The sequence below is a fragment of the Sipha flava genome, unplaced genomic scaffold (assembly GCF_003268045.1).
Source record: "Sipha flava isolate LNK unplaced genomic scaffold, YSA_version1 100_pilon_pilon, whole genome shotgun sequence".
Classification (NCBI taxonomy): Eukaryota; Metazoa; Arthropoda; class Insecta; order Hemiptera; family Aphididae; genus Sipha; species Sipha flava.
The window spans coordinates 107,242-179,330 of NW_020271714.1; the positions used below are offsets into that span (position 1 = coordinate 107,242).

Genomic DNA, 72,089 nt, shown 5'->3' on the forward strand with positions numbered 1-72,089 from the left:
ATATAGGTATTAAAACAAAAATAAAAACGGTACATTTAAAAAGAAAAAAAAAACTAAAACGCGCAACATGCACGCATAATCATTCTGGTGTAGATATAAACAAAATCTATATTATCTAGGTCCGCAATTCCGTATATATATAATATACGAGTAACGTTCTATTAAGAAAACAGGTTAACCGATCATCCGAACAAATCCGCATACAATCAAAAACCTGTTATCTAACTCTAGTTGTGTATACATTATATTATTAATGCCGTTTTAAACAGTTTTTAATGCGAATAATTGTCAAGCGGAAAATAGCTATTTTTTACACGTAGAATTTACCTAACAGGCGTACAGTTCACAACAATACAAATGTATGCACACGAATTTAATTCGATTCATCGTTACAATAACAATAGCTGCATTATATTATTATGCCGTATTTTATTGGTAAATCAACTATAGTTGATGTTGTAAAACACATTTACCAATACCGAGTTTGGGCCGAAAACGTTCTATACGACACTCTCGTCAACCGGTCAATGCTGTGTGTCAGCAAATATTATTCCGTAGTTCGTGATTACTATACTAGATTGTATGAATACAACTGATTTTGTTGCTGTTCGTAATTACAAATACACGTTCGAGTTCAAAAAATGCTGTAAGTACATAAGCTATATAGAACGCGAGATTTCATTCATAATGTAGTCGTGTTCCTTAACTTACGTTTTAGTGGTCCTTAAAGAATGTTTCATTATTAATAGAACGGATTATTCGAAGAAAAAAAACCACTGCATTCAGAAAATAACCATATTTTTCGAAAAATCATCGTTATTGCGCTTCTCGGATAACGAACAGTTATGTTTCTATTGATGGTTCGATGTTGGTTCTGATGCTCGATCTGCGGTCACGAAAACAACCACACATCTCCTCCGCGTACACAACGAATTCCACAAACGTATTAGGTTCGTCGTACCTCTGTATTATACGTCTTGACGTTAGAATCGACAACCGCTCGTTTTAATTTTACGCTCGCTCGTGATTTTCAAAGTTAAACTTAAAAATAAATGTGAATCGGATCAGATTATTTTTTTTTTTTTGCAAATTTTCGAAAACTATAATAATTTTAAATAATAATCAAAGCGTGAAGTGGAAAATGTACGTTTAATAACAAAACAAATAAAGATCACCGATCACATGCGCCTCTTTTTCTCGCAAATCGCAAACCAATTATAATGTGACGATACCGTTTTTAAATACAACGTACGCTAAGAGACATGCCTCATCGTAGAGCATCAGATACGTCTTGTAATTTTAAAAGAACAACGAACTTTAAGGAATTCGCACAATTTCAAACGTCGGACAAAACATGACGTCAGCGACGCGTTCAAGACCGCAGCAAGCAATGCTTGTCTATATGTATTCAACGAGTGCAACTTCTTACGAATATACTATATTATTAGTTATCAATCGATTAAATCAAAAATCAAACACTGTGAACAGAATGTTTTTAGTGGTTAGAACAGTTTTTAGGAGATAGGGAACATTTCCCGTGGGTCGAACCCTCCATTCCCGGATCAACGATCCTTTCCCGTATTTCCACCATCAAGTAAACAGAAGCCTTAATTCTGCTGCCCGCAGACATGCGTGGAACAAAAAACAATATCACAGAACACAAACATTGACAATAAAAATCACCTCTATAATAATCAATCGGTGTTCTCGTTTGTCAACGCGACGTACACGAAACTTAGGTTCACTACTGTATAACGTACACAAACACACATTCACGCATGCAGAAATTATTATAATTACGACACGGATGAGGATAAAACCAGTATATTCAATTAAAAATATGGTCACCGCTAAGGCGATTTAGAATATTATTGCTAACCCGTAATGGTCACCAACGCTATTTATACGTGTTTTTTTTTTCTTATTAATATGTAGTATCTATTACATTCCTCAACGAATGTTGTTTTTCACAACACATTTTATTTGCATTAAACAATATATTATATTGCATTATATTTATAATAAATAAACCTCTTAGTATTTAATTGTCGAGCTGTTATAGTCTAGTATTGAAAGCTCTATATATAAAAATTAAAAAAATAGAAGGCACATTCAAGATACTTTAACTAGGAATATTCTTAAAACCACTGTTAGAATCTCAGATGAAAATATATTTGCAAATCATTGTTCCTCCAATACGCACGGCATTGATAATAGTAAAAATTAAACAAATATAATGTCGAAATGGAATATTTTGATGTTACCAACGCTACAAACGCACATGATATGCATCTTGGACAACAACGCTGCATCGAAACATGTAACACATATATAGTTAAACTATTATACCGCGGTGTGCTGCGATAATTAATAATATTGATTTTTGTTGTACAGTGGTACCTATAAGCATGAATATTATTACGTGTGTTTGTACGTACCCAATTCGTTCGTTATCGATAGAAGGCATACATGTGATTGGCTAAGCAACAAAATATCGTCCCAAGTTCCATGTTCCATACATTTATACTCGATGGGCGGACAGTTAATGTACCATATTTTCAAATTGAAATTTTACTCCAAAATCCGCTTTATTGATAAAATTTAAAAATTTAAACATTTTACTATCCATCGGCCTCTGATGATATTATTTAATTGAAATTATTAGATGTATCAATGCGTGAACCTTTAAGCTATAAATCGTATTTTCTATTGAGACAGATAAGTACTATAAATCTACTGCAAAAATAACATCAAAACAACACAAAAAAATTAGACGATAATCGTATCAATATTTCATGTAAAATATATATTCAAATATATAAATATAGATTAATTTAAAAACGAGCTACGCAGCTGCATACTTTCCACATATTTTATGTTTCGTTTCTTAAGTCTAGCCGAGTAGATCTATTATTGTCAGAGACGTTTTCAGTGAGAGATGAGTGAGGCAGTCACCCATTGATATTTTATCTTCAAATGTTTGTTATTTATTATTTATATAACACTAGAAAAATACATAAATGCAGCTGAAGATTTGCCTCCCATACAAGTTTCCCCATCTACATAAAAAATCTAGTGACAGAACTGATTATTGAACCCAGTTTTTCTTTTTATATGATAATGGAGAAATATAAAAATTATTATGAAACTGTTGTGTTACTTTTAAAATTAACACTAAAGAAGTTGTGGGCAGATCGAAACAATTATCAATAATTTAGAGGTAAATTGAAAGAATTTTCATATTAATAATCACGATTTCGCATTCGTACCTAATATCTTAAACAAAAATAATGATTATAAATCAAAAACTTCTATCAACAGTACGTTGTGCGACAAACTTTCGAGGAGATTACATTCTGATATCTCGTTTCAAGAAAAACTAATTTAACATAATCAACTAAATGTCCTGAAATAATAATTATTGTGAACGTGTAAGCGTACATGGAGCATGACTCATTACTGTTATTTGATAATTAAAATCGAAACCTAGGACCAAGAGGGAAAATTAGATAACAATGTAATGTTCACATTGATTTGCAAGATAGAAAATTCTGCGTATGGGATGGTGAAATAAAATCATTGTCCATAGCAACACATACGGTATATATTACAATGAAATTTCTAAAGTATTAAGATACACCGAGTCTTACGAATACATACGTATACATACGACAAAGTACATAATTTAACTGATAATTGATTTTGAAATACATTTAACATAACAACAAGTACATTAATTTTTTTTCGGTTATGCACAAACAATTAATTTATTGCGCATTTAAATTTACTGAAATTAATATCTTCCGCAAAAAATACTGCGCATGCCATTGTAACCTAGGACATACGAAAAAATACATGAGAAGAAATGTGTCGTCTATACGGTCGTATGGAAAACTCAATCGCACACATGTACAACGTGAATTAATTAATTATACTTCATAATTAATTTAAAAACGGTCGGGGGTATAAATGAAAATCGAATAGAAAAGGACGTAATAAAATATTATACGACATAAGGGGAAAATAACAAAATTCGACCACTATTGATATAGACCGAAGATCAGAATGAAAGCCACTGCGGAAAAATAAACGTAATAAAAATGCAACAATCAACTGGACATTGGATTGAGAAAGATAGTGAAAGGTCTACTATAGTAGAGTCAGTATTATATAAAGGCAGTGAAGACGCGGTAATAGAGATGTTGAAGAACACAGGTTTTGGGGCTTTGCTATAACTTAGTGAATTTGTATTTTAGTTAAACGTCGAAAACCATACGTCGTTATCAGAGGGAAAAAAAAGACTTGAGTCCCAGTAATCAAAAGCCTTACAATTAATTATAATGGATAATAAATACGGATAAAAAATGTGCTATAATTATTACTAGAGATGTTAAAATACGGTATTTTATTTATTTTTTGCATAATACTCTATTATACCGGTATTATACCATTATTATACCGTATAGAACCTTACAGTACCTTAAATTGTAAGAAATTTAACAAAGGTAACCCGATTGTTAATTATGAAATATAAATTATTTTAAAATGAAATAATTGAAAAAAATGGCTAAAAAGTTAGAAAAAATTAAAAAAACACATAAAACAAGAATTATTCACCAAATCAATATTTAGTCATGCTATCGATTTGCAATTATGATATAGGTAACATACGTATGTATGTTATACATAGAAATACATATTTTTTAAATAGAAATAAAGAGAGAATTATAAACTATACTTAATACTTTTATAGTTATATACTCATTGTACCCATATATTTACAATATTTGAATATTATAATAGTACAATAATATTGTATATTTTTAATTTTTATAATAATACTGTACTTTACTGAAGATCCATTCTATAAGTACAACTAAAAAAATTAATAGTTGAGTTACTAAAAATAATTAAAAATAACGCTTTCATTTTTTTTTATACTGTCTATATAAAATAATTTTATACCATGTGTATAATATCTTGTATAATACAGTTTTATACCACTGTATAATACAAACTCACATCACTAATTATTACAGATAAGAGTACAGTAAGTTTTTGGGGCATTATAACATTGCCTGTCGATTATTACGCTAATTCAAATGCTCGGATGACTAGTCTAATTCGTACAAGAATGGGTTGGAGAAATAACAAAACCAAGACGTATTTTACTGTTACTTGATAACTGTTCGCATTAATTCAAAACCAATATGTCGCAGTTTTCGTTATATAAAAGGATTGATGCCTTGTGCGTGTAGACGATCTGGATTTACCGAAAATATAAGTTCACGACATTGCTTGTATTTCAAATCCAATACAAAAACCTAATGTAATTCTCATTTCTCAACTCTCAACCCGTCTCATCCCACTTCGGCGCTCCGCCGTTGAACTCCGATCGAAGGGTCATAATTATGCGTAGAAATAATGAAATTATGGAACACGAGTGGGATAAAGAAGAACGGAGAGGGGATTGGAGTCGGACGGGTAAGGGAAAACCGAGTTTTGAAAAACCAGATCCCACCAACGATATAGGCAAATACCGTTGGGTTTCCCACCGGCCTGACGGAACGAGACCTCGGACAAAAAAACCACCTCCGTCGCCGCCTCAAGAGTTGGTCCGTATTTTGTACGTGACGCGATCGATCGGTACCGAAACGGGTTTCAGTTTACCGGCATATCCGACGCTGAACAGTCGTCGTCGTTGTAGCGCGCGCGAGTTCACGACCGACTACTACAACACGACATTATTATAATATTGCATTGTACTTGCATTGTATACGTAAACATCGTGTTTGGTTGTAGCTCAACAGATTGTACGATAAACCCGATTTAACGAGTGCTTCCTCTCCTCTTCCGATCAATAAAATAACCTGCAGTGATTGCAGTACACACATAAGTGTCGCGTTAACAGTCCGGGAACACTCCGTTTGTGTCCGGTGCATTGCGTACGAGTGTCGTCAAGAGTCTCGTATTATATTATCGGTGTATCGAAATATAAACGAGAGCACGACGAGAGAGCTACGATGAAAAAATCGCTCTGCTGTTGGCTTGTGGTCGCGGTGCTGGTGCTGCGCCCGTCTGGGTCCTCATCGACCGACGGCGGCGGCGCTGCAATCGTAACGGCTAACAGCTCGGAACCGCTCCGGCTGCAACTGCACCAAAACTCTACCACCACAGCCGCTTCGTCCTCCGGAGACGGATTGTCCACTACCTCGAGCCCGAGCCACTCAGATTCCAGAGCCGACGCGCAGGTCGCTGACTCGGGCGAACTCGATTACCGCGAAGACGGCGGTGGAGGTGACCGATCCACGCTCGCGCGCGACAGCAGCCGCGTGGCCGAACTCTACGAGGATCTGGAAGACTCGGTGATATTCGAAGACTCCGAGGGCCACGGCAGCAGTAGCAGCGGTGGCGGTGGTCGGTTGATCGACGAGCAGCTACATCTAACCACCGGCACCGGTGGCCTGGTACCAGCCGCTTCCGGTTCCGTCGAGGAGTACGATGCCGGAACGGACGAAGACGCGTCGGCGGCCAGCACCAGCACTGTCGTGGTACAGCGGTCCGTCAAGTATCCCGAGTATGTGCGCTCGTCCAGCTACCGCAGGGCTGGATGGCCCGGTGGCAACGTGACACGGCCCGAGGAGCTGTTTCGGTTCTGGGACCCTTACGAGTGGACGCCCACCGCCAGGATTTCGGCGCAGTGTGTGGACCACATGGAACAATACCAGGCGGCCCTGCGAAACGGAAAGATGTGGGCGTTTAAAAGTAAGTCTAGTTATCACTCGTCGGTTGTTTGCGATTTAACTGAAATGTCTGTCACGTTTTATAACGAACTTTATGTCGGAACTTACTGAAACGCTCTACAACGAGAGTATATAGTCCAGGAGTTTTCGAGGCATTTCATGAACAGTTCACGCAAAACGATTTAAAAGAAATTTACTGGTATGATCGAAGTCATTTATTCATATGTAAATCGAAAACGATGAAACACACATTAAAAATCCGCACATACGGATCTACTAAGCTATGTCTATACTGATTATCCTTTGCTCTGATCCATGACCAGACATCGAAAAAACCGTTTTTGAATCTTACCAAAAGTTCGTAAAAACTCAAAGGATCTGAAAGGAAAAACCCGATGTAATTTAGTATTTTGAAAAAAATAATTTCGGATTACATGAACCGAGAACTTAACAATTTAATTTAATTTTTACTAACCATTATTTCGCAAAATTCAATCAATTTGAAAATAAAAAATATAAAAATTACTCGTAAAGACAGTATAAGACAGTCAAAATCGAATCTAAAATTGAGGTTTTTTTTATAAATTAAATCGTTTTACTGTTCATTCGATGGAAAAAATTATTTAGAATTTAAAGATACTCATTTAAAATATGCCGGGCTTCCAGTTAATATATATACACTATATTATAAGCATTGTTGTCCGATGTTCGTTTGAGGTAGTTCGTTTAGTGAACAAAATATTTCAGTATAATTTGTAACTATATCAGTGAGAAATAAAATTGAGTTAATTATTATTACTAATTTTTTGTATATGCCACCGAAAAAGATGATAATTATAATTAACTGTATATTATAGTTAATTTGACCTTACGATCCAGACTCAGACATTTCCTATAGATGTTGTCCGGCAATTCAAACGATTTGTTTTCCTTAAACGTAATCTGAAAGCATCCATCAAACTCCGTGAACTGTATGTCTAGGACATCAAAGGTCATGTTTGGTTTTTTTTTTTACCAAAACTCCTTCAACTGTGTCCTGTGCTCAATATCATTCGTCAAATCCTGTTTTTGTATAATTGGTGTTTTTATGATTTTACGATTTAATGGTTCATGGAATAAAACACTAATACTGTTGTATGAACGTGAAAACATTACCAAATAATACAGAGAAATTATTGTTGCTTGATTGCGCTCTGAAAATCAATTAATTAGTTGAGTAAACATATACAGTACTTATCGAATATAATATAGAAGTGAATGGAAAAAAAATGACAAATGGATTTTAAAAAATATATTAAATTTACAGCTAATGGAAAATAGATTAAATTCCGTATAAAGGAAATAATTCGTTTGATAATTTTACTACAACTTATTTATTTCACTCGAAATTCCATCAATGAATGGCTATTGGCTGCTAACTAAATTGTTTTTACATATTGTGTGAATATGAATAAAAACAATAAATTATGATTTAAGATTCACGTTTGGGGTATTTATAAAATTTTTTAAAAACTACTTATAAATAATTCAATTTAATTTAAACAAACAAATTTTAATTCCTCAGAGTAGATAAATTAATTAATCAGTAAAAATGCAGTAAAAATATTCTAGACATATATCTACACATTTAATTTATGTAATTACAAGTCTTACACATAATATTCAGTAAAATTATTCGGTGAATTTAACTAAAGATGTTATACTTGTAAATAATTTAAACGTCCGGTTAGAGTACATTTGTGTATATATATATATATGTATGTATTTATGTATATAAATTTATATTTTAGGCAATCATTTTTATTAACTCATAAGCTTTTTGTCACAATTATCAAACTAGAGCAACAGTATTATAAATCGATTTTAAACAGATATTACATGTACATTACTAATAAAATATTTATGTGTCTTATATACCTAATAGCTATTATATGGGTCGACGTCCATTGTGACCGTTTACACACAATAATATAATAGTTATATCATATTAAAAAAATAATGGATTATACAATCGTCATTCATCACCCATCTATTGTAGACGTGATTTATAACTATAGTATAGTATAGGTAAAGTTTCTAATTTATCGTTTGCACTACAGATCGAACAACCAAAATTGCACTGTTGCTTTCGTTGAGGGACTGAAAAAATTTAAAATTAAAAGCAACCGATATTTAATGAAAGCCACTCACCAATAGTCGAAAAACAATCACATACGTGTGACATGTTTCACAAAGGTACATAGTAATTCAATTTGGTATCCCCTTGGCCAAATCCGTGGTTAAGAAATCGATCGAAAGTGTAGCTAATTAACAAGGACCCCGTTTCAAATGGCGCGTGTCACCACGGTCAGTGCGTGTGTGTTCGATCCAAATCGAACGCGATTCGACATACAAATATGATAGGATTTACATATATATATATATATTCAAATTCATACATCTAAAGATATTTTTTTGCTCTTATTCGAGCCAAAATGAACTGCGAAAAAAAATATGTAACTACTTCGTCTACATTTGTTGTGTAATCCGCCAGTAGTATTAACCAAAATATCGGATAAAAACAAAATTAGGTACACAGTACATGAGCAAACAAGTTATTTTGTACAAATTTTCTAATAATTAATAATAGTATAATATTTGCTTTCATGACCGTGAGAATAGACATTTATCATTTTTTGGTTGAATAAACCAAATTATGTGTATCTAATCGAGTATTGTGGATACAATGAACTCGAATCTATTAAGAGGTTAAGATTCACTAACATTAGTTTCTATAGGTGTAATGATAATATTGTGTGTAACATGTACAAAACAATTACACACACATAAAATTATTCGCTTATGAATAAAGTCATGAAGTTGCCAGGTTGTATTATAGATACACACCTACTGGAGAGTATCGGAAGAGACAAAATCGAGTTGATAATTATGAGAAGAAAATTGAATCTAAAATAAGATGAGACAACTTCGAACGCGAACTAAAGTTTTTGATGAAAATTTCAATTCGAAATTCTTCACCCAAAACATACTCATATATCTTGAACAAGACATTTTATCGAATTCAATATTGATAGTAATCAAAAACTATGTTCAGTAGTTAATATTGCAATAATGCGTTATCGCCATACCGCGGTCGATAAACAAATTTTCATAATCTCGACGAAGACAATTTTTCAGTACCTCAGTATTTTATTTAAAGAAACGAGTACTTTTTTATTGCTATTGATGTGCATCGCCTAGAACTTCAACAAATTATCATCCAATAATTCAAGAACTTGAATCGATACAATATACGTCATGTTTAACTTATCCAGTCGGATATGCGAAGTTTGCGTCGAATAAGTTTTCTACGAGAAGATTTTTTCAGTATTTTTTCAGATCACTATTCATATTCAAATTAATAAAACGTATTAAAACGTATATTACATATACATAAACACACCTCCATATAAGTTTCACATCTCCATTAAACATGTGCCAGTGTACCGACAATACGTATAAACTAATATATACGGCCTGAAAAGTGTACATCTTTGATCCAATATTTATGGTGAAACTTGTGATTTATTCGAATACAAACAACATAGGAGTGCGCACGGGGCGAGCCTCGACTTAACCGGAATTTTTTTGGGAGGATAGTAAAATTCAAACTAACCATAGTAAAATGTCTATATATATTTTATGTATATATATATATTATGTCTATATGTTCGTGGAAATCAATTAATTGTATTTATATCATTTGATTTTAAAAAATTTAAAGTTTTACATTTAACTTCAAAAATACATATCAAAAATTAGCAATATAATACTTGATTTTATGTATAAATATAAATACTACATTGTTTTTAATTTACAACAGAATTTACTATGTTGAAGTGTTAGAAAAAATTTAGGAGCACTGTCTAAGTAATGTGGCACTAATTGTATCCAGACTTGACCGGAAGTTGAAGTCTGCGCACGCCTAAGACAAGCAATACAATTAATTGTGTACTTTGGCGACGATTAATAATGAAATTGATTTACATTTCTGGGACACATATTATAATGAAAAAAAAATCCAACACTATTTGAGTAAATGAGGAAGGCCAACATTTTCTGAAACAAAAAAAATTCCAGAAAAATAGTTTAGTTCTCATCAAATTAAACGCATTATAAATTCTAAAATTTAAGAATATATAACATTCAGAAAGTTATCTAAGAAACATCAGACCTAATGTATCCAAGGCCGAATTAAGCAGGGGTCTAGCCAGGGCGGTAGTCCTGGGGCCCTCTCAAGTACTCGAGTAGCGTAGTGAGCAGCTTTGTAAAGCATGTTTTGTCAAAAGGGTCATATAAAATTTCAGCCCCGGGATCCAATAGGTGCTTAATCCGGTCTTAAATGAATCCACTTAGCAGTATGTCGAAATAATGTTTATACTTTATTTGGATAAATGTTTGCTAAAATGAGCACATTAACTATATTAGGTGAAGTGCAGTGGCTCAACTAGGATCTTGGGGCCCCAGCAAGGAAATGATAAGTTTGTGGTTTATAACTGTAAAATAAAAATAATTTACTATACATTTATTAATAAAAATGAATTAACTATTTAAATATTTATAGTAATTTTTCTTTTCAGTACTGACTACTAACTACTTACATATAATTAACGTGCTACTCAATTATTTCGCGTTAAACATACCCTACAAGTTATCGCCATCCATCCCGGTTGTTGCACCACTGGTGAAGTGGTAATAATTATTATACAATTAAATTCAGTCGATAAGATACAGGAAATGTATAACTGTAGTAGCCACTTCATGAAATTAATCTTTTCATGAAAATTTGACCATTTCATGAAATGGAAACAGATTTTTTACACTTCGCGAAATTCGAAAATATTTCACGAAATGATCACTCCAATTAAGTACTTATTTATGACTTCTACAACTTATTCTACCCATTTAAATTTAACTTAAATTATTATGCATAGTAATATAGTATATTTATATCAGATAATTAATTAATAATATTATAATTATTTTTTATTTATTAGAGCAGGATAATGAATTGTGACAACGGCTATTACATTTTAAGTTACTTTTAAAATAAACACATATTTTATATTTTGGTTTCACTAGCACTTTTACACAAACAACTTTTGAACCCTTAACCTCCAGATACAACTTGGACAGTTTCACGCAAGGTTAATAATTTTTTTAGTCAACTTGTTCAGCTAAAATTTGCAGTGACATGCTGCATATTTTCAGAATTAAATAATATTTTAATAAAACTATGTGTAGTTCCAACTTGGTACATCTCATTATTTCTTCAATAATGACAACAATCATGCGAGCAGGGACCGATTATTACCCTCTATTAACTTTTGGAACAGAAATTGTTATGCAGTCATTTATTTTGAACTCTAGAATTACAATATTGCTAACCTATATTAAAAACAAAAATTTAATTATTTATTTAATTTATTATTTATAATACATTTTTACTTATATTTAAATGCCTGTAACATTTTTGGCAACTTTTTCTTGATCTGCATGCCCATCTTTACGTTCCTCATATATTGTTTTATTTGTTTTACACAAATCACAAACTTCTTCTGTGGATTCGCTATTTATTACATATTTTGCAATATAAAATATCTTGTTCTAGGTTTTTCTCTTCATACTGGCTGTACATGTCTTCAAGGTCCATTTTAAGATTTAGATGTATGAAATATGTTGTAGAAGTCATAAATAAATACTAAATAAATACTTGAAATCACTAATAATGAATTTAATCAAACTTGAAGTGTGCGATAAATGTTGTATTTCAGTACACAAAGTGAACGACCACATAATAAAAAAAAATTACAGGATGTTATATTGGAGTGACCATTTCGTAAAATATTTTCGAATTTCACGAAGTGTAAAAAATCTGTTTCCGTTTCATGAAAAAATTAATTTCACGAAGTGGCTACGACATAACCATCGATGTTTATTCTGCAGGTCATAATACCCCAAAAGCGCCCCATACTTGTACATCATTTAGTATAAACAATGAAATTATGGTGGTTATGTTACGTCGTATTATAATAATAATGCAATATATTTTCGGACCTCACTCGGAACTACCTACTACTACTATGTCCAACTACTGGACGTTCACACGACCTTCAACTTGACTGCATTATTGCGCAATAAAAACAGAAGAATGTATTGGATTCTAATACTGATGATATGAAACTTAAATAATAAATAGCTTAATCAATAGGTATTAAAATGTACCGTTTCAACGTAGTTTTACTTTCGAAAAAAAAGTGGAAATTCAATACTTTTTGATCGTTAAATAACATCAAAATAATTGTATCGATTTATATTATATTACATCATTGTATTTAAAATGTAAAATTTAAATATGAAATATTTGCTTAAACCAAGATTAGTGAACCTTTTCCTGCAATTAATAGTTATACTCTAAATAATATTATATATCCTACTAAATATATATATATGTATACGTTGATACCAATAAAAATAATTAACTATCAAGAGCTAAGACACAATTAAAATAGCTCATTCGAGTAAAACAATTTCAAAATCTCAAGACTAGCAAATTTAAAACTCAATTAAAAACTAAATTTCTTACTAATTTATACACGAGAAACATCCATATCGTATTGATTGATTTATTATTATTTATTATTAGTCGATCTTCTTCTTCTTCCTTGTAATCGACCATTGAAATCATACATTCGAACATATTTAATGTGATTTCCCCTATTCATCACCAAAACATGCCAATCAATATTTGGAACCACTATTCGAACATCTTTCCTGACTTCGTCTTAGTCGTGGTCACCCAAGATTTCTTTCTTGCGGAGTTTTTTTTTGTCTAAACCTGCTCTTGATAATCTCCTAGAATGTCTTCTGCTCATGCCTTAATTCTATTTAACATACATTTGGATAAAACTTTATAATTAATGCTTAATAAAGCGATGCCTCTATAATTATTACATAACTGATTATTGTCTTTTTTACGTATATCATATATTAGCGTTGTTTTTCATTCCTTTGGAATTACTTCATTTTTCCAAATTTCTTTTATAGATAGTCGAGTAAACCGTTTCCTATACCTTTAAATAATTATCCAGAAATACCATCTTCTCCAGATACCTTATGGTTTCGGCTACAACTCGTTTGCGCAAAAATGTACAACTCGATTACGCACATATATTTTGGCTACCTGTGATGAAAATCCTTAGTGTCAGAACTCATTTGCTTATTATCGTTGATTATTATACTCCTCGTGATTATGATAGTAGGTTACTTTTATTATTTTGTTTGAGTAATTAACAATAACACTCGCAGGACATTTTTTCTTAGTGCATCTAAAATTTGAACATCCACTCATTAAAACACGGTATTTACTAAATTTATAATTATCAATATTAAAACATTGTTTTCCTCACCGAGATTCCAAATTATTAGAAATTTATACGTCATATTAAAGTTTACGTCGTCAACACACTAGTCACCACTGTACCGTCCATATCCATAGTCCATACCTACTGAAACTTTACGTGTCATGTGTGTGAATGTGTCGTTGTGTGCAAACGAGTTATTTATTTTCAGGTAAACGACTGATTTCGTCGTGCGCAAACGAATTGTTGATTTTCAGGTAAAAAATTTTGAATGTATGCAAACGAGTTTCTTATTCGTCCCTCAATTTCCTCCTCACATGGTGGCAAGCAGATTGTATTATTAATTTCCATATTAAATGGGAATAAACTATCTGATACATTAGAGTTCAATTATTAGTCTATCGAATTATTCTAAATTATTAATAATAAATGACACTTACGTTTATAGTAATATTTTTTTGAAGCCAAAAACTACATGAATGTGAATTTTAAATCAATTCCCAGGAAAAAAAATTTCTGAGTTACATCTCCCTCCGACTTTTTTAATAATTTTATTTTATTTTATCTTATTTCGGCGATCCCTTTCAGCACTAATGAAAGATGATTACGTGGTTACCCACAAGCCATACCTAAAAAATAAATAATTTAAAACCGATATAGTACCTAGTGATACACAAGAATATTTCATGGTTACAAAACGATCGAAAATGTAAGGATGCGTTTGTGTCTGATGTGAATATCGTAAATAATTTATGTATATTAACGATTGCGTATCCTAAGCTTCGAAAAACCGCTTTACAATATTTTCAACAACTTATTTATGGGAAAAACATTTTTCGAACAACTCTAAATTAAAAAAAAAAAAAAAACAGTCAGAAGGATTCAACTAAGGATAAACATGTGACTTTGAGCAGTATTACCAGATAAGATATTCTCTTTGTTCGTAAAAGAAATGGCAAGACCAAAATTCACGTTAAATTATTTAATAATTTTTAATACATTTTTTCATAATACTACAATATACATATTTGTAATATTAATTTGCGTTAGTAAACATAAAACTTCAACTTAAAATCTAAACACAACAAACATTATTAAGGAATTTTATTTTCCTTTTTATTGTTAATAAATTGTATTAAAAACCTTGTTCTTGTTTATTTAAAAAAAGTTATAACAACCAACGAATCACCGCTCACCATAACTAGTTTTTTAGGTATTTATTCCTAAGTTATATTTATTTAATTTATAACATGACATACATAAATTATAAATTAGATATTAAACATATGTACATCTATATCTGTACGATACCTGAAACAGCAGCACTTAAATAATATATTAATAATAGGTAAGTTAAACTTTAAATACGTGACTGTAGAAATGTATTCGTAAATACTACTAGCGAATACATCATGATTATATTATTTGTTTTTCTCGAGTCCATTGAAATTTAAGTATAAGATTACAAAAACAATTATTAATAGTATGATCCAAGCTACAAGTCATTCAAGTATAACCAACAATAAACAACCATTGCATATTATTATATTATACAAATTATATTATTATTACTGAAATAATGATTGTATCTAGTAATATCTAATAATAATCTAGTATCTAGTATCAATGTTTATATAATACTATTAAATCGACTAAGCAATGTCACGAGCAATTAATTATTGCTTAAATGTTTATACTTTTTAATCAATCGATATCAATCAATCAAATTTAAAAATCACTTGAAATATGAGTTATCATACGATTTAAAACTATTTATCTATTTTTAACACACTTTTTATTTTACTCTATTGTTTATTTACGTAGCTTAAAATTATATTGAAATTGTTTAAATCCTATATTAGTATTTTAAATATATATTTTTTTTTATATATATAGTGTCAGATGCTAGTGGACATTACAGCAGTGGTTATTTCTGGGGTAATACGTTTTGGCTAGGATCAAAAAGTCTGTGCAACGAACTATCAGAATACGAAAAAGAATTACCCTTTAAACTTGGATTCAATATAATAAAAACATACATCGCCTTGCAAGCTCCAATCAATTATACGGTAAATATGAATATACCTTGTTTCATGTTACACAAACATATCTTATATTTACAACAAAAACAAGAACATTAGTAATTTTACTCTCTATATAAATCACACGACTTACTGATTAACTGTACAATTTAATTTTCTGTCCTAAAATTTACTTAAACCCTTTTTTTTAAATTTATATTCATTGTTCTTAAAAAACTGAACAAAATCAAGGTATCATAATATTTTAGGCAACTTTTATACAGCAAAGCTCAAAAAAATTAAAATTTACATTAAGAGTGAGATTTAATAAACCAATTATTACTGTTTAACTACATATTTATGTAATATTTATTCAAATTATTTTTCAATAATTATTTGCATATGCCTCCAGCCTAATTATGGCTATTATTTATAATTTTAGACTTTGAGAGTTATTCATAATTTCAATAAATCAATAAAATCCGAAAAAAATAATATCACATACAACGCAAAAAGTACAAGCATTCCCTGAGCTACTAAAATAAATCATTTTGAAATAACTTATTACCAGAGTTGGAATTTTATAGCACTTAAAATTGCATAAATATGCTCTATAATATTACCTTAAAAATTACTAAATAAGCTCTAAAAATATGCAATGAAAACAACAAAAAAAAAAGAAAATTTATTATTTAATAATTTTATACGAGCACACGAGACGAATGTGGACTATGTAAAGCGAATTCTACACTCGTTCGTTGATAATCGGCTATTAGTAGATTTAGTAGAAATCGACAAAAAATCCAACAAAATCAACAAATAACAAAAATTAGAACCAAATAACTAAAATGAAATTATAGTATTATATTATACTTACCTATCTATTATCGCTGTAATTGTACAGAGTCAGCGTAATCGGTCTATTTACTTAATCTATACATTTATAATTTAATTTAAAATTTTGAATCTTGAAAATTCGATCAACAAAAATCAAAAAACACGTTTACCAAAATACAATTTCATAAAATATGCCCAATTTTGATTAAAACACAGGTAAAATGCAAAAAGTCTCAAAAAATCCAAAAAAATCACTATAAACTAAAAAACGCAAAATATACAAAAAAAGCAAAATAAAATTTTTTATTTGAGTTCTCTGTATCATGAAACACATTTTTAGCTTACTCTGCTATTTTTTAAGCATCTCATAAGAAATATGCAAATGCTATAAAATCCCAACCCTGCTTATTACCAATAATAATAATTTGTACATGTATCTACTATCATTGGCATCTATAACGTTGAGAAATAAGAAGCATATCCCCTCCTTTAAGATTTTTAACTTTTTAATAGTAATTTTTTAGAATTATTTTGAATGATATTGTAGAATATAAAACATTAAAGTTTTAAAATGAGAAAATTAATTACAAAAAAAATCACGTTTTTGATTTTTAAGTTGCCTTTGTCCATCTGCCACAGAGTTTGTTAAGGTTTCTATTTCAAAAGCTAATAAATACTGTTGTTAACTTCTTCGGGGGCGAGATAACGTCAAAAATTAAGCCACCAGACCGGGAATCGAACCCGAGTCTCTCACTTGTCGGGCGATACCACTAAGCTAACCGACCGTATATATATACCGATATATATCTAAGATGTTATCTACCCCCCCCCCAACCCAGTTAACGGGAGTTTACACTATGTATACAATTTACTTTTGTATTTGATGCATATACCCAGGAAAGATATCAGCACTTAGGCTTATGTATGCCTTACTCGTGTACGAAAGCAGATGTGGACGAGATGATCAGCCAGTCGCTGCATCAAGACATTCCAGAAAGAGACGTCAAAGTTGCTAAAGTAAAATCACCACATGAATCTTATGATTTGTTTAACGATAGAATTTTCTGGCTACTCATGTGAGTATAATCAATTTTTAATAAAATCTCGGCTAAGTCGTCAATCATAATACATTCGAACGGTTATATTTTTGTTTTTAGAATAATATCTGCTACAACAACAGTGTTCCTGATTTTGGGTACAGCCTTGGACATGTACCTGGAAAAAAATAAGCATGAAAAAATGAATGGGTACATGTTTGACAATTACAGATACGCCGTCAGTAGCGCAAAGTTGCAACCACTTTCTACACATTCCAAAATTGACATAGAATCAGGTACATTTTAAATTTAACCACGATTTACCTTTATATTTTAACGTGTTTCAATGTTAATTAGAATCTTCAAAGAGCTCAGAGTCATTATCAAAACCCCACAACTACACTTGTAAGTGTATCAAAAGTTCAAATCCAATAATAACGAATTGTTACGATTTTCAATCGCATTTTCAGGTACGGCTGTTAATATGTTGCTAGCATTTTCGGTGCTAAGAAATCTGAAACAGATATGCGATAAGACAATCGGCGAAGACACAATATCCACGGTACACGGGCTCCGATCACTAAGTATGATGTGGATTGTTTTGGGTCACGTGTGCATTGTGTCCTTCAAATACTCCGGTAATTATTGATTGTTACGATTAGCGATAGTACGATATTTCTAATCATATAGGTTTCAGACAATATGGAATTCCGTACGATGGCAGAACGTCATATATTATTTCAACTGATCAACAAAGCGACTTTTTCGGTCGACACTTTCTTCTTCATCAGGTAACATCTATGCAACAATACTATCAATAATGTATACCTACCTATACAACTATTGATTTTGTCAATATTTTATGGTACGAATGAACTGTTTTTTTAATTTTCAAGCGGACTTTTGGTTTCGTTCCTCTATTTCCGGACCACGGCTAAAGTTGACGTCAACAAGTTGACCAAAACCACCGGTTTCTTGTCAAATTTCATCGAATTTTTAGGATTGTTGATTTATCGATTTTGCAGGTTTATAATGCACACCATAACAATATATAATCTAATCCAATTACGTTTTTCCAAAATAATCAAATGTCCGAATATTTACATAGACTCACCGCGCCGTATTTCTTCGCTTTGGGCGTCGTACAGTTGACAATGACATGGTTTCATTATAACTCAGTATTCGACCCTCCGACTAACGACCATATAAATTGCCCGAAATATTGGTGGAGAAATCTATTATACATAAATACGCTGTTTCCCGTTCAAGACATGGTGAGTGAAACACATCATTTTATACATGAAATCTGTGAATATTAACGTGTAATAATCGTTATTAACAGTGCATGCTCTGGAGTTGGTACTTAGCAGACGACACCCAATTCTACATACTTGGAGTCATTCTTCTCATATTGTCCGCTCGGTAAGAAATCAAACACGAAGAGAAACAATCCAACAAACGTTATTCACATAAACTTGTCCTGTTCTAGGTATTTTAAATTAGCAGCTTCCACTTTAGTGTTTTGTACAGTCGTCTCATGGTTCACTACTGGTTACATAGCGTACACCAACAAACACATGCCAAAGTGAGTGCAATGATTTCTAAAGTATTAAATATTAATAAAAATAACGTGTTCGATTCAATTACTTATCGATAGTATCGACGATCCGTTGGCCCTGTTCGATAAGATTTACGACAAACCGTGGACAAGACTTGGTCCGTACTTTGTGGGCATGTCCATCGGCTGGTTACTATTTAAAACCGAGTGCAAAATCAAGATGAACACGGTAATTTGGACCAGAATCGAGAATGGAATATGTTTTTTTCTTCGGTTTGAACTTTGCGTTTTTTTTCAGCTGACAGTCGTTACAGGATGGACTGTATCTTCAGCTATGTTGACCAGTCTGATATTCAGTTTCCATCAAGTAGAACTACATCCAATTGTGGCCGCTGCATATTCCTCGTTGAGCCACACCTTGTGGGCTTTGTGTTTGTCGTGGACAGTGATCGCCTGTGCCACCGGACACGGAGGTAACTCTTGTTGTACCACGAATTATATTTATTGCTTGAATATTAATCTTGTGACAATACGCCAGTTTATTACGTTATACTCAATTATAAGTTCTTTTTTTTATAAATGGCTGTTATTATATAACAAGATTAATAAACTCAACAACTATTTTTTTACACGGATTTAGCAAATGGTCCTCGTTTGTATAGCTGTTGTTGAATAATATATTTTTAAAATCTGTATAATAATTAACCAATTACCCATCGATAAATATAAGCAATGACAATTTCCGACTAAAAACGATATTTTTCCAACATTTTTAACATGATTTTATGTAAATTTCTTAGGCACAATACTTTGTACTATAACTAACGGAAAAAGAAATTAATTTTAAATCCTGCGTAACTCTATCACTTAAGTTATGTTAGTGTCCCTAAAAATGTAGTCCAAGCTGAAACTATACATAAGTACAGTATTTAATTTTCATATTTATAATTTTATTACAAATACACCTATTAATACGTTTTAATCTCAACTAAATTTTGTGTGTACAGGTTACATGAACAAACTGCTATCGTGCAAATTCCTAATACCATTCAGTCGGACGACCTATTGCGCTTACCTCGTCCATCCGATCGTTATCAGATACGTAGTGATGAAACGCGACTCTCCGCTTCACCTGACCGTGGAGACTGTGGTACGTACTCTAAAATGGCCCAAAGGTGGTTTGAACATTTACACCTTACCGGGGCTAATTAATTTAAACTACCTACCTACAGAGAAAAAATTATTCTGACTTCGCTCGATTTCGTCATCGCTGTTTTAACGTTAAAACATTAATTGTTTAGCAATGAAACTACTGAACACTGAGCCACCCACCTAACCCAGAATGTTTTTACGAGGGCACCCCCCCCCCCCCCCCCCCACCCCCGATTTTTTTCTCCCGGGCCCCCCCCCCCCCCCGGGTAAAAGATGCTTACAAGCCACCCTTGTGACTATTATACAAACTATGTGTTATATTAAACAATTTTAACTGTAACACACTTATGCTTACTAAAACACTACTTTTTTTTCTACATTTTGTGATTCTAACATTATTTACTCTTTTGTGCATTATTCTAACTTGCCTATTAGTTATATCCAAGGCTCGGAACTTAAGGCATTTGCATATTTGTTTAGAAAGTGCATATTGTAATTCTGGTTCGATACAAAGTATTCAAGTACAACAATTTTTGTTGCACAATTTTGCATATTTCGTTATTTTTTTTTTTAGGAATTCACATAATGTATGTTTAAGAACTTTTATATGCATATTTCATAGTTTTAACGAAACATTTTTTTTTTACAAATTTAAAGTTCAACAGAAAATACTCGTATTAAATATATGACAATCGAAATTCTACATTTTATATTGTTTGATAAAATAATTAATTCATCAATAGTTATTTTGGTATTGCTCCCAATACATATTATAATCTTGAATGTACTGAGAAATCGTTATAGTGATCGCTGACCGGCCCGAATTTATTTTTATCTAAATTTAATAAGGTATTAATATTGTACCAAAATATAGTGGTCGTTATCAATATTTATACAATTATACTTAAGAATATCAAAGTTTGATGAAGATAGTTTGTATAACAGGAAGACCCAACAATAGACAAGTTTGCAATTTTTATTTTTTTTTTCCCGTATAATTTAAGTAAATTTTGTTTTATTCAATAAATTGTATATTTTTGCATATTTTCCAAATTCTTACTACATATTATACTGCACATTAGGCCCGTATTTAAAAATTTGGCACCCCTGGGCATATTACTATTTTTTTAGCCCCCCAAAAAAAAAAAATAATAATAATAATATAACATATTATTTCGTCCATAATCGAGATTCTTTAATATTAAAATATAATTTATAAATGAAAATCTTTTAATACTTTTTTTAATTAACAAATTAAACAATTTTTTTTTTTTTTATTAAAAGAATAATCACAATCTATACAAACATTTTATACAATAAGTATTTTTTTTGATGGAGAATAGCGTTGATATAACAGAGAGGGAGGGTACTCAGTAGTACCACCCGACAGATCAAGCAAGGAAATCTCTAGGTCAAGATCGTTTCAATCTTCTTTTAGGAGTATCGGGAATTGTTCAAGAAGATAGACGTTTAATTAATGGATTATTATTGTGATTTAGTTTAGAATGGAATGAGAGGAAGTGGGATTTAGTTAGCTGAGAAAGTGTGGGAACGTTTAAGTCATTATGAAGATTGGCGTTTTTTATATACCAAGAGGCAGAAACAATTTGACGGAGACATATAGATTGGAAGGCTTGTATAATTCGCAGGTTTGAGGGTTTCGCGGAGCCCCATATCTGGATGCCATATGCCCATACTGGTCTTAAAATATCTTTGTAGATTAACAATTTATTGCTGGTGTTTAGTTTGGAGCGGAGAAGTGGACGGAGCAAGTGAAGTCTAGAGTTTACAGATTTCTTTTTGTTTTTGAGATGTTGAGCCCAGGTGAGTCGTTTATCAAACGTTAGGCCCAGGTATTTGACTACAGGGGTTGTTGGAATTAAGTTATTATTAAATGAAACTGGAGGGCAGTCTCCAGGTCTTAGTGAAAAGGTAATAAAGGAAGATTTGGAGTCATTTATTTTTATTTTCCATTTTTTTGACCAGATCTGAATCATGTTTAGGTGATTTTGTAACCTAGCAAACACAGTTTGAGGGTTGTCATTTGAGGCCAGGATTATTGTGTCGTCGGCGTAAGTGCCTAATGATGTGTGTAGAGTTTTCGGAGTGTCATGTGCAAATATAGTATAAAGAAAATGCGCTATGTCGGATCCTTGGGGGACGCCAGCCAAAATAGGAAAGCTAGCCGAGTAGCTGTTGTTCACTCTAACTGAGAAGGTTCGATTTTCAAGATAAGACTTTATGATAAGGTAATATGGAGCAGAGAGAAAATTTTTAAGTTTATAGAGTAGGCCATCGTGCCACACTCTGTCAAAGGCTTGGACCACGTCCAGGACAGCAGCACAGTAGTGCTTGGATTCCATACTAGAAGATATTAAGTCGACAGTACGTAGGAGTTGGTGGGTGGTAGAGTATTTAGCCCTGAACCCGAATTGGTGATATGGAATGATGTTAGCATTGTCTGACAGTGGGAGAAGTCTTTTCAGAAGTATTTTTTCAAATATTTTTGAGAATGTAGGAAGGAGGCTTATTGGTCTATAAGAGGTGGGAAGTTGCGGTGACTTGTCGGGCTTAGAGATAAGAATTATATTTGAATGTTTCCAGGTGCTAGGGAAGTAGGATAGGCGAAGTAATGAGTTGAATATGAGGGTGAGAAAGAGGACAGCTTTGTTAGAGAGATTTTTGACTATGAAGTTACTGATCAAGTCGTGGCCTGGGGCTTTTTTAGATAGCAGTTTTTTTATAATGTGCATGACTTCAGCTGGGCTAGTGTGCTTAGCAGGGAGAGCCATAGGAAAGATGGAATTTAATGATTGCTCAATACGTATAAGTTGAGTTTGGTTCGGACAGATGTCATGTGGCTTGAAAACACTAGCAAGGTGGGATGCAAAAACTTTTGCTTTTTCGGTGTCTGTGGTGGCCCATGTGTTGTTGGAATTGCAAATTGGGGGAGATGGCTGCTTGTGATTTAGTAATTTTTTTGTAGCCTTCCACAATGAGGAATCTTTGGTTGAGAGGTTTTGAATGTAAGAATGATAACTTTCATTTGTGTGATTTTGGAAAGCTCTGCTTAGCTTATTTTTTAAGTAATTAAATCTGGCTTTGTCTATGGGATATTTAAATCTTTGCCATTGAGCTCTAGCTCTATGCTTTTCGGCTATTAAACTTTGGATGTGAGAAGGAATTTTCGAGTTTTTTTTGGGATGGAGGTTGTATTCTAAGGAGGCCATGGCAGCATCTTGGATTGTGGTGATTAAAAATTGAACGGCTTTGTCTATTTCTTGAGTATTTTTTAAGGAGATTTTAAGACAGTTTGAAACAGTTCATCTTTGATGAAGTTTGTATCGGTTGTTGGATGAAGGTTTCTAATAGCGACACGGTATGGTTTGTCTTCTTTTGCTTGGTAGGTAAAGTATTCAATTTTACTTTCATTTAGTAAGTGGATTATTTGACGATAGGAGCTGATTGAGGTAAGTGTAAGTTTCAAATGTTTCACAGTAGATTTGAACTCAAATTCATTTTCGCCAACAAATAGCGCAATTGATTTTGCGAACTCGTTGTATTCCAATGGTGAGGATATGAATATTGGTGGTGGAGGAGGAGGTGCATTATTTGTAGGCTCGTGGATCATTTCGTTGCTGTCATCAAATTCCGTGTTATTAAGTGGCTCGAAGCGATTTGGCGAGATAAAGGAGGATTTAGTTTCATTTGAAATTTTTGGCTCTTTAGTTGTAGGCGAATGGCCAGGCGAAGATAGGCGCTTGCTTTGTTTGGTCTGCCACGAGGTGGCACCAACTTCGTCACCTTCATTAGTTTTAAGAATGCATAGAGCTGATTTATCTGGTAGTTTATTATTGGATTTTACTGCGTTCGAAGTTGTCGGACGTAATATATTATTGTTCTGAACGGGTATGCGTAATGAGCTGTTGTTTTTATTTGAGGACTTCGACTTTGATTGCGTCGACATAGTCGACGCTGATGTAGATAACGGCACACGGTCTGTAATTTAATTACGTCGATAAGGCCGCTTAGATAGCGGACGGGCGGACATACGGCGCACTGCCGCCCGAATTAGATATAATTAAATTTGTCACCAGAATTGAGATTTTCGTTGGTCCACTGATCCGGCAAAAGAAGTAAACAGACGCAAGAAGGCGTTTAAGTTTGGGACGATTTTCGGTTTTTAAACGAAGAAAAACGAATGAGTTAAACGTGCGGAATAAGATAAAGTACGCGGAGCGACGAAATAGCGATGCTACTCGGACGACTGGCATGGTGTGACTTAAAATTAAACAAATTATAACATAATAAAACATACTATTTTCTTTTTTTTATTGTTTTATTTTATTTTTTTTCATTAGGTACATCATTTTTAAAATTAATTTTGCAAAAATATTTTGCGCCCCTGAGACTTGATGCTCCCGGACATGTGCCTACCCGTGCCACCTCTAAATACGGACCTGATTACCGTTATTATGAAATAATTGACTATTGACTATAGATTGACTATTGTCGATCGTTATCACATGATCATACAACACAAAATTTAGGGAAACTCGTCAATCATAATGTACCATTGTAAATAATATTATATCGATTACGTATATTTACTTATTTTTATTTACAAACACGCATTATTTTTACGAAGTATTGCCATCACGAAATTTCAAAAATTTGAATTTTAAGTACTAATACATTTTAGAACTTTGGAAAATTACAAATTATTACAAATTCACTTTTCTTAACAAAACATTTTTTTTCTAGCATATTTTAATCTTATTTTGAACTATTCATTTTTTTTTTTAAGTACAAAAGATAGGATAACTACGTTTGAAATTAATTATCCATTTATTTGGGGGGGTTGAACCCCCAAAACCCCTCCCTGCGTCTGCCAATGATGTATATACATGAGTATATTTGAGTACTTTTTAGCGCATAAATTCCGAGCCTTGGTTATGTCTATTATAATATTATTCGATACTGACCGATAATCTCATTAAGTCATGATTTAACAGCTGATACGAAAGGTTTTAACTATTGTGATTTCCAGGCTATTTTGTTTTTGGGACAAATCACGGTGTCTTACATTTTCGCGTTCATTCTATCGATCGCTTTCGAAGCACCGATCGTTTCATTGCTGAAACTCGTATCACCTACCAAACGAAACAACTGATCACTTCGGTTTTTCACATCATTAATTGACATCTACCTATTATTATTATTAAAATATTGTGTATCACTCGTCCGCCGACGTGATATGATTCAAGCACACGTTTTCGTCGTGTACGCAGATCCCCGATTTGCCTATGACGGTTCTTAATAGTATTCACCTATAGCGTGGCAAGAGTGCACTGTATTTATAAATTAATTTATAATAAATGTATATGTTAGTTATTTTTATAATTATTTAACATATAATATTATATTTTAATAATTGTTGTTCTATTTTATGATTTTTGTTTTACATACTTAATTATTTTGCGTACCTAAATGTTGTCACAACTTTTGAAGTATAACTATTACGTAATTACAAATTAAATTATCAATGATACCATTATAATCTTTTTGATTGTTGATATACTGTTTTGTCATAAATTAATTATTATTTAACACAGTATGTTAATAATTATGACCTACTGTTTCCTAAATAGTTAAGTATTGTTATATTTTCATTGTGTTATCTGTAAGTACCTATTAAAGGTTATTAAAAATATATGTAAAATAAAATCAAATATTTTTCATTCAATTTTTATGTTTTAAATGTTATGTTTACAACTGTTTATAACCTTCTATTACATTGTTTTTTAGATAAACGCTTTGAGCAAGATGGGCTATAACATTTCTTGCACATACATTTTTATATTTTTTATATATATAAATAAAACTTACGAAAAACATACAGGGCGAGATACCATGGTGCATGATGTTTGCTGATGATATAGTTTTGGTAGGAGAAAATCTGGAAGAAGTTAATAATAGATTCAATGAGTGGAGGAAAGAGATTGATAATTAATAAAAATAAAACAGAGTATATTAAATATCACTTTGGAGGAATATACCAAGAAGTTGAGGTTATGAGGAGACCATTGACAATAAGCGGTGATGTGATAAGTGAAATCGAAAACTTTAAATATTTATGATCATTAGTACAAAAGGACTGGGAATTCGCATGGATATAAAACATAGGATTGAGTACGGTTGGAAGAAATGGAGAAGCGTCTGGCATTTTATGTAAAAAGAGAATTCCGATGAGACTGAAAGGTAAATTTTACAGGAGTGTAGTGTGATCATCTATGCTATATGGTTCGGAATGTTGGGCGGTTGATAGGAGAATAGAACAGAGTATGAATGTTCCGGAAATAAGATGGATGAGTGGAGTGGCAAGAGAAGATAGAATAAGGAACGAATATGTGAGAGGTAGTATTGGTGTAGCCTCGATAGTGGACAAGATGCGAAAAAATATACTGATGTTTTAGGCATGTGATGAGGCGAGAGAAAACAAAAGCAATAAGTGTTTATGAAAATAAATGTTGAAGGGAAAAAGGATGAGAAAGACCATAAAAAGAGATTGGATAGGATTGAGAATGATATGAAGGCTATTAGTCTATGCGTAGGGGATGTAAAAAATTGAGACGAGTGGAGGTTAAGGACGGGGGTGGCCCCAAATAGTTGGGAGAAAAACGAAGAAGAAAAGGTTATGTATATATGTATATAATATATTGATATTGTGAAAACTGCGAATTTTTTAGTCAATTATTATTCTTCCACAATTTTAAATGCTAATAATTCCCACTAATTATTTTTTTTGGAACGTTTGAACTGTTCAAAATTTACATTAGTAAAAATCATAAATTATAAATGCAAATAAGTGCTTATCTTTTTTTTTTTATTTTACTGTATACATCTTCAAATTTTTTATACATTACTTATTGGTTTTTTCGATAAAGTAATGAATTCTTTACTATCTTTTAAGTTTTTAAATTAATTTTACTATTTTATTGATATACTGTTCATGATCTATAAAAAAAAAAAAATTGCAATGTAAAATTTTAAAATGACCTGTTGGAAACATTACACACATGAAAAATACTGAAATTATACCACAGATAAAAATGTAAAAACTATAACATTGGATATACAAATATACACAAGATATTTATAAATATTAATAATAGTAAATGCTATTTATAATTTCATTTATAATAAATTTATCGCAGACCAATGAATTAATTAAATGAGTTTGTGGCATGGGGTAAGAAATACAATTAATGATCTTAATATATTATGATTTATTTATTAATAGATATTTAAATGTGTGAATATTTATTTTTAAAAAAACACATAAAAAAGTTGAGCAACACTAATATTAGTAATAAAACAATTAAAAAGCATAATAAGACAATAACCTTTATTTATTATTTTAATTAATACTAAAATATTACTTCTGATACAAATTAAATCCTTTCTAATGAAAGTTAAAATTATAAATTTTTTTTACTCTTAGAAATGATTATAAAAACTCATAATTGCACTTCAAAAAATAAAACACATTAAATATTATACTTTATGTATATTATGTATCATATTGACATTTCATTGGCAAAACATTGTATATTCAGTCTTTTTTCCAGTTTATACAATTATATAATTCAATATTGTACATCTAATCACCTAATTACAAATTAATCAATAACAATAATATACTTTACAATACATTAAATGTTATTGAAAAATAAAATTATAATTTATAAATGCATAGATAATTTGAATGAAATTAATAACTTTTAACTTAGATAAACAGATTTTTTTTATGAATAGTAGGTGTTAAACTTAAACATAAATACATTAAAATACATTACTTTTTGGTATAAGTAATAACTCGTTATTAAATTGCCATATCTTCTACAGTAATACCAGATTTGGATGAACTTGTATTAGATTTAATAAAACCATCATTTTTAATCAACAACAAAATATCTTCTCCTAATATTTCTTTCGATGTATCAGACTCCAAGAGAGTTTTGATAATAAGTTTTTTCAAATCACGAATCACAGTCGAATCTGCTGGACAATTTTCCAATACAAGATCCAATAATGCTGAAATCAATAATATCAATAAAAATGAGGTACTATAAATATTTAAAGTAACTTACCTGGACACTTTTTAATTTCTTCTTGACCCCATGGTTGTTCGGCTAGAGCCAGCAACATTTCAAATCCAGCCTGTTGCAAATCTAAGAATGGTAAAGCACATGAAGCATGAACAATACTTTTTATTGGATTATTTTTCATTTGTTTGTACCACTTTTGGGTACGTGTTATCATATCATTTCTTGAAGAAAGTTCGCCATCCTAACAAAACACAAATAAATAAATAAATAATAAAACCAACAATAAAAATATATAAAAAATAAATAATTACTTCTAATTGAATTATCTTTGTGATTGCTTGAATAGCCCCCGGTTTTATTTCAGTTTTGGTACCAGAAGCAATACGACTTAACTCAATAATTAATACACTCCAAATGTCTAATTCTTCATCACCTTATTATATTAAATTAAAAAAATATAAATATATTAGAAACCATCTTAAAAGATTTAAATTTTAAGTTTAAAAATACAATTCAATAATAATAACAATAAAATAAATAATTATAAATTATATTTTACCTTAATTACATTTTATTTATTTACCTTCATAACCACAAGTCATACTAGCTGTAGGAATATCCAATGCCATTTTACAATCCCACGAAGATGCTAAATAAGTTATTGAGTTTAAAGAAACTCCTATTAATGAACTATCTTCTTCTTTTAAAACCTCATAAAGTACAACAAACACTTTTGGATAATTTGTAAGAATGAGATGTGGATTGATTTGAGTGATTTTAATGAAAAATTCCAATACAACTATAAATATTAAAAATGAAATATTAATACAATTTTAATAATAAAAAATAATTAGATTTTGATACACACTAGGATTAAGTACTGCAGCTGAAGGATCATTTAATTCATTTGGACTAGAGCTTAGTAAACGATATATACCACTTATAATTCCAATAGAATTCAAATAATCAAAACCATGCTCTATGGTGCTCAAAGGAATTAGCATTTGTAATGTTACCATTTGCATCATTACATCAGGATATGTGATATCTTTAACCAAATTTGAAAAGAGACCTTTGGAGCTAATCAATGCTAAAGCATCAACTGACCTAGCCCAATGAATTAATAACTGTGGAAAAATTAATATTCCATAATAATCACAATTAACAATATATTTCTTTAAAAATATTCAGCTTATTCAAAGTTATTTTTTATTTACATATTAAATAACTCACATCATGGACTCGGGTTCGTATTTTTGAATCCATTGCTAATAAACTTTGTAACTTTGTTACTATTAGAGGAGTTGAAAGAGTTTCAACGCTTGGAAAATGTTTAAGACATTTAACTGCATTGTATGAAACAGTTATATTAGTACTTGTTAGACAATCAACTATAGTACAAGGCAAATCACCTTGTAAATCCACATCATTATTTATAATTAATATTTTTTCCAACTAAATAAATAAACACAAAATAATATTTTTATTAATATTAGTTAATAATAATTAATGATCAAATTTACTTCTGATAAAATTGTGGCTTTTACTGTTTCATTAGGATGTTTTAATGAACGTTCAATACTGACTGAAAATTTGTTAAATGCATGTTTTGATGCTAAAATTGGTAAAAGTTTCTGGAGCAATAAACAAGTGATATCAATCTGTTTTCTGTAATAAAATATTATTGCATAAAAAAGTATGAAAATTAAAACCTAAAAAAAATTTTAACTTACTGATCAGTTGTATTTAAACATTCAAATATCAAATCTAAATCTATGAGGTTAGCTGTTTTTAACAATTGTGAACGATTCAGTTTACTTAAATAAATGTTGCAGTCGATTAAAATGTCCACCACATTTGTATTGTCAATTGAAAGTTTATGCATTGCTAATGCAATTAAATCACTATCAACTGAAAAATAATAAACAATAGTTATTGTATGAAATACTATAAATAATTCATAATATGCTTAAAAATGTATTCTTCATTATAGCATAGAATTAATTTAAATACACTCATCTAATTATTAAAACTAGTAAACAAAAATTATAGCCAAAAGCTAGGATTAGCAATTAATTCTTAAGTGATCTGAATGATTTGAAAAATAATACTTGACATTCAGAAAAAATTATTAATAAAATTTGGTAAATTTATTTTTTCATTAAAAACTAGATTTAAGTATACAATTTCAGAAAATTATATTATCTTGTAAGTAAAATATCTACAAACTCGATTATAATTGCTGTCTATCTTCTTGCATTTATTTCATTATCCTTAAAATAGATTAAATATAAATTATTAATCTAGAGTGACAATGCAGTGTATTATTCTGATGTTATACAAACACAAAGGTAAAAAAAATTATTTCTACCTGGAATGTAAGAGTCTGAAAGTTAAAATACATTTAGTGGTCTAATTTTTCTCTTTTGTTACACTTTTTGCTAATCTTTAGTTTACAGTACTCTACTAGTTTAATTTTGATACTATACTTTACAATTATAACTATTGAAAGGTCATCATGAAATCTTGTAATTTTTCAAACTTTATCAAAAATAATTCATATTGAAAATTCAAAACAACTACTTTTTTGTTATACGTATTACCAATGCAAAGTTTAATTTGCCTAACTTTTAATAATATTCAAAATGTATTAAGTTTAACTCATCTAATGGTCAAATTATATTTGTTACATTGGTTTAATTATATAGCTTGCATGTAGTTTTTGGTTTTTTTTTTTTACATAAAGCAAATAGTATCTTTCAATATATCATTATATATATCAACAACCTTACTCAATTATATTAATAAAAAAATTAAAAAGACCAACAATGTTCTAAAAAATATGACAATCATTAAGTATTATTATAAATACTTCATAAACAACTGTAATCTGTAACACATTATTTCAGAATAACAGCACAATATTCAATCAATTATATTAACATAAAGTGAATGCAGAATGATATCAAGGTAAAAACAAATAGATATCATTAAATTAAAGAAATCAATTATATACCTAAGTATAATTGGGTGTTATAGACATACATAAATGTAGGTCCTTACAATTACCAATACATAGAGGGACCACATAAATCACAAATAGTAGAAATTGAGTGAACGATATAGAAAGAAATAATTAAGACCCTAGGGTAATACAAACACATACTATATATGAACTGTAATGCTACATTTCAAAGTATGAATGCAATTAATAAAAGCACAAAATATGGGAGATGAGTGAATATTAGTAATATTATCGAGGTCAACCATTAAAATAACAAATTTAACAATTCTTTTTACAGTAATTGAAAATAACTTATTCCATAGAGATGGGAGACTGATTCCACGAAACCTGGGTAATTAGCACCTCAGGGTAGTAACAATAATTGGGAATAGCCTTGTTCCATAGTTTTTCACGGCCAATTCCCATGAGACCTGAGTATATAAGGGGGTTGGGAATAGACCAATATTCAGATGTGTTTAAGACATGTTTTAGCGAGCACCTCTATGCCAGATCATTTGTTAAAGTAATTAAATTATTTGTACTTAGAGAATTTTCAAATAAACAGTATAACTTAATTTGAGTATTTTTTTTTGAAATATTCCTAAATCATCACCATCTTTACGATTCAACGGCCGCACGCAACAAGGGACAAAAGAGGAAGAGTGTACCCATTTTTTTTATTTTTGCTTTAATTAGTTTAAAACATAAGCAACACTTCTGAATGGAACAAAAACAATTAGAGGAACAATCTCCAAAATTAACAATATAATAATATATAATTAGCTCCCAGCTAATGTCTACGTGTATATTAACCCAAAAAATACTAAAACCTTCGTAAATAAAATAACCCAAAGGGCAGAATCATGATTAAAAATATGCTAGTGAAATGTCGAAAACCTAATGAAAATAGTGAACATTTCAATTCGCAAGTTAGTAATTTAGATTCGTATGTTACTCAAATATTATAAAGGACAAAGTATTTTGAAAAGTACATAAACAATATTCAAAATTCATCAACACCCAGAGTTTAGAGGCCGATAATACTACGGAACAGAATACTATTGGTAACAATAATTAAAATGACTTCAAAATTCGGAAAATAAACAAATGAATATGAGGATTTTTACCCTCGACCGTTGATGGCTGATCTGCCGACATGTTTCGATCGATTTCGCACGGGAATCGAAGAATGGAAAATAATAATATAGTATAGAATTAAACGCACGACAGAAGACGATGAATTAAAAAATTAAGTCGACGAGACACGGAGTCGCATTAATTTGTTTGTCTTGATGAAGATTATTGCAGATCATTTTGAAAACGGTAGTCGTTCGTACCAACGTGATAATGTTGTTATTGTGCGGTGAGACCAGATGAACAGAGTTGCCAACAACAGACAATCATCATCTATCATTATTAATTCCAAAAAAAAAAAAAATATTTTATTTTTGTTGCACAGATAGCGCTATACTTTAAACAGTGAGCTCAATTATTGTATTTCATGATCACGAGAGCGCTCTACACCTTTGGGTACATCGGTTCGACCGCCGAAGCGTATGGATTTATCACCAACGGCTCATATGAAACATAAACCCGGGTTTAGGTACTATACCATCAAGCTCCAAGGATAGGGTAACCAAACGTTTCGTATTTTTCGGAATTGTCCAGACCTTTGCGTCTCGTTGTCCCGATAAAAGTAACACAGCACGCACTTATATTTTTATTTGAACTAGTAGAAAGGCAGACCGAGGAAAGCATATATAGAAGAAATTATAAAACAAGCTATCTGTAGTCGATATATAGACATGAAAAGACTGGCTTTTAATAGGGAAGAATGGCGAATCAGGTTTGCAACGACAAAGCAAGGTCTTTAGTAGAGAAGAAAAAGAATAAAAAGAAGTAGAAAAAAAATAGAAGACTGTAATTAAAAAGGTGCGTTTTCTTTTAAAAATTAAATATGGTCAGTCTATCCCGGGAAATGGCCTACACACATCATGAACCGTTTTATGGGATAGCATAACGATGGACATAACGTATCGATGTAAAACAAAACTAGATAATATGTTCTTACCTGAAAAAAACTGAAGCCCCTAGCTCAAATAAAACAAAAACCGTCCACGCGGATACTACAGATATGCTTTTCGAACGGTGAAGACGGAAAATTCACAACGTGACTGAGGAAACCCAGTTCAAACCGTCAAACATATACGTTGTCCAAGAAAATCCCTTTTGAGAAATATTCAAGGACCGTGGGGACGAGTCATATTAACGATTCCAAGTAGGCCAATCATATGGTTAATCAGCCCCGGTTTGACACTATTGTATACCCCATGTCCCTACTACTTGCAGGACCGTTGTCCAATATTTAAATGGTTAAGAAACCTTCTCTTCGGGAGAGAAAGTATTGAATCTTATACAGCGTTTAGCTTTTAAAAACAATAATAATTACAACATAAAAATCAAATCCAAACTTTTATATAACTATTATAAATTTTTATACGATAAAAGTTTTAACAAATGTTTAAAAAAATGTATTTTAATCCAAAATATATATCATATAAATTGTCAATAACCATAAAAATTTTTTTTTCTACCAATTTGCATAGTATAGATGGTAGCCACACATTTTTGTAGGCCCTAGGTACAGTGCCTATAGTGCCTAAGCGCTAATACGGCCCTGGTTAGAGTCGTTACATTTCGAACTCTAATACCCAATGGTATTTTTGGGAGAGGACATCTAAACTCGCTTGTATAAAATTATATTATAATACATGTAACTATTAAATTAAATACGTCAAATAATGATTGGTATCACGTCAAAAACAACTTTTAAAAATGATAAGGTTGATTAGAAAATATTATTACTTCTATTATTTTATCGTATTAATTTTATTATTTAGATCATAAATGATTGTAAATATTGTACTAATACAAATTATCAATAAATATTAATAACGAATGAAATTTTAAAATATTTTCTTACCACTAATCACTTATATTTATTTACTTAGCGAAGACTTTCTCAAAAACTAAACATAATTCAACTTGAATTAAAAATTTAAAAAATAAAATTTTTTGTACAATATCGTTGAATCATTGATAACATATTTTATAGTATAAATAGTAAATGTCGAAACTACATTTATTTAAGCAACTATTAAATGATTGAACTTAGGAAACTAAAAATTTCAAATTTATACCACGCTGAAACTATGGAATTATTCATTACCTCGAGGTTTCGCATTTATTCATCCAAAGTACTGTTAGGCACAGTGGCGTACATACGAGGAGAAGGGAGGAAAGTCCGGGTTTAAACCCCCCCAGGGCCAAAAAGAAAAAAAATTGTCTTATTATTGATGACATGTAATATAGATTCGGAGTTTCATTATTACGCTTTGAACTTAAAATATTCAACTATACAAATATTATGATAATTAATTAATTATATTGATAGGTGTTTGAAAAGTTTTGTTAACTATGCTGTTTTTATATTCCAATAGCTATTAATTTACTGTAATGTAAAAGTAAACTGTAAATTGGTAAAAGAGTTGTATAAAATAATATCTATTTATAGCAGTTATTTGTCTTATTTATTTGTGCAACGAAAAAAAAAAGATAACGATTATTTTTTGTTAAACCCACCCCAGAGCAAGATTGAATATACGCCACTGGTTAGGCACAAACTCCAACATACGGGTCAATGGAGGCAATTACCACACCGTGCTGCATAGTTAATTGCTTGCAGACGGCGCTGAATTATTACATCAATACTTGAAGAATAAACATAACTATTGATAACATTTACAGTATAATATAAATAAAATTAAATTGTATTGATTTATCTAAGGATGATCAAGATTTTGATTATTTTTAAAAATATATTTGATAGTGTTTATATTACTTATTATTGTTTATATTTATACCTATTTTTCGAGTATGTGATGAAAACCATTGCACATTGAAAATGTAAAAAATGTACGTGAATACTTCGTTACTCATTTGTTAGAAATTATCGTTAATGTATATTCTATTTTCAATGTTCTTCGATCTGAGGATTGAACTAAAAAATAAAACACCATAACAGTCTTTAGATTTTCTTAAACTGTAGAACAGTCATACATATATGGAGTGATAAGAACCAACATAAAAACTTGTAAATATTAAATCCATAAAAAATATAATTAAAAAAAAAAAAATAATAATTTATAATATATACTTAGTTATATGGTTATAGTTTTTTTTTAATTGGCGTTAATATTAAAAATTACTTTAATTACCAACTGTATATTTTGAACCAATTTATTAATATTATAATTGTATTTGTTAGTATTTTCCATTAGTTTAAAAAAATTCTTTGCAAAACTTTTCTGTGACATTTAACATATACCTATTTATACTTTTTAGTTTAAGTAGATTAATTATTATATTAGGTACCTATATTTTATAATATATACTTACATAATATATATTTATAAGTAGTATTTTATTTTTTAATTTATACATGGAAACCAGGATTTTTTTTTTTTGGTCTCACTTAAACCTTATTTCTTTGAGGGGTAGGGGGGACAAACATTATTTGCTCCAGGGTGGCATCGGCCCTTAATTCGGCACTGCATCTATATTGTAAATTGATTGTGATGTATAACATATATAGCAGTGGTAGATAATGTATTTGTAACACTATTTTTCATCAATCTAAGATTTATCTGGGGACATTAAAATTACCTTCTGAAAATAATATTAAGCAAAAAATTTTAGGAAAAGTGTAAGAATAATTGAATCGGTCATTTCGAAAAGACCATTTCTCCATACATTTTCAAAACTAGTTTTATGTGATAGATATGTTTAACTAATAATAATGCATATTTCCTGTGAGACCGCCATATCATAGTTGATTTTTTATAAGGGAATTAAATAACTCATCCCATTTTCAATTTTTATCTAAATTTAATTTTGATCTCTAAAAATAGTTTTTTTACGTTTCCTGACAATTTTCATTTTATGGAGATATGGCCTTTACGAAATGACCATTTCAATTTCAGAGAAAAGAGGAAGAAAGAAAAATAATGAGTGATAAAGAAGCTATAAAATATTTTTTATGTACGAAAAATTTGTTTAAAAATAAATTCAAGCTATATAAATGTTAAACGAGTTATTTTTAGAAATATTTATTACCTGTCCACAGAACTCAAAAAATAACGATTTAATAGACAATAAAAAATTAATTTCCTAGCGATAATTCGTTGATAGTATTTATTTTAATTTTTATTTAAGATAAGTATACCGTCCAATTCAGAATAATAAATTAGTTAAGTAGGTAGTAAACAAATTTAATCAGTAATTAGTTATTAATTTTTTAATACAGTTGATAGAATTATTTTTTTAAAATCTATATAGTTGAACTTAATAACTTGTTTTCTTAAAAAAAAATTAAAGCACTCAGAAAATCAATGACTTATTTTCGTAATTGACGTTATATTAATGGTTAAATTTTAAAAAGAATTTTTTTCAAAATTATTTTGGTTTTGACTCGTGGACACTTTAAATAGTTCGGTTAAAAAATATTAAATGAAAGTGTGAATGTGTGTGAATTTGTTCTTTAACACATAACATAAAATATATTTTTGATTGTTTGAAACTAGTAATAATATGCGCAAAGAAGAGAAGAATTTGAGGTTTGATGTTATGGAACAATGTTTAAAATAAATTAAACAGATATGATATCCAACGAAGAAGTATTAGACAAAATGTCGGAGGGAAGAATTATATGAAGTAGTAATAGGAAAAAAAGAAATTAATGGATTGGACACGTAATGAGACATGTTAGGTTGGTGGGATTAATTATAGAAGACTGCGTAAAGGTAAAAAATCTAGGGGAAGACCACGAATGGAGTGTATGCATCAAATAAAGGACAAAGGTGTAATTTTTACGAAGAAACAGAGAAAAATGAGTAACAGAGAATAGTAGAGAATTGTGCTTACAAACCAGTCTTAAGATTGAATAGTGAAATAAGAATAAATATTAATATCAACAATCGGTGGTTGACGATTCTACGAAATTTTGTAGACGGCCGTTTCACAAACCTTTATCTTAGAAATATATTAATAATAAAATAATATGGAAAACTCAAGTTTGGTATAGTTTATTCTGAAATTTAGTTTTAGATTAAAACTATTATATTTTAATATTTTTATATCATATATAAACTTGTTAACATACCCTTGAAAATAACCGAGAAGTGTTTAATAAATAATCACTCTAATAGATTATAGTAGGCATAATATAATAAAAATAGACGATTAATTTTCCATGTCTGATTTCCAACAGTTGTTTAGCTGTGCAATCCTCGGACGAATAATTTTAGGGCGCCGTGGTTCATGATACCGCTTAATAATTTTATTTTTTAATGTTAAAATGTTAGCTAAATATATAATAGATTAGGGTACAATTAATCCCATATTTGAAAAAGTTATACATACATTAGTAAAGGACGTAGAATTTACATATATATACATATATATTTACGACGGATTTATAGTTTATCTTTAGATATAGCGTGGTTGGTTATTGATATGATCAGGGTTTGTAAGTTCATGCCCTAAAAATACCTAAATAAGTATGCATTTATGCATTTAAATTGACAAAATATGCCTTAAAAAGTTAAAAAATATGCATTTATATGCACTAAATATCTAAAATTATGCACTTAAAAAATGCTTACTTAAAAAAATCATAAATAATTTTTGAAATAATATGAATTATCCATTCATTTTTTTATAGCTGTATTTTATTTTTTTAAGTCACAATTAAAAAATAAATACATTTTAAATACTATTTAATACTATTCTTAAGCTTTCATGAACTACATATAATTTACATCTTTGTCAGTAATTCGTTTTAAATCTGAAACTTGAAACAAATTTATTCATTAAATGTACGAGTATCAAAAAGATAAATATGAAAAGATAATACAATTTCTATTTTTAATTTTATATATATTTTTCTTTTAGATTTTTGATAGATTCTAATATAATGTTATATAATATGCCCTATTAAATAGAAATATGCCAAATATACAAAAACATGCCAAATATGCAAAAATTATAAGAATATAAAATATAAACATAAAATATATAAAAACAATAAGATTTCACATATTTAACCGTGATAGCTTGAAATGGATTTCTGTGTCATCTAGCATTGAATACAACTTTACAAGATTGATATGCAAATGCATGAACTCCCGAGCCCTGGATATGATTGTTGAAGTTTATAATACATGCAATTTAATAGTTGATCAAAACAAATTGCTGACAAAAATATAACAGTACGGTCACAATATTAATTATAATTTAGGTCATTATTTTAATGTACAAAGTATATTATTGAGACCTACATTTCACCTTATCCGTTATACCATTGAACGAAAAGTATTGTTTGTATTAGGTATACTTACAAGTTTATAGTTCCTAATAATAAATGCCGTGCTTAGAAAAATGTCTGTCAGAAAAATTTTTAATTCTCAATGTTAACGTTAAAGCAAAATACTAACCAAAAACCCGCCTGTTGTGCTCATAAAAATGAAATTATGTTATTATCACTTTTTTATAATCATATTTTTATCCCGCAAATGTCCTATCGTGTGATAATTTAGACTAACAGTATAGATCTAGGCACAAATGCATACATTTAAAAACCGAAGCAATTATAAAATGCAGTTTTGCTCAAAAATGCACACATATTTAGAAAAACCTACAAAAAAATAAAGTTAAGTAAATATTCAGTATGGTCATCCATCCAAGGTATCGTTTTTATATTTAATCTTACCTATTGAGAGAAAATGTCTTTTACATATTATATCCTCTGCATAAAAAAATCCTACTTGCTTTGATCGTTTGCCCTAACACCGACTTCAAAGAAAATACATATAACGTCTGCACATTCAGCTATCACGTATACTGCAGACTACATATTTTTACTTTGTAAAACATCAAAACACTGCATTGAAGTGGTCAACAACAATGTTGATGTTTTCTCTATTGCGTGCGCCTGGGTGGTACCAGAACAGGATTATTAATCTAAGAGCGTGTAAAATACTTGGAAGTTAGATCATATAAAATACAGTGGCGGCATAGATGAGAACTTCTGATACCTTGGACTCTCCTAACCATTTAAAGGTAGTTGGTCACAAAAGTATACAATGGGTTTGGTTCTACATTCAAGACTACACATTCAAAGATTGCATAGGATTCTCAATAATTTGACGTTTCTCGAAATACTATAACAATAAATAAAAACCGGTAAATCGAAAACTCGACGGTTGGAATTTTTTAATGTTTTCCTTAAAATTCGAATTTTGAAAAATCGATTGTATCAGATTATCAGTACAAGTTGATTAGTCTAATGAGTAAACGAAAAAATAAAAATTGTATTTATGTCACCTTATTACTCAAAATGGTAAAATAACTGTAGCCACCATTGAGATATTTATAATATAAATAATTGTACAGAATAAATATATTAAAATAATTAAAATCTTGCATTATAATATTATAATATGGTGAAATTCTGGTATATCTTATAAGTTAAAATTCACACCTTAGACCTGTACCTCAAAATAATGTTTATAAATGTGCATGGCAGTCAAAATTTGTTTTGCCTTTCGTGTTCAAGTGTGTCTATTATGGTTAAACGATTATTTTCTTAAGAATAATTTGCGAAGTAAACAAGTTATTGTTTATGGATTTATACAGATAAATTAAGTTTTCTTAATATAGACAAGTGTTCACATTAATTGTGTGTCAGTATGGACACGCTGAATTCCGAAAAAACAATTCTCAACAGATTTTGCTGCACAAACAAAACAAAACTGGTTTCTGAAGTAATTACAATAAGGGTGATTTTAGGAACTGGAGCAGTATGGTCTTATGAGGTAACCTTTTTACGAGAGCCATAAAAAATTAGACACCTCAGAAATGTTACTGCCCCGCAGGGTAGAACGGACGTAACGTTCTGCGACAAACATATTAGTGATCACGACAACATATTGCCGTTTACATTTTAATATTGTTATTGACATTGTCGACGTTTGTACTAACGCGTCTTATAATAAAGATTTTCGAACGCGCATAACAAGCGCATCGAAATCGCGTGATTAACGTCCACGGTTGTACTGCGGTCTGGGTGACGTCCGACCGACGGACATTTGACGGATAAACGTCAAGTGCGGAACGAATACGTTAGGTATTAGGGGTGAGGGTTTGCGAAAAAAAAAGAAATATATAATAATAATAATAATAAAATACCGAGAAAAAAACACGATCATAATGGACAGGCATGTAATAATAATAACAATATAAAAAAAGAATAAAAAGATACCAAGCACGTTCCCTTGTTGAGATCCTAATCTCCTTCGCTGCGGACCAACTACTACACATACACACACATACACACAGCTTATGTATACCTAACCCACACTGCTACAAACACGCGCGCGCGGGCACACACATCTTTATTTAACATCTTTACACCTGGACAGAGCACGGGACCGCTGTGTAATCCGCGTCGTCTTATCGGTTGCGGTTTTTAAACCAATACCTACTGTTCGACATTGAAAAAAAAAAAGAAAAAACATAAAAATACAAATATGATCGTAATCTGAAATAATTTTTTCTTTTCACCCTCTCGATACCTATTCTCGTTTTCGTCCGAGAGTACACAGTACACACGAAGGCTTTTTATTTATGTTTTCATTTCGATAATCGCAAAAGCATTGAACACCGCTCATCAAAAAAATCATATTGAAATACCAATACTCCTCCACGTGTTTTTGCAACAAACGGCTGTTGTTTTTGTTTTCAGTCGAACAACAATTGATCGTTTCGAACAACCCTACCCCCGGTTTTTTCTTAAATACTTTTAATTAATAATAATTCATTTAATCGTTTGAGTTCGCGATGTAAAGAGTCTTGAAATTTTTTTTATTATGGACGTGATTCACTTTTCTTTATGCTTTATATTATAATTTACAGAGGCGGATCCAGATAGGGGCGAATGGAACGATCACCCCCTCCCCCTCGTTCACTGTAGCAGACTATTTTTTAACGTAATTACTTCAAGGGTAAATAGGGAAATCTTAAACTATTTTTTTTATACCAAATTTATGCTGGTACTATATTATCACTTATATTTATTATTTGGTGATATACCGATATCACAGTTATATACTACTATCATGATGTTAAATATTCGTAACCAAGTTTTGTGTTTGTCGGTGTTTCTGAAACGTGATAACTGATAACGACCAACGTAAAAATCGTTCGGTACCTCCATAATCAACAAATTTGTAATTATAAACTTTATTGTTATGACACATATTGATATAACTAAAAAAAATAATTATTATTATAATTATTACTATATAATTTTTTTTTTAAGACTTTTTTATTTAAATAAATAACCTATATCAAAATTAATATTTTTAATTTTATCTATATAAATATCTATATCATGTGTGTCAGTTAAAAATCGCCTCCCCCCCCCCCGTTATCTTTGTCTGGATCTGCCCCTGATAACTTGGTATTCAATGAAAAATATTTTAAACATTTTTAGCACACATTTTTCAAAAAAAATTAATTTACGTTGCCCTTGGTAGATCTCGTAAATAGTTCATATTTTGAACGCTATATGCACGACATCCGTTAGCGGAAAACTTATTTTCCGTAAAAATATATTATACTATAGTTACGTGATCAAGACTATATATACAAAAATCGTTCATTCGGTGCATCCTCAGCTGGTACCTCAATTGGAACTCAGAAAAACCCCGTAAATTCGTCTCCATAAATTATTCGATTCAAAAATAAATCTCCATGATTATAGTAAAATGTGTTTCCGTGTACAATGTAGTTAGTTTCTCCTCTTGTAATAACCGACGGAAGTCGTTTTGAATCACAACCGCAGTAGCTTAAAAATAAAATGTATTACCAAGAAAAGTGTTGTTGTATTTGAACAATATAATCGAATATAAAAATATGAGCTACTATTAAGTATATTACTTGTATTTTTTTGACATGATAGTTACATTTTCTAAGCGTGTATTGAAATATAAAACCAATTATAAAAATATATAAAATAAAAATTATTTAAAAATAAAATCTGTCGATTTGAAAAAAACCGTCGTAGTCTTTAGTGCGTCTTTGATTATCACTGAACGTACAATGAATGCACAATTGAGCCGAGCCAATCTGAGTAGGTATTTATTTTAATTTTTGCTAATTACACAATATTTACTGTTAAATCCACAATATTTACATTTATGTATGAATCTGTCGAATCGTTTCTTGGATAATTTAGATATTTCAGTTTTTAAGAAGATGCTTAAAATTTGAATTTTACATTTAAATCCATATTATACCTCATTTTTCCTTATCGAAAATGTGTTTAGGTATTACATTTCACGTCGAAAGTAAAATACTAGTAATAAATTATGCTAAAAATAACGGACATTCTCAAACAATAAAAAAATATAATTATAAATTTCTGTTTTCTTTTATTTTTTTTATACACTAAAGATTCGTTCAATTGTCGTATACTTGGAGTTTGTCTATTAAGATTTAAATAAATAAAGTCTTATTCAACTGTGTTTTTGTATTTATAACAAAACACGAATTAGGCATAAGCTACACGTACGTTACAGTTAAATATATTGAAACTAATATTTTAGAGAGTAGTAAGAATTGCATAACTATAATACTAATGTCAATATAATTTTAAAATACATAGGGACGCTTAACTTCTAAGTTTATATATAATACAGAGCAGTTTGGCTGATAATGTGTTTAAGGTTAGCTAAGTCGTTATAAATTTTACTACAAATTATTGCGATGGAGTGGGTAGTCGTCTAACGTTTTAAGTTAATTATTTTGATCTTGCGACTAAAAAACTTCTTTTGGCACCAATGATAGTACACATAACATATTGCCTGTTAGACATCAACACGGATAACTCACACTTTTTTCAATATTTTCTATGGTGCATTTTATAATCGGATTTTTAAAATCTCTAACACACTCGCCAGTACACAATACGGTTGTATCAACATGTTTTACACTATTAGATATTACACAATTTTATTGACCGTTAAATCGAGTTAGCTTAGTGTATGGTTGTAACACTATAAAAAAAATGTAAAAAAAAAGACAGTTATCTCATTTCGCAGCTGTTTACACGTAGGTATATATTACTATTTCCAAATGTATAATATATTATATTATTATACATACGAAATCCAAATAACTGTACATGCGAAAGGGACGGACAAGCGGCAAAAAAAGGGAAAGGAAGAGGACTAAGGATAGAACGTGCCCGACGTATATAAATATTTAAACGGAAAAAAACTTATATTAGTAAGATACATTCTGGTTGCGTCTATTAGTGGAAAAACACAAAAGCAACGGAAAAAAAACATAACTGTATTGATATAGGCGGCGGCGGTGGCGGCAGTCGATTTTTGAAGGGTCCAAAAAAAATAAAACAGCTGCCCACCAAATGTCCCATAACCCATCCAGGTGCATCTTGACCACACCGTCTCCCTATTTTTTTTCACTTTTTTGTTGCCTTATAAACCTGGTCAGTAGTGGGTGACATATTACTTTTTGCGGCCCTTTTGTGTCTGCTAAATCTACCCCTAAATAACCGGAGAATGTTTTTAAGTCGTCGGTCGCCGATATTTTCACTGTGAATAGAACGAAACGAATGGGGAAAAAAAGTAAAGAAAATAAAAAAAAAATTGTTAAAAAAACGTCGATTCGTGCCCGTGGATGTACGATACGCACAATAATCTATACATGTATATGATATAGAAGCGCGTGTGTGTGTATGTATTTTTAGACATTCGGCATATTGCCCTGTTCAAAAGACATGTCGACTTTTGTTCGGTCCAACACTGAACACACGCCGCGTCACAGTAAACACCGGTTGATACAGTCGATTCTTAAAATACAAATTCCGAAACAAATATATATCCGGTTAAAATAGTACATAGCAGGGATTGCCCCGACTCGACGAGTGAATCAACCAGAGTTGTCATGTTGAAACTTATTTAAGACGTTAGTTTTTCGTTTACACTTGCAGGCAAAGAATATCCTAATATCCTGCTAGCCTAACAACATATTCTAATTATTCACGATAAGCGTGAACAAATAATATTCAAATCGAATAACAAATTACTGAAATAAAAAAATTGAAAAAGTAAAGAAATTATTGAATTTCCTCCTTTCAATATCATTACATTCGCAACGAAAACAAGTATATTATAATTGAATTCCGTATTGTTGTAAACACGAAAAAAACACATTCAAATTTTTTTTGAAAACGAACACATTCGTGTTTTTTTTTTTCAAAATAAAATCTATAATAATTCCAAGATAAAAAATATACTGAAGAGTTGTTCTTCAAAATTCAAAATACCGAAGAAATATATACGTCCAATACACAATAAAATGTAAACAATACATTCAGTAATGTCATACATGATTTAAACATTCTAAATGATACACGGCGGCGGGCTAGACTAAAAACAATAGTTATAACTAGGGTGTGGATTTCAATGCAAAAATCATTTTTTTTTCTAAATCCTTACGCAATGCTTAGTTTGAAAAAATATGTTTTACACATATTCGTTTTATAATATTAATTTATCATTTTATCAGGGATATTTAATTTATGGTTTTGCATGCAGTAAGTTTACTATGAATTTAACATTATAGATGTAATTAAAGTATTCCGATTTATATAATAGGACGTTTTATTTTGCATATTTTAATGGTTGGTTTAAATATGTATTTTTTATTTATCTATTGCAGGTTTTGTTAAAAAGTAATGTATTAGGAATATTACCTTTTATAAATTATAGACAAAATAATTTTAGTGGTTTTTCAAACCAATAATGTTTTACAAAAAAAACTTTTTTTTTTATTTAAAAATATAGAAATAAATTTACAAAATACAAAAATTACAACTTATGAATTATGAATTATTATAATTTATTATTTATCTATATAAAAAGTTTATACTCCACAGTTATTTTCTTACACGTGTGGAAAATTTAATGACTTATTTAAATCCGTGTATTCTGCTAATTTTTTAACACACAATTCATACATATTTTAAGGATTTTTTGAGCATAAAATTCACAGCCCCGTATGTTATGATTATGTATATACATTGAATATGACCTGAGTGCACCTGATATGCGCATGAGATGTCGTCGTCACTTCATTGCAGATTAAAAGACCACCCGTTTGCGGGTTGTGTAGTATAAAATATAATCAATAACCTTTCGGACCATCGACCATTCGATTACGATCGATCGTTGAAAATTGAAGAGTATTTTTTTTTTCTGTTCGTTTGACCGAACATTTCAATGATTCCGCTCCAAAATGTATTATATTCCCCAAAAATAATCCAGCGGCTTAACTATACATCACTATGCGTTGATTGTACGCGTACAGTAAGTTGACTAATCGCATTCTATCAGTGAAATTATTTAAGTATAACAATTATAAGAATAATAATAATATTATTACTATGGGACAAAATACCATTCGACAATTATGTAAAATGTACCTGTGCGTTATTACAATGTATTAATTTCAACGTTATTACGCTAAACGTATTATAAAAATATTACAAAACATTTGCTGTATACACTATATTAATATTTATATTAATTATTAGCTACAAAAAAAATAAAACACGTAATGCATTACACTTGAAATAGTTTTGTTATTTCACCTGAGTAAACTAATATTCTAAGGAGTATAATATTTTACGTAACAAGACAACAAAACTGCATATGGTATATTAAACCTTGTTTATTTTTACATCCCACTATGTGACTACTCGAGTATATCATTATAGTATCCGCTGAAATGCTAAGGGTTTTAATTAAAATGCACGACGGACTCGGATGCAGAGTACAAGAGGATTCTGATTAGTGAACCACTATAATTTGTATATGGTCTACGTGCACATGATATACACGGACAATACTAATAACACGACAAATTTTTTGAAGCGAAATATTTTTTCAATCGTTATTGATTGTTTTATGCACTAGCTTTTTTACCAAAATACTGAAATGTTTCGGATTTTTTCATAAAAATACTGGCTAATAGAAAAACGTATAAGATCTGTATAAACGCTAAACAGTACGAACGAGTTAATAGTTGACATGTAAGATATGGTAATTGTATAGAGGGTATAAATATTTAGTTCTCCTCTGCAACACCGGGACAACCGTTACTATTTTATGTATATACACGTTATACGTGTGTGTAGGTTCTTTACTATAAGTAATATATGTATATAAATAATATAAATACTCCTCCTATATACGCCTATTATTATTATTATCATTCATTGTTATTGTATAGTATCATTTTTTTTTTTGCTCCAGTATGTATATTTATACACGTACGGTTTGATCTTGCACGTAAACACACGCTGTTTATTGTAAAAATTTTATTGGCTTTTTGTATCCGAAAACAAAACGAGATCACTACATTACACTTTCTCTGAGGCCCATAACTCTTATCCATGTCGAATTGCGTAGACTTCGAACTCAGTACTCACAACACAATAATAATACACGACTGTAAAAATTGCGTAAAATTATAGATAGATGACGAACCGGATCGACATGAGGTCCCGGCCATAGAGCCAGGAGACACATACGGCAGGCATTTATTTCTCCGAGATCGCTCAGTCTGGCGGGCGGGCGGCGGCGACGAAATCGATTCCTGCCGATGGCATTTGTCTCGCATTTTTGTGTGTCCGGTACATATACATACACACACATATATATATACAGATACACGCACAGTATATAACTGATCCAGCTATTCAAAAGAAGAAAAAACTCGTTTACCATTTTCGATATGAGTATAAGAAAAATATCCTTTTATTGTCGACTCCGTTTTTAAATCGGGATTCAACAACGAGGGCCAAAAAAATATATATACCTATATACGTATGTGTGTGAGATGGAGGTACATTACGTGTGTGTATAATAAATGGTCATCGGAGGGCAGAAATTCGCAGACCAACACAACGACGTTTGACCGTGCAAAATATATGATGATGATGACAAAAAGAATTGGTTAAATCTCGACCATCTATTATGTTTTTACAAACCTATGTCGTGACTAGTAACGGACGTTTTCAACACATATCTTACACCTTTTTTCGTTCCGGTCGATTCAAAACATCTTGGTGAAGATTTTTAAAATTTTATTTTTTTCGCCAAAATCTATATAATGGATTTTCTTGATATATGTATGATAATGTTCCTATAGAAAAAATATAAATGGGTTTAACACGTTTTCAAAAACTCGTTTGTTCATTGCCAAATATATAGACGTACACAACGGGGGTAGTTTTAAATTTGGATCAGAAATGCTTTGTGCAGTGCTCGTTGCTTAATGTTCTGCTATATTTCAAAGTGTGTTAATAAATATAAAACACCTAAAGGCTAATATCAGTAATGAATGTACTATCATTATTCACTATACTATCGCGATCATCAAGGCCGTATCTAGATATTTTTTTCGTGAGGGGGTCCAAAACATTTATATTGTAATTTTATTGAATTTAGATTTTAACTTTTGACATTTGGTTAAAAATAAGACAAAAAAAGCTTTAATTTTCTTTTATTAAAATTAATATCATATTTTCATATGATATTATGATATAAAATTAAAAGCAGTCAATGATTAATTGGAGCTTAAATCATTTTTGACTGAAAATATTTATGTTGGTATTAAAAATAAATAAATATTTTAAACGTTCATAAAATATTGAAGAAATTTCGGAGGGGAGGTCCAGACACCTTGGACCCCCAGATACGGCCTTGGTAATCATTAAAAAAATAACAGAGACGTTTTTTCAGTTACAACGAATACCCATTTGGAATATTTAATGTACCAACGACTAATGTTGGAAAATTAACACCTTTTTATAGGAAATAATTGAATTTAATATTTGGCCACCCGAAAATGGGAATTTATTTATACAACACCAAAAACACAAACAGCATAATTTTCACTCTGATTAAATTACTCATTTTCAACTATTTAAAAGAAGAAAATTAATCAATTTTTATTCACAAATGACCATATTGTTAAATCTATGCATACAAGTATATAGATTTTTCGTAATTTCAATAGTTTTTTTATTATAGAGGAATTTACAAAATTACTCCTCCAAAGAACTTTTACTATCTAGAGTTCTAGAAGATAAAACATTATTTAAAATACGGTTTGCAAAACATTTTAACTTCCAACAAATTAATACTCGGATTATCAGACATGCAAGCACAATATGTGCAGCTTGCAATATGCACTTTGTGGATTTCCCAATAGAAAGAGTAGGTAGCTACCTCGGACGGCAAATTTTGTAGTGCTTTATTAAAATATATCATTCTTATGATAAAAATAATAAAAAAAAATCCTTATTTTATATTTACGAAAAATTGTTTACTTAATTGTCCGAACAATGGTTTTTAAATGATGGGTCATAATACTTTTCATTGTAAATTTTCATTAATTTTCCAAATAGGCTAACTAACAAAAAACAAGAAAAAACTTGCTTAAAAATCAAATAGATTAAGGTATTATTATATTAAATAATCGAAGCTGCAAATTTTTAGAACCTACAGCCGTAAAAAAGTTAAATCTGCCTCTGAATATGTATCCTAGTTTTGACCAGAACCTAAAATTGAATTGTTTTTAGTTATTTTTACACCCTCAACTAGAACTTTCACCAACAAATATCTGATTAAATTTAAAGAAATTCTAAAATAAACTGACCAAAACAGTTCACCCTGTTTTTTTCAATGCGGTATTACAAATGTGGTGTAAAAATAAAATGTAATATTTACGTTAGGTTAAAAAAAATAAAAATATATTACGTAAAATATTTTACAATAAAACCGACAAAATATAATGCAATGCCAATAATATTGTGATACCTAGTCAGAATTTTTTATAGGATTTTATCTTGAGAATGGATTATCAATAAATCTTACTGCAATATAAAATAAAATTATAATACTGTACAATTTTTTGTTGGTTTTTAATTTTTCTAAGTGGATAACTAAATGTTACGTATCGCCAAAATAAATAACAAACATACTCCTAAGTTTATAAATATCATTCAACACTTTTATTATCCAAATATCATTAGGCCTTTAATACGTCCATGTTGTACTCGTATGATGTGACAGTCTATAAAGAAATGAATCACAATGCATAGTTGATTGATATTACAGCTAATAATATATGAATCGATGTTAAATTGACTAGTGAATATGGCGTATACTGCAGCAGCCATTAATACATTTGGTAACATTAAAGAAAAAAAAACAAGCAAACCAACGTATTTATTAGGTAATAACGTCTACAATTACGTTATAAATGTGATTTAAATTTACTTGGTGTGAATATTCACAGTATCACATTTAAAAGATTTAGTATAAGCATCCGAGCAGCACAATAAATAAATCATTAGAATATAGCTTTCAAGTTCCAACGGAACTCAGTTTAATATAATTTGTGCATAATTTAAATTACATTTCCAATTTCATCATGGTGTGCATTTATTTTTTTCATCATAGATTTTAAAAATATACACATAAATAAGTACATATTATGTAAGTCGTTGAATTAATTGTGCCTATATAGAATGTGCGTTCTTTATGACTTTAGTTTTAAATTATGAAATATTATTTCATAGCCTACAATAGTAATTATAAATAAATAAAAAGAACAATGTAACTATAACACACATTTTTCAGAACCCAGCACCTATTTAAGTGGTTTTTAATATATTAAAACAAACAAAACAAAGTTGCATTGTTTCACAAAAATAATAATATCGTTAATGAATTACGTTGGTTGGCAAATGTAAAATGTTTACTATGTTCAAATTCCTAACAATAATGTGTTAAACTGAAATTGTTTAATGTTTACTTAGAAAAAGTATTATTACATATTTGTTAATTGTGGAAAACGGATTAATGAGTTTTTCAAACGAGTGTAATTCTCAATCAAAATTTGGAAAACTATTTTAAACTAAGGGTAGCTTTTATTCTATATTTATATAATTCAATGTGTTTTAAAACGATATACTGTTGTTATGCCTGTTTTAGTTAACTTACAAAAAGTGAAATAGATTCATTTATACATATATATATATATATATATATATATATATATAGGTATGCATATTATCAGTCATCAGTCCAACAGTCTTAAGTCGAATGCTCGTATAAAGTAGGGAAAAAAACCATTTTCTAATTATACTCGTATTTGGATGCAGACTAAATATTTAATATATAATACTGAAAAATGATAATAATGGATTATAAAACATTTATTGTGCATGATATATGTATCTTATAAGAACTAGAAAATGTAAAGAAAAATTATAATAAAATAATACGGCAGCTTGTTAGAACAGAAAACCAATATCAATATGAAGCCGATATATCAAAAATGAGTTATTTCAGCATAAGTTTAGTGTATATATAAATAACGCCATTGTAGGTGTCAAGTGAGAGTAAAATTATGAAATCTTTCCTCATATCCTAAAACAGAAGTCTAGATAATTCCAGATAATCTATTCTACGAACAAAAATTTGATGTATGTGAAAAATTCATGATCAAGCTATATTAGTTTCGGAAACGTAAACCAGAAGAGCCGACATCATTCTCATAGAAAAAGAACCAAGAATTCGTCAGTGACCCAACAATTCGTTTGGAGACAAACGTCTTAACATACAAATTAAGATGTCAATGAGAAAAATTGAGGGAATTTTATTCCATCCATACCAGATCTGAGGAAACGATACTAGATTGACAGATGGGAAGTAAAAGGTTTATGGTTTGACACTAGGGGAACAGAAACACCTATCCTCTTGAATTTTGTTATACCTAACTTGTGAAATTCTAAATCAGAAACTGATGGAAATGTGTCTAACGGTACTTAAGGACACAGAAAATTATCCATTACTATTTATATTTTTAATTTTTAATTTTTCTGTATATTACTAATAAGTCCTCATCATAGAGTTCAGCCACATAAGCTACTTAGATACTTAGAGCAGTTATCGGCGATATTTTATTTTGTTTGCATTCATAATTGTTGTTGTTAAGATTCAATAAGTATTCTATCTACATACATTGTACTAAATAGTAAACTGTGTCTAAATTGGCTACTCGCATGATGAGCAGTATATTTTATATTTTATATAAGTTGTTTAAATATATAGATACCTGTTTAAATGAACTTGCAGAATTCTGATTTGAAAGAACAATAACAAATATATTTTTACCACGTTAAACAAACACAACGAGTCGACTTTACAATCGAAAAAATCGAGATGATATTGAACTAAATTACCATTGTAATTATATCAACCATATTTATTCATTCAAACGAATGCATAAATCATGTAACAAGGCCGTAATTAAGGAGTAAATCTTTCTTTTCAGTTTCTGAACGGAGCAAGTTATGTATACTTTATTTGTACAGTTTTATTTAAAATGAATGTACAGCACCAGTGTCGATACAAATAACCAAGTATTTTTGAGTCCTAGAACTCGGAGATATATTTCACATTATTTACATATACGTACACATCAATACCGGTGTACAATACATACTACATGATGTGGTAAATTCTAAAAACTACGACTGAATGTGATCATATGCGGCTAATACGTATTCTCGGTAAAATTACTGATGAAAAAAGTATTTTTATAATCTATTCCGAAGACAAAAAAAAATTGTTGCTCGTTACATTCGTTCTCAATCGTCAGCGAGGTATAAGAGTAAAAACGGTTTCCCACCGCCACAGTATACACGACTGGCGGTGACTGCAGCATACAATATGCACACACACACACATACTTAAATAGGTTTAATGTTATGAATGCGGCAACGATGACCGGCTGTGTTCCGAACTCGGATTTCATGCGGCGGCAGCCGTGAGACGACCACCGTTTCCCATCGGAACAACCCTATCCCCTCGATACCCTGTCCACTCTACATATATATGTATTTGTGTATATATATGTATATATGTATATATCGTACATTTTGTATACAATCACAGTGCTCAAATTTTCGCATACATAATGACGACAGTGTAAAAGACCAGTAGTAATTTACGCACATGCCCGCGTGCGCACAGCACCCATACACCCACACACACTCACACATAGAATCACGTTATACTTTCATATATTTGGTTATAGTACGCGGTAACCAATTGCAGTGAAATCGCGGGGGTGTTTTATATACATATATATATATTATACTATGCATTATACGGTATACATCGTGGGGCGCAGCGTGAAGCATAATAGTATATAGTTCGGTAAAAGTAATAATATAATATAATCGCAACACGGACAATCGGACGGGATTTATATTTTTGCCATTAAAAATTCGGACTGCAGCGGCCGATATTGGCATTTGGAAAAATAATAGGAACCGAGACACAAATACGACGGCAAACGAACAAACGGAACGGAGAGGAAAAAAAAATAGTATAATATAAATAACCAAACCCAAAACATATAAAAGAGTATACACCTAATGTGCAAGTGTCGTAATACCGTTATTGTCCTTTTTTTCGGACGAAATAATAATAATCAAAAACGGCGTGTGCGCATTTCTCGTGTTCGGACCTAACGGTTTTCGTGCTGTGCGTACCAATTGCGCAACACAACAATAAAATTCTACGTGTGTGTGTCCGCGCGCGTACATTATAAAAGATCCTAGGAACCGGTGTATTAGTGTCCCAGTACGATTTTCGTCCTTTGGGTTGCGGGGGCCGAGGAAAAAAAAATATAATGTTCAAAGCCACCAATGTTCGTGTGTACACTACTCTCTCTTCTTTAGAGAACCCGAAGAATGGATATTGCGTGATTCGTCTTTATAATACGTGTGAAGAAATGAGAGACGACACGGGTGGTTATAACGCGTACGTATATAATAATAAGTACATGACGTATTGAAGACTGTTGAACGAAACGGTTAATGTTAATAAAAACGCCAACAGTCGAATTGGCTGCGGTGACACGACTGGTGTATCTCGATTGTTTTTATTTTCACTCAGAATTTAAATAACACACGTAACGACGGGTCGTATTGCGATTGTATTTTCCTAGTTTTACATGTGCCAACCAATGTCTCACGATATTTAATTTATACAATTCGCAAATGTTATGTCATTTTTACGTGGGTAAATGTCGTCGACGTATATAATTATGATAATAATAAAATCACCAGTCAAAATGAACATTCAAATTTAGATAAGATTATAAACGCTATATTTGTGAACTATTTTATAACCATGGCATGAATTAAAATGTAGCTTAAGGAAATTTTAAGTTAGGAATACACATTTTCCAATGAATACACATGTTTAATAATGATATATTGGCGGACATCCTATTTTCAGTTTTATATCATCTTTTTGAACAAATTAATTATAATTCCTGATAATTTTAGATTGGAATTAAATATTAGTTAATAGCATCCTAACATTTTTCTAAGAAATATATACAATGAGCACATGTACGCGTTATAAAATTGAATTTCGGCTTTCTGTATTAGTAATAATTTATTTATAACTACGTGTTATAACAAAGCAGAACTTTTTCCTTTTACACAGAAACCTATTTTATTAATGGATTGAACGGCGTATCGACGGGACGTTCTATTTCTATAGAATTTTTTTTTCTGGAAAAGATTGAAAGGTTTTAAACATTCGACGATTCAATATAAAAAAGGATTATATATAGTGGTGAATGTGGGAATCGGGTCAGAAATTGAGGAACGGAATGTTTTATGACCATTAAATGTTTAATTCTAGATAGAAATATAAAATAAATGGGTTTTTTTTTTTTAGATATAACCAATATCGACCTTAGATCGTTTGTGACAAATGTCAAACACACATTGCATTTGGCATATGTATAATAATATTTATAACATGTAGGATGGTTTTTTTATAAGAATTTAACAATGTATAAAACTAGAAATAACGATTATTTATACTCGGGCGGATGAAGTGTGTGCGAAATATTTCTTTTGGTGAGAATACAAAAAATATACGCACGGTAAAATTAATGCCAACTCAACGATCATGGTCCTCCACATCGCCCCCGACGACGGTGACGGACCAAACGTCGCGGGAAGCAACAATGACATGCAAAAATCCGGATATTTGTTTGCGACAAAATTCTTAAAAATCCCGAGGTATAATGCATTTTTTACGACCCTTTTAGAAGACCCAAACGTCTTTTAATGAAGTCGCCGTTTGCCTTTGCCCACCCCCTCCATCTTCCATCGGATTTTTTTTTCTTTAGCCACGAAATATTGATTGATCGTATCCTCCGCAAAAATACAAATCACAAAAAGATCATTGTCACAGTTTCCCCATTTTAGCCACACGTACAATAAACACACAAATATATATATATATATATATATAATATATTATACACGCATTTATATATTGTTATAAACCTTTGGGTCTAATCACCTCAGACTATTTGAGTAATGTATTTCAAATACTCACATACAATTCGATCGTTTACGCCTAAGTTAAGTGCTCCTGTGCCATTAGGCTTTTTCACGTGTTCAATATACGACAACGGAAATACGTAAAGTCAAAAATCATAAAATATGTTTCATTTGCTCGCTATACTTCAAATATCTGAAAGCCATAATAGATCCAATGCATACCGCTGTTTTCGAAACACCTTATTTCATGAAAAAAAATCAATTAACTAAGATTATATTATTTTTTATGATGGTAAAAATATGTTGACGGTTGTATAAATTGTCGTGATCTGAAAAAATCGTTATTAATTGTAAATCATAACGTCTTATAAAAATTATAAAATAAAAATACAATACCTTGAAGATTAATTTACTTTTAAAATAATAATCTAAGTATTATTTCATATAAAAATAATTTATTAATAATTATTAAAGATTTTTATAAATGTTTACATTATTATCTAAAAGAGGATAAAATATAAAAAATAACATTTATTATAAATATTGTATGTATATAAATTGTATGAGCAAATATTTACAAGCAGTTTCGATTTCAAATGAAAAATCATTGTTATTATCGTATAAAAATATACTCAAGAATACAACCGCTTTGTAATTTAAAGAGAATGTTTTGTTTTTGTATTATAATATAAATTTTAATAATATCTTTGAGTGTTAATGAATAATCAAATTTAATATTTTAAATAGAATTTGAAAACATTGTAAGTCTGTAAGGGATTTATAAACAACATTACCGTAGAACGCAGTTATTAAAATACAGATGCTATAAACACCTAAATTGCTTTAGTTGACAATAATTGTTATTATTATAACATATGAGTTTCATAAAAACATGTGCAATTTATTTATCGTTATCGTTTTTTTGGAAACTAAATGGTTTTCGTTTAGTTTTTATTTTGTTCCCAATAGACCCGTAGGACGGTGCTCCGGTCTCGTTGTTTTATTTTGCTCGACCAGATGTTCATGGAAATATTTCGACTCCTCGATAAACGCACGTTTTTGACCGATCGAGCTCATTTTGAGCAAGGGATCCTTGCACCTGCGTGTTAAATTAAATACAATAGGAATAACAATTGATTAATTATTAGACTTAATCATCGCAAAAATAAAAAATAAATATGTAATCGGAGGAAAACATTAAAAAATATAAAAAAATATAGAAAACATTTGCATAAAACCGACTATTTTAATCGATTTTTTCAAGACATTTTGACCATACGCTTTAATATTAAAGTATTAAAATATTTACAGCATAAAAGTAAAATTCATTCATTCCCTTTTGATTTACTAAGAAGAAAACTTAATGTTTTTTTAATGTTACCTGAAGTAATCGTAGCCCAACACGGATGGTTTTAGACCTGGAACACGGTGGGTGCCATTAAATATTATTATAACTGCGCAGTGTTTTTGCAGTAACGAGCTAATAAAACTTAACAACGTTAATTGGTGTATTGCTGAGATTATTTTTGAATTGGTAACATAAGAAAAACACTATAACATTGTGGTTATTATTCTATCGATAGCACTACGATAGCATTACGATAGCAGTCGGCATCTTTGAAGTAGACAGTGTTGAACGGAGAATAAAAATCCCGTCGGGCAGCAGTCGATTAAAAAACTCCGATCAAAGACAATCGTTTATAGGAACGTGCCGTGGACTGAGGGCGGTGTATTATTATGATTTCTTTCATTTCCGAATCGCTCGTGACGTCCGTGTGACAAGTTTATGGAAATCAAATTTATGATTAAGTCACTTCATTATTATTTGTAGTTTTATCGAACGACCACCATGCGCGGTGTATTATACATGTTTTGTAACAGTAGTGAAGAGAAAAGAGTGCGCATTATTCGTATTTTATTTTGGTGCGGTCGTGCGTATTTATTACGAATAAAATTGTCCTTTTCGACGTAGCAAACGCGATCAAAATCGGTTTCGGGCCGGATTAATACGTCCTAGAACTGAAAAGGATTTTTTTCTTTTGATTATCGTCACCGTTGTTCATCGTGGGATTGCTACGTAGAAATGGACTGAAACGAAAATACATATGTAGATATATTATAATTTGTATTCGTGTATCGAGACGGCGTTGCACGTACTCGGTGGACCATATAATGTGTATTTCGCGGGGGAAAAAAAACGTAGGAAACTCCGTGTCGGAGTTTATTAAAATATACATATATCAATGGAAGAGAAAAGAGAGTGTGGGTTAGTGTGATAGAGAAAGAGTGATGAAGAGGGCGGGGGACTAATACGGTTCTCCGAAATTAGACAAAAATTATACGGCAGGACGGGTGAAGGGTCCGATTTCTGGTTAAAAAGCACATAAATCTTTACACTCGCGGCAGTGCCACCAGCCATCAAGGTTAAAAAGACTGCACACACACGCACCCACGTTTTCCCGCCTCGTATATGAAAACATGTGTGGAGGATATATACTTCGGATATTACTTGCACGTTTCACACCGTCTTCGGGGAACACCGCCACAGTAGCAGTATACGTATTGCGTATACACACTCGTATATCATCGTACGCGCGCACGTATTTATAATGTGTATGCTTAAACGTTGCCGTTCGGGGGAAGAAAAAAAAAAATTCGGGTCGCCGCGACTGCGACCGTTTTGCCTGCACCGCATTATTTATTCTTAATACCTATATTATGCCAAGCGTTTGACGCGTGTATGCGTGTGTGCTGAACCTCTCGATGACCTCGAGGGGGGAGACGGCGAACGCGTCGCGTGACACGAGCAAAAAAAAAAAAAAATAAATAAATACAATAATACATTCCCGTAAAAAGGGAGAAAAAAAAATACGCGCACCCTAATCGTAAAAATTCCGGAAAGAAAATGTGCGCGCGTGTACGCGTGTATGTAAAAAAAAAAACCGTTTTCTACAATGCGCGCGAGCGGCCCCGCGTGAGGGGAGGTGGCGAGCACACTGCGCCACCGGCTGCTTCTGCTGCCGCGGCGACGAGAGCACACGCGCGCGCTTTTGAAATACGCGCACGCGCGCGCGCCGCCCGTTTCCGACCCCTGCGCGAACGAGACGCGAGCGGTGTGTCACGGTTTTTTTTTCTTCTCCCGTACACGCAACATCCGAAGGGGGAAAAACGAGAGATTCGGTTTGTTATTTCTATTATTATTATTGTTCCGCGTTTTTTTCCTACCGTTTTTTTTTTTTTTTATGTATAAATATAGGTGTACCCCGACGTTGGCACGAGACATGTACACAGCTCGGCGGCACGCGACTACGTTATTGGCCCGGGCCACAGCCATTTTAACGCGTAACAGTTTTTTTTAACGCTAAAAAAAATATCCGCCGGTTCACCCCTCGTTACCCACTGCCCATTTTAACCCATTTTTCCGGCGACGCCCCGCGCCATTTTGTCGAGGGGATTTTTTACCGTGTACGTATGCCTACTTTTTTTCTACGTGTGAATCATTACAATACTGTTCGTATAAAAAAAATAGTTTCCCTTTACAGCTCGCGATCACGATCACCAATCGCGAGCACGAAATGGAGTTCATCTTTAGCGTACAACGAAAGGAAAAAAATGCTTACATGCGCGAATACAATTTTTCCCGACGGGAATAATAATATAAAAAAAAAATACCGGTATCCACGACAACCATACGCGACCGCGTACGGTTCGCAAGACACGAAACATTTTGCGCCCAGGTTGAGACAGTATTGATATAAATAATTGTGTTCGTGTACCTCTATCTCTGTATACAGACCCGTATTTTGGGGGAGGCACGGGTAGGCACATGCCCGGAGGTGTCAAGTCTCAGAGGTGGCAAAATATTTTAGCAAAATTAATTTTAAAAATTATGTACCTAATGAAAAAAAAATAAAACAATAAAAAATGAAAATAGTATGTTTTATTATGTTATAATTTGTAAATTAAGAAAAAATTTGTATTTTATTATATTATAATATATAATTGTACGATCAATAAATTAATAATGAATTAAAATAATTTACCTGATGTAGAGTAGATATTGGTTGAATAGTTAGATATTATTCACATGTTTTTTATACTTCTAAAAATGCATCCAAATGCAATTAAAAATAGGGATTATAATATTTAAGTTATAATAAATATATCAATTTTTACTTTATTATAGACATAAATCAACATTGGGAGTGCGAGAATGGCGGTATGGTGAGTTTTAAGAGTCCTAAGTGACAGTCATTCATAATCACAATGATTAGGTGTATATAATAAATTAAATAAATTAAAATATTATTGTACAATAATCGGGATTTTTAAATATTTTCATATCTTCATTTTTTTTTTTTTTTTTTTTTGTACGAACTAATATAAATATATAAACAAACCTCTGGAAGTTAGACTGTAAGTGACACATGTCAATCAGATGATACTGCTAAATTTCATTTTGCATTTAAAAAAAAAATGTTTTCTACTGTTAAAGCATTTCTCACAGCGTTAACGTTGAAATAAGAAAATAATTAGAATGTGAAAAATAAGTATAAGTTTTCTAATTTTCTATTTATTTTAAGAATTTTGTGATCAAAATTTCAGTGATAACTACTTCTTCAACCCATTCGATAATAGTTTAATAATATAATTTAATATAATATTATATTTATTTTAACTTATTTTTGGGTATGTAAGAATAAAATAATATTTTAGTTATTAAATTTAAGTAAATTTCAATCATACATATTTATCATATGTTAGAACCTACATCATACACACACACGCACGCACGCATACACTTCCACAAAAAAAGAATCACTAAAATTATAGCCATGTCAAACATTTTAGCGCCCCAGGGCAAAATTTTTTCTTCAGGGTCACTGGACACAGGTAGCATATTAAGTACAGATAAGGGTGCCTCTTTACTTTTACAAATCAACGGTACCCGGGGACAATTGCCTCTATGACCCCCCCCCCCTTAACACGCCTAAAATTTAGTTTAAAATATAGGATCAACGAATAATTGTAAATATTGTATGTAAGTGCTAAGTACTAAGAATACAGCAAGAATAAAATGTATAAAATGTATTTTATAGTGTATAATATGTATAAATGTATATAATTGTATTCCGCAACGCTTTGTATATAATGATTTCCTAATTGTGGTTAATGACTTACCTACCATTTGAAGTTATAAAAATCCAATCATTAACTTTCTTAAATATTTTATTTTCTATGAATATTTTTAATGTTTATATAATGTCATGAAGTACGACATAGCAAACACTTAAATACAATAACAAACGACTAGACTTTCTAGAAATAAGTTGAATTACGTTAATGATTTCTTATAGAACATATTTAGATCTAAATTATGCACATATGCGTAAGTTATACGAACCATTGATCTCAGAATTAATCACAAAAAAATATTAAACATTTTCTCCTGTCGATGCATAATGATATACTTCAAAAGTGTATTATGATTGTAATTACTAAGAACGTGATTTTTGTTTAATTGTGTGTATATTACAATGATGTTTTTAGTTACTATTGCACATTATGACCATGGTCATAGTTACCTAAAGAAGTTTAATATCTTATACAGAGTATCTTGAACATTGTAATATGCATTAAAAAATAATTAAGGTCATTTTAGGAGTGAGAAGTTAACCTCATTCGGCCATCCTGTAGCCCCTCGTAGTTTTTGAAGTTTTATAAAAATAGGGGTGAATTTTCGATTTTTACGTTTAATCTCACGTTAAATTGTATATAATCGCATTATTGTTAAAAGAAATATTTTTAAATAATTTTAGTTGATTATTTTTTAGAACTATGTTAAAACGTTATAGGAAAATTTTAATTTTTACTTTAAGACTAATATTCTTTAAAAAATACCAACAGAAATTACAAGCCACTTTTATTGTAAAGCATTGGTACACCAGTGGCGTATCTCACATAAAGGTTACCCTGTTTTAAAATACTTATAACTAATGTTTTAATTTTTGGTGCAACTTGTTTTTATAATTATAATTATGGAACGATACGAGCTAACAAGCTATTTTAAGTATTTACACAATTCGTCCCTTTGCCGATTGTTGTAGTGGTTACAGTACCACTTATCAGGAGACGATTAAAAATAGTAAAAAAAAATAATAGATATTCCCAAAATAATTTTTGTTCATATTGTTTATATTAAAAACTTTATAAAAACATCGTCGGCCGATCGGCGCCACTTGGCGTCGAAGATTTGATTATAATAAAACAAGATAATGAATATTTAAATTAGTACCGATATGTGTTTTGGGGATATAATATTTTATAAATAAATTACATTCAAATATTAGAGTACATTTTCCACTAAAAAGAAAAATAAACCTATACAAATTATATTTATAGATATAATCATGTTTGTTCTTATCCTCAGCACACTATTTACTATAATCTTGATAATTTTTGAAACTATTTTATAAAACAAAAAAAAAAAAAATGTAACAAATGTTTTGTTACATATATTATATATTTTTGGTTAATTATTTAGTGTACATTGAAAATATAGTGATCACCAAAGAGTATAACAATATATACATATAAAATATATGTATATTATACATGTATAGTATATTATTTAATTATATTTTATTTTATTAATCATTAAATATATGCCAGTCTACGATGTTTTAATTTTAGTTTTTATTGAGTTGTTTTGGATATTCAATTACAAACATTATACCGTACATATAAATATAGAAATTATAGATACTTATTAATAATTCATTACAACGATATTATAATTCCATCGTAACGTATAAGTTATTAAAATATTAATTAATACTATAATGATAATCTACTGTCAGAATTGTAAAATATTATTAACACATATAAAATATATTATAAATTAATAATATGTACCTACTTATTTATAATTATGTTATACAAGTTTAAAAATGTTTGACGGCATGTAATTAATAGGGATCATTTAATTGAAAACATAGTTTTACAGAAAGAATTTCTTGGTAACAACTGAATCATATAAAATAATTATTGAGTTGAAAAAATCGTAATTTTTGTTTTTATTTAAACATGTAAATGTAATTATTTATACACTTGTTTCACAATGCTTGATAACTGTAGAGTTTAAAATGGAAATAATTAACTCAATATATGATATTATACGCATTATCCTTAAAGTAGTACCTAGTAGTAATAAGTTAACACATAGCATGAATAAAATAAAACCCGAAGACATTATTCTTCCCATATATGTTCTCAACGGTTTCATCAGACTACTTTATATCTTAACCATTATCTTGGTTCGTTGTATACGTGTATAAATGTATACCTGCGATCCTTTTTATTATTTAAATTCAATGATTCTTAATAGTACTCTAGGACAGGTTTATATTTTTTATTTGTTGTACATCCTTTTACATGTAAATCTGCTCATTTTCATTCACATTCGGGCTCGGTACCATCATCAATGGTATAACCATATATAAACACGTTGCAGCCGTGTTCGGTGACTGGCAATAAGGCAGCCGGGTTTTATTGAAAACCCTAAAAAATTGACAAAAGTATTAAACCACTGCAGGTAGTCGCGTTTATCTTCGACAACATACCTCTCCCACTCCTAACCGCCAGTCGTCGTTTGACGGCTGCAACCCGTTTGAACGTAAACGGACACACTATGTATAGGTAGTCCATTATTTGATTTGCAAACAGTCCAGGCAACAAAAACGACCACAAAAAAAAAAAGTGATAATCTTTCGTAGATATTTTGTATACGTTAGCAATAATCTGACAATCATTCAATATACATGTACAATAAGTAGGTTGGATAATTAAATCTAAGTTTTTGGACTGTGACCTTTATCCTTATGCGATATTTTGCATTGCGTACAAGTACTAATAATAGTTGATTGTTAATCAACTATAATTGGAGAAATAATTTGACATAGTTGAATTCATTCAAAACTATAATTTTTAAATCTCTATGTTAATTATTTTTACATATTATTATTACTAGTTGAGTTACTAGAATGATACTACACTATTTTAGGTAGAAGCGATTAAAAATCCTAATCCTAGAAGCGCAAGGTTGAAAAAAGGCACACAATCATTGTATATTCTAACACTATTTATGGTATACTACATAAATTCACGGGCGTCGCGTGAAATGCGCAAAATACGCATGGGACAAAACCGCACACAAATTTTATAATACTGTATATCCCATTACGTATTACACGTATATTTTTGACGATTATCGTGGCTTGAAAAATAAATTATTTTAAAATGCTTCTTAAAGAGTACAAAAGAAAAATTCAAAGATTGTGGAAAGTGGTTTAAAATGTTTTTCGGATTCCGTATTTATTTACCGATGTAAATTTGGTTTTCGATGCTTTTATTGACGTTTTATCTGAAGCTTCAAAAGATTCAAAATGTACGGCATTTGTTAATTATGTAGTTGAAAATTATATTGATACCGAATGATTTCTACTTTTAATGTGAATTAATGCAGCGGTTCTCAGCCAGGGGGTAAAATAGGATTTTTCGAATAATTGAAAATTGAAGATTCGCGTTTTTATTGCTTCGGTGCTCAGACGTAAAAACGATGCCCAGCGTTTCCGCGACAAATCGTGACCATCATGGATGGCCACTCTAATGTTAAGAAATATAATTTGTAAGCAGCGGAATACGATCCGCGACGGAAAACGTCATGTATAGCCCCAGTCTAACAATGCTGAATCATATCACAGTCAACTTTGGTTTAAGTTGTATATACCACATCAATCTATTTTTCAAGTTGTACGTATTGACAATTATTTATTAAAATACAGGTTTTATTTATTTTACATTTTTAGATTAATGTTTTAATAGATCAACAAGTTATTAATGAAGCGAAAATGTGATAAATTAAGAAGGGAACGGAAGTAATATAGAATGTGGAAATGTTATCGGGAACGAGAATCCAATTTGGTGTATCAGTAGGTAAACGCTTTTATTAAATAAAATACTATAATGGGACATGAAAAAAAAAAAGTTTAAATTTTAAGCCAATATAGGTACCTTAATTATTTTTATTTATGTTTATTATTCATGTTTAAATCATTACATTCATATATTTAATACATGTTTGCAGTATCATACTATTTTTTTGTGTACGGTATTGGGTTATGCATTTTGTGCGGTAATGGAAGCGTCGAAATTTACATAAGAAATTTTCATACAAATTATAATAGTAAAAACTTGTGCACAATTATTGAAAATAAAACCTAATCGTTTTTAAGTACTCATATTGTAAGATAAGTTCTATTTCGTATTTGTATAAAAATTTCGTTCATTTTTTTTTTTTTTTTGAAAAGCAGTTTTAGTTAAAAAATATCTAACCCTCCTGAGAAGGAAAAATGTAAGTCTAAAGAAATATCTCGTCACTTACCATAAACTGTATGTCTGTAAAATTATTTGATTGGATGGACGTACTTCAGTATGCGTTTTTAACAGATTTGCAGTTTATGGAAACTGCAACAACGAATAATACTATTTGGAAATACTTAGCTTATTGGGTTAAGTGTACCGAACTCAAAATCCTCATAAAAATATTTCGCTTTTAGTCTGCATTTACCAAGTTTGTTAGTAGAATGTGTCATATATCTTTATAATTTGTATATTTTGTAATAAAAATCAAATAAAATAGGTACATAACAATAGTTAATATTGACATGAACGATATACATGTGTAAATAGAACAATTTTATTGAAAAAAACGATAACTATTTTACTTAAGCGACCCTGATGATAATTGAATATTGTTCATAAATCACTAGCTCGTAATTAACTTAATTCTAATCTATTATTTGAAATCAAAATTTCACACTAGAGTTTTTAACCAATTTTCATACAATTACAGGCCGTAAAAAATATCAACCGCTAAATGCTAGACTAATAATATAATAATATTCACTACTTCACTTATATAAGTTATCTAGGACGTACTCATAATTAATCACTCTGCTACGTTTTGCTATAAATCGGACCCCATGGATGGTACTGGTACTAGACGTCCAAAATATTTTATATTATTATTAATAGGTATTCATTTAAAATTCGTATACAAAGTTCAACGAAGTAAAAAAAAAAAAAAATGATAATATATTATAGGCATGACATTAGGACGAGGATGGAAATGTTATAGGAAAAAAACATAATTACATAATATAGGTAAACGTAAAGTTTATTCTTTTCAAAACAAATATTATTTGATAAGTATGATAATTATTAAACTTTGGCACATGGGTACACATATACATGTATTTCGTCTAAAGAAAATAAGAAGTTTTAAAAAAAAATAATAATAATAATAATAATAAGAATTAAATCCTTATGGTTCACTTAGGTTTGCACAGATATTTACACTAGTTATACATCCATTTTTTTTATATATTTATAAATTGTTATATATATATATTGTCATAGAAAATAAGATCAAGTGACAAAAACATTCATGCTACACAGAGATCAGACATTAGGCCTCAGTACACAATATAGTTCATATATACGAGAACGGCAGCTCGTTTGGGAAAGGTGCGTATAATACTTAATTACACGCGACAGTCGAAGTGTTAAAATTATCATTGAAGGCGGGACTTTAAAGATATTTTTAGTCTCAATTAAAATCACAGTATGAGGGAAACAGGGAAGGATTGATTATGAACAATCTAAAAATAAAATAAAAAAATAAAAAAAGTAGTATTGTCATAAAAATGTGTACTTATTTTTAAGCACACATTTTTAGGCACACTTCTAATATTAATTATATTATATTGTAATAATTAATAGTGCTCTGGAGAAATATAATATTTACAAATTTTAAGGTTTTTTTTATTACAATTTAAAAGTTATTCAAAATATCCAAAAGATGTGCGAACTAGAAATTTTGCCGAATCCACTAAGTTATTTCCGACCCCACACACGGTTTTATACGTATGGGTATGTTTTGGAAAGACGAGGGGGTAAGATTGACTAGACCTTCCAATAACGCTGATTTTTTTTTATAATACATTCAAGCACCAACAATAAAATTCATATATATTTTTTAAACATTTACAATTTAAAACTAAAAAAAAAAATTGTCCAACGACAGGGATTTTCGCATATATATTTAACTATTTTTACAATATCCCGCTGTCAAACAACCTTATCACAACAAACACAAAAACCAATTAATGTTTTTTCGTAATTTAGTGAGTATATTCTAGGCATATTATGAGAAAATGGGACTAGACATTTTTAAGTAAAATATTTTAGAGAAAGTAACGGGTAAATTTCACAAATCAAAAATAAATTTGTTCTTGTGAGTTTTTCAAACAGTCAAAAATACCAAATTATTATTAAAAGTATAATCTAATTGGAAAAAAATAAATTGATAACTGTTTGTTGGGGAAACCTATTAAATATTTTTATATCAAAACCATAATTTTCTCAGAAATAAAATTTGATCAAACTTTGAAATTTTATTTATGAGAAAATGTCTTACGATAAAAAAATATTTAATTGTTTAAATTATAACAAATTAACAATTATTTTAACATTTTACCACGGCCATATGGATAAATGTCTAAGTCAATATTTTCTTTTTACGATTCTATGAAAACCTCGATTACGGTTACCGGCGGTAGTGGTGATCGGTTTTTAAATAAAAAATGTTATAACTTATTTATTATTTAAAAATCGAATACAATACCCATCCGGCGGTGGTTTATTCACTGCGCGCATAAATGAAAACCTTATATTTGGCGATCCGGTAACATAAAATTTTCAAACAACGCGACGAATGAAAAATTATAGAACTAAAAAAGAAATTATGAACGCAAACGAGCATAGCGAAAGCCCTGCGTAAACACAAGAGTTACGGAGGGTATTACTGCTATCGCCGATTTAAAATATCATTAGTTAAGAGGTAGGTTAAGTGTTTTCTCTTCGTTAGTGGTATAAATATAAACATATTACTTAAAAATAATACTTTTTCTTTCTCACAATAAATCCTAAGTCTTACTTAAGGATAATTTGTTTAAAATTTGAACTCTACGGTTGCCGAAAGGTGGTGATGGTGGCTGCGACAAATAGGAACATTGGCCCCGATGATGGACCTGCGATGACGACAACGGCGATCATCCGGTAACGAGGACTGCACACGACGGTGGTGGTGACCAGTGGTGCGCCGTCTAACTGTGCGGTACGCGAGCTATGTGAGCGAAAAATGAAAACTTGTCGGCCGTTATTTCGCCACACAGGTTGCACGCGAACGGGTCTCTGAAACTGTGGAAACCCATGTGCATCGAATACATGATGTTCTCCTTGAAAATGATATCGCAATGGTGGCACACATGCGTCTCGTCGTCCTTTTCAGGTGATGATACAGACTGCGGCTGCTGATGTTGCGACAAGAGGAGTTCTTCCTTGTTTAGTGGCGACTGTTGCTGCTGTTGCTGGAATGGCAATTCCTCCTTAGTCGGTTGCTGCACTTCCTCCTTAACCTTATACTCATGGCAATGCGCCTGGAGAATCGTCGCGGCGGCTACTCTCGGTGGCGGTGGTTGTTCGGCCACGGCAGGACGTTCGAGTTTACACGCGATGCCCTTGCGGCGGCTACTACCTGCGGCACGTGGAGCCACCGAATCTTTGCTTAAATTCAACGGTCCCGTTTCGACGACAGCGGCGGACACATGCAGGGACGTTACTGCGGAGGACTCAGTGACCACGACCGGTGGTTCGGGCGTCCGATCGCCGCTGTCCACCTCGGCTTGGACCACATCATCGGGATGGTATTGCTTGTGATGGTGGTGGTGGTGTTGGTGATAGTGCTTCTGCTGCTGCTGCTGTTGTTGTTGGTGATGATGGTGTTGCTGTTGAGCGTCCATCTTGTCGTCGACAGCCGTAGAATTGTTGTTATTGTTCTTGATGGCCAAGTACTCGGCCTGGTAATCGACCATTTCCATGGAACGCTTGGTGATCATCGAGTACATGAAAGACTCAGCCGGGGTCGAGTACACGGCCGGAGCGACGCCGGACGAAGGCAACTGCAGCAGTTGTTGCATGGAATACGGAGACGGATGTCCGCCGCTACTGCTGCCCCCATCATCCTGCGACGACGACACTATCGTCGGCTGTTGCTGTTGTTGTTGCTGCTGGTGATGGTACGGGTTGTGACGGTTCTGTTTCTTGTTCTGTCTGGGCCCGCGCCGATTACCTACCACGTCTATCACGATATCCGGGTTCGGTGTGCCGTCCGGGTTGAGCGGCGTGGCCGGCCGGTGGTCGCGTTTCTTTAGGTGCTGTTTCAGGCTGTGCATGTACTTGGACGCGTAACCGCAGTCATAACACTGGAACTGGAACACGTTCGAGTGTGACTTGAGGTGAGACTGGAGCATCGACTTGCTCACACATTTGTAGTCGCAGTCCGGGCACGTAAACGGCTTGGCACCCGTATGGTTTAGCAGGTGGTACTCGTAATGGTGTTTCAGGTCGGTGGCGAACTCGCAGTTTGGGCACTCCAGCAGCTGTTCCGGTTTGATGTGAGTGCGGATGTGCTTCCAGTACTGCACTTTTTCCGTGCATTCCAGCCCACAATGCTTGCACTTGTGCTTTTTTGGCTTCTGCTCTTTGTTGCTACCACCACTTCCGCCACCAGTCACGGAACCGGCACCGGTAGGTTTCGGGATTTTCAGGTCAAAGTCTTCACACCCCGACAAGTCTCGGTAGCTAGACGTCGGTGAACTGGCCGTGCTCCTGCCTTCCGAATCATCTTGGTGTAGATCACCGACTGACTGATGATTTGTCGAGGTCTGATGATGATGGAGATGATGATTTAGATGATGGTGATCCAATGGACGAGCTAAATCATACGGAGAATGACTAATAATTGGCTGGTGTTCGTTTTCCAAAAACATTTTCTTTCTGCAAAACCACAGAAAATAAATAAATAAGACGTTAGAATACACACTACGTTACGATATGTTATATGCGCGATAGTATACAACGGTATGTACTATATATATATATATATATATATATATATATATATATATGTCTAAGAATTGATTTTTAAGGAACACGAGTGGAAAAAAATATAAGAGGAGGAAGGAAAAAGCCCCAGCGAGTTTTAGGGCGCATGACGTCGTCGTATTCACCGAGTACGTGTGTGGCGCGGAGAGGAGAGAGAAGCGATGATTGCCGGTATTGATTGGACCGGGGGGCGCAGTGTGAAAGAAGGCCAAGCGAGCGGGTAAAAAATCGTTTTCGCCGCAAGGGTCGAGTTTTTCATTTTTGTTTTCACCGTGGCGATGTGCGCGGCGTGGGTGGCGAGGGAAGAGGAAAAATGGCCGACCGTTCCCTGGACAAAACAAAAAGCCATAAAATAAATGCCTCTTCAAGCACGGGGCCCCTTTCTAATGAATAAGGGAAGGAGATGATCGGGATAGAAACCACCGCCGTCGTCGTATATACTTTTTTCCCTTCTTTTTTTTTCCACCACTCTTACCACTCACTTCGCTCCTACGTCATATTCCGCTCGTCCTTTACCACCACTATTACTTCTTTTCTTTCTTGGAATTGTGTGTGTGTGTATGTGTGGTTTTGAAGAAAATGGTTTTCATTTGGAAAGAAGAGTGAAAGAGAACGATGTGGTGCGCAAGGGGGAAAAATAAGAGAAAAGTGAGAGCTTTCTCGCTGAAAATTGAACATTATTTTTACGACTTATTTTCCGTTTGAAAATTGGAATCTCCACCCGAAAACTACAGTTTATGCATTCGAAATATTTAATAAAAACTTTAGTTCCATGGATACTTATAGATATTAGTTATTTATGAACGCAATGAAAAATGCAGATATTTGTCTTATTTGTTTGTCAAATCCCTAACGTATTCACGAATAAAACATTTATGTATTTATGCACAATTTCAATCAAAGATTTATATACATTATAATATATAATTCGTAAATAAATAATGTAAAATTAAATTTTATACAACTATTTAAATATAAGTGTAGGATATACCTAGATTTAATTATTTTATATAATCAAACTAGTTGATTATATTCAAATTTCGAGGAAAAAAAAGTTAATTAAAAAAATCATCATTGACTATTCAAATAATAATAATAATAATAATAATAATAATAATATTTAAATAATATCAATTAATGTTTACTTTTATGTTTATTATTTATTGAATAATATGAATGAAATACGGCTGTACACAGTTTAGTTCAGTATTGATAATAGTGTTCACCGTTAGTCAGCAATTACTTTAATCAAAGTATCAACCATATGTTTGAAAAAGTGAGGTTCAGTTAAAAAAAAAGCATAAATACTCGAAAATGTATATTACCCTAATCGGTTTATATAATTAATCATTACGTGTAAGTATAATTTGACAGGAAAGGTAATAGTCATCAAAGAGTATTGAAAATTATACACACATTAAGTCGTAATTGACAAATACTTGGAAAAATTAAAATCGATGTAAAATGACTACCCTTAGAAAATAAATACAGAGAAGTTTTTGGAGAATGAATAACATAATTATAGTGAGTTATACAATAAGTCTCTTGATCCTACAAGTTGGTTAAAAATAAAATGTTAATCAAACCGTCAATTATTTGTTTCATAATATCGTACCTGTATGAAGGTATTCAATTTATTTTTTTTACAATAATATCTTTATCACTTCTCGATATCTAACAAGTACGTCGTTAATAAGGTATCAACAAAAATAAACAATCTTGTTAACTTATCGGCATGGAAAAAGTTCCGTCAAACCGGTGTTTGTATAAAATTTTTTTTGTCTTAAAATGTAAAAGCTTTCGATTTAATTGGCATTTCTTTTAACATAAAGGGGAATTTTACAATTATTAAAAATACATTATACCTCAGAGTCGATTTTTAATTTGTTATACTCCGAATAATATATATAATTAGAAACGAGATTTCAGACATTTTCAAGCAATCGCATTATGACTAGGAAAGATTTGCTTAACGAACAATATAACTTAACTAAAATAGTACGTGCTTACGAGCAAATAAGAAACTACCTTTAGTAAACAGTAATATAATACGACAAAAACGTGTTCGGAACTATTGTCGAGGAGGGACAGCATAAAAATCTCAACGAGAAATGAGCGCGAAAGAGGTGTTTACATACATATCAAAGGGTTTCTAGCAGTCGGTAAACCCATTCCCGTTCAATCAACTTACCCCTAGCCAATTTAAACGCCTCTCTTCAACATAAGGGCTTACTCGCCACCTCTATAGACGGTAATTAATTTCAATCAAAAAAGTATCCTTCCTCGACAATCATTATTATTGTTATTAACGAGTGGTAATGGACTTACCGTTTAACCGCAATGGATGAAACACAGAGACGATGATGAGGATATTTTTCTCTTCTGTCGGCGGTACGACGGACCGTCGTCGAAAAGTTCCGTGCAGTGCGTTTAGAGAACGGCGGCAACGGCGACGAGGAGGAGGAGCGACTCTGGTTGCTGCCACATTTCCGACAGTACAATTATTTGCACGATTACACGCAGAAGTCCGAAGGAATTGATACGAATATTATAGTCCGTA

The 72,089-nt window shown here is 31.1% G+C and overlaps 3 protein-coding genes across 4 annotated transcripts in view; 1 reads left to right on the forward strand and 2 right to left on the reverse strand.

The window, feature by feature from the left end:
• Window positions 1–5,651: 5,651 nt before the first annotated feature.
• On the forward strand, window positions 5,652–25,960 carry LOC112679359 (nose resistant to fluoxetine protein 6-like). The gene is made up of 15 exons (XM_025549137.1): window positions 5,652–6,765; window positions 16,040–16,212; window positions 17,899–18,077; window positions 18,159–18,334; window positions 18,396–18,443; window positions 18,509–18,676; window positions 18,736–18,829; window positions 18,935–19,063; window positions 19,147–19,312; window positions 19,381–19,460; window positions 19,528–19,623; window positions 19,696–19,825; window positions 19,895–20,069; window positions 20,604–20,746; window positions 25,799–25,960. Exons 1-15 carry the CDS (start codon window positions 6,024–6,026, stop codon window positions 25,919–25,921), a joined length of 2,622 nt encoding a protein of 873 aa, XP_025404922.1. The 5' UTR covers window positions 5,652–6,023; the 3' UTR covers window positions 25,922–25,960.
• Window positions 25,961–28,540: 2,580 nt separating this feature from the next.
• On the reverse strand, window positions 28,541–33,191 carry LOC112679366 (26S proteasome non-ATPase regulatory subunit 5). Of its 2 annotated transcripts, none has more exons than XM_025549147.1 (9): window positions 32,991–33,191; window positions 30,593–30,770; window positions 30,383–30,527; window positions 30,093–30,314; window positions 29,728–29,986; window positions 29,443–29,658; window positions 29,171–29,292; window positions 28,902–29,100; window positions 28,541–28,845 (listed from the first exon to the last, which is right to left on the reverse strand). In XM_025549147.1, exons 1-9 carry the CDS (start codon window positions 33,019–33,021, stop codon window positions 28,634–28,636), a joined length of 1,584 nt encoding a protein of 527 aa, XP_025404932.1. In that variant the 5' UTR covers window positions 33,022–33,191; the 3' UTR covers window positions 28,541–28,633. The 2 variants fall into 2 exon arrangements, with proteins under 2 accessions (XP_025404932.1, XP_025404940.1); XM_025549155.1 differs by lacking the exon at window positions 32,991–33,191 and adding an exon at window positions 31,089–31,382.
• A 33,808-nt stretch (window positions 33,192–66,999) lies between these two features.
• LOC112679786 (protein hunchback-like) overlaps window positions 67,000–72,089 on the reverse strand; it is a 5,302-nt gene continuing 212 nt past the window's right edge. Inside the window, exons 1-2 of the mRNA XM_025549704.1 lie at window positions 71,858–72,089; window positions 67,000–69,421 (exon numbers count right to left, since the gene is read on the reverse strand). The exon at window positions 71,858–72,089 is cut by the window's right edge and continues 212 nt beyond it. Of these exons, the coding sequence (XP_025405489.1) occupies window positions 67,690–69,414 (1,725 nt within the window). The 5' untranslated portion in view covers window positions 69,415–69,421; window positions 71,858–72,089 and the 3' untranslated portion in view covers window positions 67,000–67,689. The remainder of the gene's footprint in view (window positions 69,422–71,857) is intronic.

What these genes read in the sequence shown, in the direction of transcription:
- LOC112679366 (XM_025549147.1), bottom strand. Translation starts at nt 33,021, where the DNA reads ATGTCGGCAGATCAGCCATCAACGGTCGAGG. An exon ending in TGTTTAAATACAACTGATCA is followed by an intron (nt 30,528 to 30,592) that starts GTAAGTTAAAAT and finishes ATTTTATTACAG; the next exon opens with AAAACAGATTGATATCACTT. An exon ending in CAAAGATAATTCAATTAGAA is followed by an intron (nt 29,101 to 29,170) that starts GTAATTATTTAT and finishes GTGTTTTGTTAG; the next exon opens with GATGGCGAACTTTCTTCAAG.
- LOC112679359 (XM_025549137.1), top strand. Translation starts at nt 6,024, where the DNA reads ATGAAAAAATCGCTCTGCTGTTGGCTTGTGGTCGCGGTGCTGGTGCTG. An exon ending in AAAACCCCACAACTACACTT is followed by an intron (nt 18,444 to 18,508) that starts GTAAGTGTATCA and finishes TCGCATTTTCAG; the next exon opens with GTACGGCTGTTAATATGTTG. An exon ending in ACCAACAAACACATGCCAAA is followed by an intron (nt 19,624 to 19,695) that starts GTGAGTGCAATG and finishes ACTTATCGATAG; the next exon opens with TATCGACGATCCGTTGGCCC.